At 50.7% G+C, this 71,555-nt stretch overlaps 1 protein-coding gene across 1 annotated transcript; it reads right to left on the reverse strand.

The window, feature by feature from the left end:
• Positions 1 to 4,141: 4,141 nt before the first annotated feature.
• LOC125425187 (A disintegrin and metalloproteinase with thrombospondin motifs 3-like) lies at positions 4,142 to 57,140 on the reverse strand. The gene is made up of 5 exons (XM_048482742.1): positions 57,129 to 57,140; positions 55,729 to 55,756; positions 48,853 to 49,259; positions 20,404 to 20,560; positions 4,142 to 4,206 (listed from the first exon to the last, which is right to left on the reverse strand). The coding sequence occupies exons 1-5, from the start codon at positions 57,138 to 57,140 to the stop codon at positions 4,142 to 4,144; spliced, it is 669 nt and encodes a 222-aa protein (XP_048338699.1).
• Between the last annotated feature and the right edge of the window lie 14,415 nt (positions 57,141 to 71,555).

Consider the following 71,555-nt stretch of genomic DNA (forward strand, 5'->3'; position numbering starts at 1 on the left):
CGACAGCTCTAAATTGAAGCGTCGACTAGGGCACACTGTGTATTGAGAGGTCCCATTTTATTTCCAGGCTCCCATTTTATTTCCAGATGCCATCCAAAGTGGAGTTGGACCTGTAACCATACAAGATCTAGGTCTGGTTTTTCTCAAAGGCTATCTCCGCCTGCCTGTTAAGATATTCCCTGGTCTCCCTCTCTTTTGGAGGTGAGTGGGTTGCCAACTGGGGATGGGACTTATTCAGTGGTGGTTCTTTGTTAACGGAACGTCCTCCCTTCGGAGTTTCACCAGCACTATCTTTGCAAGCATTTAGGTACTAAACAAAGAGCGTGTTTCTGTTCCGCTTTTGATCGAGCTGTCCTCTGTGTTACGGCTTCGTGACCTGATTGCGATCTTGTGAATTTCAATACCGCTTGAGCTGATTGACTTTCGTTAATGATTTAATCTGCTGCATAAATCACTGCCACCGCTTTGCCCTTTTAAACTGGACAAAGTCTGTCCTTCTACAGTTGGGTTCTCCTGATCTTTTCTGTTTAGACGTTTTGAATTTAATCACACAGATTCATTTTCAAAAAGGGCTAGTTATGGATGGTTTTTCACAAGCCGTTTTGAACATGGCTTGTAAGAAACATGGAATATAAATAAACGGGTGGGGGAGATCAGGATTATGGAGCAACTATTTTATTTAATATTAAAAATGTACACCATGTCCTGTCTACAGGCTATGGTAAGGTGACCAGACGTCCCGCTTTTGGCGGGACAGTCCCGCCTTAAGACAATTTGTGACAGGGCGGGAAACCGGGGAGCACCCCAGAAGGCAGTGCGCTCCTGCGGTCGCATGTGCGGGAGGCTGCCACACTGCCTTCTGGGGCGCAAGGCAGTGCGGCAGCCTCCTGCGCATGCGGCTGCAGGAACACTACCTTGTGGGGCGCTCCCGTTTCCCGCCCTGTCACAGGGTGGGAAACAGGAGCGCCCCAAAAGGCAGTGCGCTCCTGCGGCTGCGTGCACATGTGCACGCGCACGGCCACCCGCCTACCCGCCCGTTCCGGTTTACAAAGGTGACCATCTGGTCACCTTAGGCTACGGGTATGCAAAGAGTAGACAGTTTATCACCCAGTTTCAAAGATCTCTATACCCATTTAGAAGAACCACTAGAAATCTTGGGGGTGGTAGTCTAATGATTCGCTCATACATGACACCTCAAAAAAGCCACCTCACAACTATCTCAGACAAGCCACTTAATCAGTTGGCTTTCTTCTGACCTCTAACAGGAATACAGGCCTAAAGGCCAAGTTGATGAATATCACCCCCTCCCTATTTCTGGCTGTACAAAGGCTGAGCAGAGCAACAACATAATCGCCCAGCTTTTTCTTCTTCTTTTCTGCTCTGTGACGTGAGGGAAAGGGCGTCTTATCTCTGGCAGCCCAGCCGTGGAAGATAGCACAGCTCTGTCTCTTCGAGATTTCAAAACTAATTCTCCGCAATCTTGTCTGGGCAGATGTAACTCTTCACATACTTAAAATGCTGGAAAAATGATTTCTGAGGAGATGTCCTTGATAAGAATTACTGTTCCTCTCAGGGCAAAAAGAAAATACATTGGGGTCACCGCTGAGAGATCTAGCTGATGCACTTTGCTACTATTTACGCATGTCTTTAACCTTCGAGAGCACGGCATAGCAGAAATACAGACCACTGGGAATCACTCCCTGTTGTGAACATGATGTTCCCACGAGGAGCCATTTCTCTGTACGTTCCCAGCGATTTACGATTGCCAGAAGCTGTGATATCACGCTCAGGAGGAACAAGACATTTTCCCCTTGGGATTATCTATAATAATTCTTCAAAAAAAAAAGAATGAAAACTACTGGCATAATTCCAGTAGACGGTTGACACAGGTCATGCACCACATGAGAGAATGAATTACCATAGAGGGATGAATGTAGGAGATTTTATATGGGACGCTGATACTGGAAAGATCCACCAGTAAGAAATGACTGTGAGAATTTTGGACACAGTCCTACTCACAGATATTTCCTGGAAACACTCTGTCCATTTTCATTTGTGACGAAACCAGGTTTGTTTCCCCACTCCTCCGCATTCAGCCTTCTGAGGGAAACCTCAGAACTCTCTCAGCTCCACTGATCTCACAAGGTGTCTGTTGTATCAAGAGGATGGGAAGGTGAGCTGTTTTGAGACTCCTTACGGTAGAGAAAAACAGGGTATAAATCCAAATTCTTCTTCAATAAATTCCCCATTATGTCTGTTAAGATCCTCTGCATAAGTTGTGTTCCCTGCAGTGGTGTAGGCCAATGGGGCCAGGTGGGGTGCGACGCCTTGGGCCTGTGCCTATGCAGGGGCATGGCTGGGACGTGGAGGGGGCATTCCAGGGTGGGGTGTGGGCGTGGCAGGGGTGGAGGACACATGCATTCCCCGGGCGCAGTTTCCCCTCGCTCCGCCCCTGGCTCCCTGTGTGCCATTTTCAGAGGTGAGGCAGGTGGTGACTAGAGATGAACATCCTTTGGAATATTCTGCCCCTTTGGGATCACCCGGCATTTACTCACTTGCTCTCTCTTTTTTAAAGAAAATTTTATTTATTTTGCACATATAGACAACATGTACAGAAAGAGAAAAAGAAAAGGCCCAAATATGATCTCTCTCCCCCACCAATATTAATAATAGTAAAAGAAAAAGAAAAGAAAAAAACACAGACATCTCTACACACACACACACACACACGGTGACTTCCAGCTACCTCATTATGTATCCAAATGCAAATCTAGTTTCATGCTTATGGTTAATATCTGCATTTTTTTCACTTTTAGTCCTTCTTATAAAAATATTTTAGTTCGATAAGCTGTTTTCTTTTAAATCTCGATTCCTGCCATTATTTCTCTATTTGTATATGTTTTCAGTAGGTAGTCCCCCAGGCCAGAGTGCAGGGGAACTGTGCCTGGGGCATGTGTGCGTCCTGCACCCCGTCCACCCTGGAACGCTGTCACACTAGTGTGTGCCCAGCGCTACACCACTGGTAGTCCACAATGGGTTTCCAGTCCTAAAGGAAATTGTGTCTTATAAACACCGTCCGTCAGCCTTGCCATCTCTGCATATTCTGTGACTTTTAAAATCCAGTCTTTTTTGTTGCATTTTATGGTTCCTCCAGTTGCATGCATATAAAATCCTTGCTGCAGTTGTCTTAAACATAAAACATGTTCCATGTTGACCTGGGATATCCTCCCCCACCAGCCCCAACAAGAATGCCTCAAGTTTTTTCTCTTTTAAGTGCCAAGCCAAAACATTTCTTTTTCCTCCAGCTTTTAACTAGAGGTTTGTTTTGGTTGCTTTTACACTCTGCTTCTACCCTGGGCTATTGATTATTTTAAACTGGGTTTTTATTGCCTAGGATTGAAATGGTCACCAATTTGAATTATTTTATTACAGGTTTTTTTAAAAAAGTTAAAGGTTTTTTTTTTCACCACTGTGGCTAATAGTCCCTTCCCAAACTCAACTGAACTAACAAGCATTACCACACCACACGTTCAAATGAGCCAGTGAGAAGCCCAGCTAGCCAAAAGCCCCAACTAGCCCCATCCACTTTATAAAGAAACTTAGGCAGTGGTGGGATCCAAAAATTTTAGTAACAGGTTCCCATGGTGGTGGGATTCAAACTGTGGTGTAGTGCCAATGAGGCTGGGTGGGGCATGACGGGGGCATGGCCGAGCATTCAAGGGGCGGGGCATTGCTGGGCGGAACTGTGGCAAGTCCTTGGGTGGGAAACGAATGCACGCCGGTGCAGGCTGCCACGCACGCCAGTGCACCTCCTGCTAAACTTCTTCAAGTTCTGCGCACTACTGCTGAGGAGCGGAGGAGGGGTGTAACTAAGACAAAAAATCACGTGGCAAAATCACCAATTAGTAACCCACTCTCGGTACACACAAATAATTAGTAACCTACTCTCAGGAACCTGTGAGAACCTGCTGGATCCCACCTCTGAATTTAGGCCCCTTCCGCACATGCAGAATAGTACACTTTCAATCCACTTTCAATGCACTTTGCAGCTCGAGTTTACTGTGCGGAATAGCAAAATCCAGTTGCAAATAATCGTGAAAGTGGATTGAAAATGCATTATTCTGCATGTGCGGAAGGGGCCTTAGTGAGCACAGGGAAAGCTATCAGTGGCCACCTCAGCATCCATGGGCCCCTTGTTGGGGAACCCTGGTGGAAGATAGAGAATCCTTTTTTGGGTCCTTCTGGAGATGTAAGAAGAAGAGATTATGTAAAGCCCAGCTGAGATTAATTTACAGAAAACACTTTAAGTTTCCAAACCATGAGAATTTTTCAGGAAGGGAAAATGCATCTCACCCTGTTAACAATCCTCCTCATCGTCTGTGGTGACAGAAACATCTTTCTTGGATGCAGTCTTGACTGTATGCACATATTTGTGTGCAGAATAATTACAGTGAGAAACCACAAAAGGCTACAGGATTTGTGGAAATGATCCTTCTTCTTCTTCTTCTCCGCTATGGCCTCAGACTAGCATTTGCCCACAAATATCTGTTCGGTGGAAAAAGAAAATCCTCTATATCCCCAGTGCTCTGGGAATTATTTTTCTGTACTCCACATTGTATATTGGCCTCCCCTCATAATTAATTTGGAAACTCCCGTTGTGCAGAATTTCTACCACTGTCTGAATTTAAATGACATATGCTTGTAATGCGCTTTACATGGGGCCACCCTTGAAGATGGTTCAGTAACTGCAGCTAGTGCAGAATGGGGCAGCAAGACTTCTAACGGGGACTGCTGGTTGCAGGCGCATCATGCCGATCCTAGAAGAGCTGCACTGGCTGCCAATTTGCTGCCGTGCCCGATTTAAAGTGTTATCTTTGACTTACAAAGTCCAAAATGGCTTGGGCCTCAAATTTCTGAAAGAATGCCTTCTCCCATATCGACCTGCCTGTACCCTAAGAGCGGCAGATGACGCCCTTCTGGTAGTACTACCAGAGGTAGGATCCAGCAGGTTCTCACCAGTTCCCAAGAGTGGGTTACTAATTATTTGTGTGTGCCGAGAGGGGGTTACTAATTGGGTCTGCCTTTCCGTTAGAAATTCCATTAGGTCCAAAAATCATAAAGTTTTCTATTTTTGTTTCCTATGTGGCTGGTTAGCAAAGGTGGAAAATGGGATAATTCTCCCTGTTGGGCTGTTTTAAAAACATGTTTTAGAAATATGGTAAAGTTCCTTGTTTAAGGAAAGCATCCTTCTTTTGATTTCTAGAAACAAAATTAAGTATTTGAAAGTATTAAGTATTTGACAGGCAGTCAATTAGAGGAGAAGTAGTTGTTTCTGTTAGCAGTAGACGATAGGACTTGCTATCATGAGTTTAAATTATGGACAGAAAGATACCAGCTGGAAATTAGGAACTTTTTTTTACAGTAAGCGTTTTTTACAGTAACAGAGAAATTATGAATGCCCCGCCCCCAGCGTGCCCTGCCCAGCGCATTGGCGCTATGCCACTGTTTTAATCCCACCACCATGGGAATCTGTTACTAAATTTTTTGGATCCCACCACTGAGTACTACCACCTTCAGTGGTAAAAAAAGGTGGAGACACAAGATAGACGTTTTTCAGTGGTGGCCTCAAGATGGTGGACAATCCCCCCCCCCCCTCGAGGGACATCAAGCATCTTCTTTATATGCATTCAGAAAATTGTTAAACATGCACCTATTTTCCCTGGTCTTTGGCTGAAGAGATGTTTTACCCCTTTTTGAATAGAATAGAGTTGGAAGAGATGACAACAGCCATCCAGTCCAACCCCCTACCATGCAGGAACATGCAATCCAAGCACACTTGACAGATGGCCATCCAGCCTCCGTTGAAAATCCTCCCAAGAAGGAGACTTTACCACAATCCGAGGTAGCATATTCAATTGTTGAACAGCCCTCAAAGTCAGGAAGTTCTTTCTAATGTTCAGGTGGAATCTCTTTTCCGGTACTTTGAATCTGTTACTCCTGGTTCTAATTCTGGAGCAGTAGAAAACAAGCTTGCTCCCACTTCAACATGACATCCCTTCAAATATTTAAATATGACTATCATGACCCTCATTAACCTTTTCTTATCCAAACTAAAAATACCTAACCTTCTAAGATTCGCCTCATAGGACATGGAATCCAGACCTTTGACCATTTTGGCCATCCTCCTCTGGATCCGTTCCAGCTTCTCAGTATCCTTCTTGAATCGTGGTGCCCAGAAATGGACACAGAATTCCAGGTGAGGTCTAATTCAGAATAGAGTGGTCCTATTACATCCCTCGATCTAGACACTACAGTTATATTGATGCAGCCCACAACTGCATTGACTTTCTTGGCTTCTGAATCGCACTGCTGCGTCCTGTTCAGTTTGTGGTCTACTAAGACTCCCAGATCCCTTTCGCATGTACTGTTGTCAAGCCAGGTGTCACCCATCCTGTATCTGCATATCTCATTTTTTTCTGCCTAAGTGTAGCATCTTCCATTTATTTCTGTTGAAATTCATTTTGTTAGCTTTGGTCCAGCTCTCTAATCTGTCGTGGTCATGTTGAATTCTGACCATTTTCTCTGGGGTATTAGCTACCCCTCCTCCAAAGATGGAGACTCCTCCACCCTCCGAGGCAGAGTATTCCACTGTCAAACAGCCAGAGACGTAGCTAGAGCAGAGTGTGCCCGGTGAACACGCTGGCTTTTGTGGGCCCCCCCGCGCCGTGCCCCCGTGGCACCCCCGCCTCCCCCGGTGCCCCCCCATGCACCCCACCCCACTTACTATTAGGAAAGGAGCAGGCTGGAGAAGAAGGCTGGAAGCCTGCCTGCGTTGCCTGGGCTTGGTGGGAACTACATTTCCCAGGAGCCCCTGGGAAATGTAGTTCCCATCAGGCCCAGGCAACGCAGGCAGGCTTCCGGCCTGCTCCATTCCTAAAAGTAAGCGGGGTGGTGCGCCGCGGGGGGGGGGGCGCCGTGATGGGAGGGGGAGGGAAGGGGGATTTTTCTGTCCCCACGTGACTAGAACTAGTGCGCCCAGTGTGTCGCGTACCCCCCCTGTCCAGTGTGTCGCGTACCCCCCCTGTCCCCTGGTGGCTTCGCCACTGTAAACAGCCCTCACTGTCCAGACGTTCTTCCCATTGTTTAGGTGGAATCTCCTTTCCTGTACCTTGAATCCATGTGCTGCTATGGCAAACAAGCTGAGACCATCAGAACAGAAAGAAACATTTCTGATGTCAGGGACTGGATCTGTGAGCGGACACTTCCTACATGTACATACTTTGTATTTAGGATTGGTAAATACCCTAAAAATTTGGTTAAATTCAGATTCGGATTTATTCGGGCATAAAATTATCTGTATGCCTGAATAAGACAAATAACATATTCGGACATATTCGGATATACCCGAATATTCAGGTATATCTGAAAAATTCGGGTCCGTTTCCATTTTTTTGTATTTTGGGGTGTTTTTTCACGTTTTGGCCTGCAGGGGGCGCATTTTTAAAGCTGCAAGTTGAAATGTGGAAAAACACCAAAAAAAAAAAATACCAAAAAGCCCAAATACCTTGCATTCAGATTTGTTCATATACGGGCAGGACAAAAATTGACCGAATATGCCGAATTTGCCCAGATTCGGGCCGAATCCAGTATTTATTTCATCCGAATCTCCATGTCTGTTCGTATTTATGAGCTGGCTACTGTGCATAGGCAAGGCAGGTGAGGATATTATGCTCACTCCCGTTCTATGTGCATAATTTCAATGCATTCAATGCCATCTGGATAAGGCGGCTTCTGCTTGCAATGCTTCATCTGCTGCTCTCTGAGGACGATCAAAAAGTCTTTCTATTATTGAGATTCCCACTTGTGACGCGCACCCACTATTACAAAGCCACTGGATCTTGTTTCAGAGGAATGTAAGAAGATCCCCACTGGACCAGATAAAATGCTCATCTAGTCCAACATTCTGTCTCCAACCAAATGCTCCCAATGAGAATTGCTGACCAGCACAAGGCACTTAGCAAAAGACATAGGGGTAGGGAAGTGTTTGGGGGCAGCATTCCATCACATCGACGCCAAGACAGACTTTCCGGGTTGTCCTCAGAAGTGGCATCATGACACACTAGGATCCAGTAAAACTCTATGGTTTTGCTACAGAGTTGCTGCTGAATCCTAGAACGGCGTTTCAACTCTGAAATGATGTTGTGCTGTCGATGGGATGTCAATTTTTGTTTTTGACCTGTGCAAAGTCTTTCTCCCAATAAACGGTTTACATTGCGTCCTGCACCAGATATAGTTGCCCTGTGCGAAATCCACCCATGTTTCAGACAAATCAGTCACTGACTTAAGACACTGACAAGACCTGATTTCAACGCTTCTTGGCCTATTTAATCTGATTAAGTCCCTGCCCTTTGTACACATCACACGTTAAAACATGTAAACACAGTGGAGTGGAGATAGACTCACTCCATACAAAGGCAGTTTGTCAAATGTCTTCAGGCCAAGAAGGCATCAAGATCTGGTCTTAAACTGGAGACCGTTTACTCTGAAACACAGAAATAACGATACCTTTGTTTAGATTAAAATTGAGACTGTAAGGCCCAGCTTGTGTGAAGAATAATTTTTATTTATTGAGTTCAGAAATTATTCGGCACCTTTCTACTGGGCGCAAAGTGGTGGCTTCCAGGCCCACCTCGAAATCGGCATCCACATTATGTGCTCAGACAGACAGCTAGGTCACCACATAGTGAGCCAGTTAAAAGATATGGAATTGGGAACATTTGGTCACCTCTGCTAGAGTCCCCTTGCATGCTTAGTGAAAAACTTTCTGGAGTATGTGGAAGAGAAAAAACCCAAGAGCGAAAAACTAAAAAAAACCCTCTGCGCTTTCTCCATTTCACCTCCATCCTTTTTCCAAGTGCTTCCTAAATCCCCTCTTGTTCTTCATAATAAGCAGTTGCATTCCCTCCTTGAAATTACATTAACCTTGTAGTATATCTTTCACCGCCGAGCAGACTTCAAGTGGAGCGAATGTCATCTGAAACTCCCTCCGGAAGACGTTCCGGCAATTATCAGCAGGCCTGCAGCTTCAAAGGTGAAATGAGGTGACCTCAGACACTCCGGAGGTCTTTAGAATAGGCATCTGTTCCTCCTTCCCTTTCTCCCAACTTCAGTTCCAGAAGCAATTCTCAAGTAATTTTGGAGTTCTACAAGTTTGCCACCTGGGACGAAGGCAGCCAAGCTCACTTCCTTAGTAACAGTGTTGGCCACTTTCGTGTTTGGGTTCTTGTAGGAAAAAATGAAAATCCTGAAAGGAAACTGTTAGCTAAGAAACTGTGCCAGGTTTCCTGCCACTTTTCTTCGCCTTTTCAAAGCAAGGATGAAAATCCCCACACGGGTTTGTGACCGAGATCAGAACTGGAACATGTCACAGCAGGTGGGGCTGCCCTGGGTCGCTTCCTGATGATGTCATCATGCGACGTGTTCTCCCACCCACAGAGCAGCCAACCAAAGAAACGTGGGCAGCGATGAAGTCACATTTAAAGGTTTGGGGAATCAGATGTGGCAGAATAAAAGGGAAAATAATACAATGGGCAGTTGGTTTAGAGCATGAGCCATCAATCCTCTATCACGCGTGCCAGAGGTGGCACTCAGAGCCCTCTCTGTGGGCATGCTCGCAGAGTTCGTCATGTGGGGGGGCGGAAAATCACACACACACACCCCATACACATCTAGGCTGGCCTGGGCCACTGGGCATGACCCGTTCAAAGTGTTGCATGGTTGCTTCACCAAGCTTACTCCCGAGTAACGCGCACCTTGGAGCCAACCGTTTTTTCTAAACTCAAAGCTCAGTATTCAGGTTAAATTGCCGTGTTGGCACTTTGTGATAAATAAGTGGGTTTTGGGTTGCAATTTGGGCATTCGGTCTCAAAAAGGTTCGCCATCACTGCTCTATTATGTCTAGATTGAGCCTGAAATATTATTCCGTATTAAATGATTCCTTATTAAATTATTATTAATGTGATATGAAATGTGACCCCGGGATCTCACTGGCTGATTCAGGTTTCAAAATTACTTGTTAAATAGTCAGTGTGATGTAGGGCTTAGAGAGTTGGACTAGGATGCAGGAGGTCCGGGTAGGAATCCCCGCCCTATTGTAGAAGCTTGCTAGGTGACCCTGGGCCAGCCACACACTCTCACTAGGGTAGAAGGGAAGTTAATGCCAAGATAAATAAATAACATTCCATTAAGTTTCTGTGATAAGAGCCTTAAGGCTCCAGGTGGTCAGCTGCTACACTGCAGTCATAGCTCATCCCATTACCTGAGTTCGATCCCGACAGAAGTTGGTTTCAGATTGCTAGCTCAAAGTTGACTCAGCCTCCCATTCTCTGAGGTCAGTAAAATGAGTACCCAGCTCAGTGGTGTAGCACCAAGGAGGGAGGGCGTGATGCCCCGGGCGTGAGATGGGGCGTTCTGGGGTGGGGGCGGGTGGGGACGTGGCAGGACTGCAGGGCGCACACGTGCCCCAGGCGCAGTTCCCCCTTGCTCCGTCCCTGACCCAACTTGCTGGGGATAAAGTGTAGGTGACTGGGAAAGGCAATGGCAAACCATCACACGAACATAGTCCGCCTTGTAAACTCTGTCCCTTTCTACACAGGCACTTAAAAAACCTTTCAGGCAGGAAATAAAACATTTACTCTGTGGAGTTCTACATCATTTTTACCTCAAAACGTTTCTTTTTTTTTTGCAGTCTCAAAGTGTTTTAAATGAATGCCCTTTTAAAATTATTCTTTAGTTGAAACATTTCAAAAACGGCTTCATTTGTCTGGGCAGTTCATTTAAGACCACGCCTCTCTGCCTTCCCTGCACTTCCTCATGGGCGCCATTTTCTCAGCCCACTCTTTAACCTTTGCCAATTTGTCCTGCAGGAGTTGATTATTGGAGACTGAACCCCCATCCCATCTGGGCATCATTAAAGCTGTCCGGATTTTAAGGGGAAGCAAATTCAAAACTAGTAGGGGTTCTTTAAGTAAACTCCCAGCCCTCTTGGTTGTGTATGAAATAAGCTGGCTTTTGGTGACTCCAAGCAGTAGCGTAGCACCAACGAGCAGGGGCACCCCGCCTCAGGCATGTGCCATTGGGGTCATGTGGGGGCTTGAAAATTGCCTCCACCCATTACTCCTTACCCCATGGCACCCCCCAGCCCCTGCCCCACACCTGCGCCTTCCACTTACCTTAGTTCCTCCCTTTCCCCCCTTAGTTCCTCTCTCTTGCAGCCTGGTGGGAACTGAACTTCCCAGGAGACCTTGCTCCTGGGAAGTGTAGTTATCACCAGGCTGCAAAAGAGAGGAACTAAGGGGCAGGAGAGAGGAAGTAAGGTAAGTGGAGGTGCGGGGTGCGAGAGGTGCGGGGGCGCTGCAAGTAGGGGCATAGGGGCAGGCGCCATTTTGCCCCAGGTGCCCCATGCCACTGACTCCAAGACACCCAGTCTGTGCCCAGTCATGTCATGGAATGCAATGCCTTGTCCAAAGGTTAGATGCTAAATTAAGGCTTCAAGCACCCAAAAGGAAGTCTGAATTGATGGCTCCATCTCTAAAGGGAATCTATTTCTGCAAGGCTACCTTTTATGTTGAAAAATATGAACCCAAGAGAAGCACATACAAGCCCCAGGAAGTGAGAGAGCTTCCTCTGATATGTAAATCCAGCTGTAAGCGAAACGTAAGCAAAGCGTTTGCCTTTATACATCGTGAGATTCTAAGCGTCCTTCAAAACAAGTAACTAAATAAGTCAGAAGGAGAAACAGCAACCCACAAGAAGCGTACTGTCTGCTAAAGTCAACCAGACAATTCTTATTGATTGCCCTAAATTCCAGCAACCAGGAAAACGTGACCTGGATTATACTATCTAGATTAAAACGGGAAAGACATCGCAATTGATTACTCAGTGTGAACTGTTAGACTTTTAAAATCTGTGGTTATGTTTACCAAAACACTCTGTCCCTGTGCACAGCTGAAGAAATCTTTACACTGTTATGCTGAAATTAAATTGCTTATATTTAATTCAAAATAACATGTGCCTCTCCCCCTACCAGTAAGGCTTAAATGAAGCAAGTTTCCAAGTATCTTTATACCTCGCCTTAATCAGGGCCATGCTGGCAGAGGCTGATGGGAATTGTAGTTCCTGAACATCTGGAGAGCCGCAGGTTCCCTACCCCTGCCTTAGATAAATCATTAAGGGGACAGACAGGGATTCTGGGTAAACCACATGGTACATTCTGTTGGAAGAAAAGGGACTTTACGCTGTTTCCTGCCTCATCCTACAGAGGGTTTTTTTACTAGCGAGCTAGGGGCTAGATAGGGACTTAGGAATTTGTCACCTTTACTCTATCATGCTGAGTCTATCCCTTTGATGTAGACTGACACTCTTAGGGACTTCCTCCCTTGCTTCCACCTTCTTCTCGAACCTCTCCATCTTACCTTCACCATGCCTAGGGAGAGGATGTGTCTCCTGCGCATCCGCCTCCATCCAGCTAGATTAGAATAGATAGTGAACCTAACTCTCCACCTTTCTATCCAGAATGGAGTTCACTAATAAATACTCTTTTCATTAGATTAGAAACTACAAATGACTCTGACTTTCTTTTGTGTCTGAAGTTCTCTCTAGCAAGCTCAACCACGCGTTTGTGCTCAGGTAAGCTTACCTGTGTTTAGCCTCTGTGCACTCTGCTACTTTTCAAGGGATACACACGCACCAGGTGTGGATCTCCCAACACATTCATCGTTCCTTAAAGGTTGGCACCTTTAAGACCAGCAAAGTTTTCTTCTAGTATAAGCTTCAGTGTAGACCAAGAATAAAACTTTGTTGGTCTTGAAGTAAGGCCCTTGAGAAGGTGCCTCACGGTATTCCTGTAAGTAAGCTGATAAAATGTGGACTGGACAATGCTACTGTTAGATGGATTTGCAATTGGTTGAGTGACCGAACCCAAACAGTGCTCATCAATGGCTCATCTTCATCCTGGAGAGAAGTGACTAGTAGGGTGCCACAGAATTCTGTCCTGGGCCCAGTGCTATTCAATATTTTATCAATTACTTGGATGATGAAATAGAGGGCATGTTGATCAAATTTGTAGATGACACCAAACTAGGAGGGGTAGCTAATAGGCTTGGAGATTCGGGTGCAACAAATACCAAATTTGGCCTGAATCTGGGCGAATTTGGTCATATTCGGGCGAAATCGGCTGAATATGTCCTGCCTGAATATGAACAAATCAGAATGCAAGATGTAGAATCTCACATTTATCTCTGTTGAAATCCATTTAGTTAATTTTGGCCAGCTCTCTATATCTGTCCTGTTCATTTTGAATTATAACCCTGTCCTCTACGGTATTAGCTACTAGGCTTGGTCAATACCCTAAAAATTCGGTAAAATTCGGATTCGGATTTATTCAGGCATAAAATTATCTGTATGCCCAAATAAGACAAATAACATATATGTTATATAGTCTGGAGAAGATAGCTATGTTTAAATATTTGAAGCGACGTCATGTCAAAGAGGGAGCAAGCTTGTTTTCTGCTACTCCAGAGACTACGACAAGGAGTAATGGATTCAAAGCACGGGAAAGGAGATTCCACCTAAACATTAGGAAGAACTTCCTGACAATAAGAGCTGTTCGACAGTGGAATATGCTGCCTCGGAGGGCGGTGGAATTTCTTTCTTCTGACAGAGGCTGGATGGCCATCTGTCAGATGTGCTTTGGTTGCATGTTCCTACCTGGCAGGAAATTGGACTGGATGGCCCTTTGTGGGCGATTCCAACTCTATGATTCTAAAGGTACAACTGAAGTCCAACTCCGACCCACCCCCCACTCCCCACCCCCGTGGCTTCACATCAATAGGACTACCCACCTGAATCAATTCCTTACCTTGTGTGAGAACCTGAGCCCTCCGGGGGTAGGGCGGTTTATCAAATCGAATAAATAAATAAAATAAGTAGGCAGACTAGAAAGAAAAATGAGGCCAGACATTTTAAGCAGTTCTGGTTGTGGTGGGTTTTCCAGGCTGTGTGGCAGTGGTCGGGTAGATCTTGTTCCTAACGTTTCGCCTGCATCATTAAGCAGTTCTATTTGCAAGGCTGAGCTACAGCTAAGCACACCCAAAAGGACACGCTGCCTCAACTTGGCCGCTATCAGCTCCTCTCTTTCTCTGAAACTTTCTAGGTAAATACCTGGGACCGCTTCCAAGAACACAGCAACCCAGCGTGACCTCTGGCGAGAACCTCGGCTCCCATTCCACTCGGAAACTGCCTAATTCGGTTCCCTAACTTGGCTTCTCGTTTGGGTTTTTTTTTTCTCCCGGCTCTGAAATTTTTCCTTGTCCAGCAGTGTGTGTACGCGAGCGTGTGTGTATTTATGTATGTGCGGCATCCACACGAGAGAAATGCCCTCTCCAAATTTCACTTAAGACAACTTTGGCCTGCCGCTGCTGAGCTCGCTGGGAATGATTCGCTGGCCCTCTTTCTTTGGAGCCGGTCCTTATTTATTTATGAAACAGGGCAGCCCAGTGACTGCAGATCTGGCTCCCAGCCTGTGGAGAAGGAAATTTCCCTCGAGGACTCTTGTTCCCTTACGTGCGGTGCTGGGCAGACATGTCAGGGAAGCAGTTTCTCCTCAGACAGTGTTCATTCCTCAGCGTTCCTGTGCCAGGTTGAAACCTGCATGGTTTTCTGGCCCTGAATGGGGCCGAGCTGGCCAACGAAAAGCCCAAATTATCTTTAGAAAAAGAAAGCCACTCTCTGGTTACGGGGGAATCACAGTTCTTCCCGGCCACCAGATATTTCTTGATGGGCTTATAAGGAGTGGTGGGATCCAAAAATTTTAATAACAGGTTAGAACATAAGAACATAAGAAATAGCCTGCTGGATCAGACCAGAGTCCATCTAGTCCAGCATTCTGCTACTCGCAATGGCCCACCAGGTGCCTTTGGGAGCTCACATGCAGGAGGTGAAACCAATGGCCTGCTGCTGCTCCTGAGCACCTGGTCTGCTGAGGCATTTGCAATCTGAGATCAAGGAGGATCAAGATTGGTAGCCATAGATTGACTTCTCCATAAATCTGTCCAAGCCCCTTTTAAAGCTATCCAGGTTAGTGGCCATAACCACCTCCTGTGGCAGCATCTTCCAAACACCAATCACACGTTGTGTGAAGAAGTGTTTCCTTTTATTAGTCCTAATTCTTCCCCCCAGCATTTCAATAATTTTATAGACTTCAATCATATCCCCCCCTCAGACGTCTCCTCTCCAAACTAAAGAGTCCCAAACGCTGCAGCCTCTCCTCATAAGGAAGGTGACCCAATCCTTCAATCATCCTCGTTGCCCTTCTCTGCACTTTTTCTATCTCTTCGATATCCTTTTTGAGATGTGGCGACCAGAACTGAACACAGTACTCCAAATGCGGTCGCACCACTGCTTTACTGGTGCTTTACAGGTTCCGATGGTGGTGGGATTCAAACAGTGGCGCCGCCGCACACACGCACCTCCAGTCCCTATTGGGCAGGGAGGTTGCTTTAGTAACCCCTTCTCGGCACTCAGAAAAAATTTGTAACCACTTCTAGAGAAGTGGTGAGAACTAGTTGGATCCCACCTCTGCTTATGGGCCTATTGTGCATTTTTGGGGCCTATGGCCATTCTAGTTGGAGATCGGGGCCGATTCACAGATCTCAAAAACCTTTGAGGGTTAGAATTCTTAAATTGTAATAGAGAAATCGTAAATTGCACATGCTTATGAATACACAAGCAGGAGACCCGATGGGGAAGGGTGCATCTAATTCCCCCCTCCCTTATTTCCTCTTTCCTTTTCCTGAAATCCCCATAGTGCCCCTCCTTTTCCAGTGAGCCAGTGTGGTGTAGTGGTTAAGAGCAGGTGCACTCTAATCTGGAGAACTGGGTTTGTTTCTCCGCTCTGCCACTTGAGCTGTCTGGTGAGGCCTAGCCGGTGAACCGGATTAGCTTGTGCACTCCGACACATGCCAGCTGGGTGACCTGGGGCTAGTCACAGGTCTTTGGAACTCTCTCAGCCCCACCCACCTCACAGGATGTTTGTTATGGGGGGGTGGGAGGGAAAAGAGATTGTAAGCCCCTTTGAATCTCCTTACAGGAGAGAAAGGAGGGATATAAATCCAAACTCTTCTTCTCCTCTTCTTATAATCTTTACATTGGGTCTGCATTGGAGATTCAGAAATGAGGCAGAAAAAGACAAACTGGTCTAAAGTCACACCGGGGGATAGTAGCAGAGATGAGATTTGAACAGGAGACTCACACACATGAAGATTCTTAAACGAAGACCACTATCAAACTCAGGGTTGTCTATTCTGACTGGGCAGCCCTAACTGCAGACCAACCATAAAAACACGATTTGCAAATCTGGCTTGCAGGGAGTCGCAATGCATCTCTTGCTGCATTGGTCAAAAGGGCAGACCAGGTTTTGCTGACTATCAAGACGTGCAAAGGCAATGCAGGGTGGGTGGGTAGATAAATGTGCCAAGCTCATTCCAATATCACTCAAGCATGGGTTGGCATTGGACCTAACCATCTGGCTGTCTTGTATGTTACTCCTCCAGAATGGAACAAATATAACAGATTGCCTTCAAAACAGGTTGCTCTTTTTATCTTCTGGTTAGGGCTTTGCTATGTAGGGATGCGCGTGTTTATTGCAATGCCTTCCTCGGGTTCTTTCCACATGGACTAATAAACGCGGGTGAAGGGCGTGATGAAACCCAGGTTGGGCGGGAACTTAGCATGGTTCCCACCCCTAACACGGGTCTAATCCACCCGTCACCCATGCTATTGGCTGCAGGGCGGGTTTTTTGAGAATTGCATTTTCACCGAGCGAACAGTGAGGTGAGTTCAGGGACTGTGATCAAACAAGATAATCACAGCCCCTGGCTCCAACCTGAGCAGGTGGTCCTGGGTGGGGGGAGTCCTGCCTTGCGAAGCTGTGCAGGGACCCAAAAAGGCACGCACCTCTGTGCGAAAGAGTGCGCCCCATTCGCATGGCTGGCTGTCCACGGGGCAAGGCAAGGTTCATATAACCCGCCTCTTACCCATGCAGAAAGGGTCTCAGGCCAGAACCTGAGTTGTTATCTGGGGACTGTTGTGAACAAGCTAAGGGGAGGGATGCTGCTTAGCCACAGGGGGTTAGGAGGAGGAGCACACTCTGTTTTGTTGACAGTTTGGTGCGAAAGTTTAGTCTTGGCAATAATCTTGGAGTGTAACCTGCTCGAATTCCAATCAATAAATGGATTTTGTTCTGATCTGAGCCTGTTCAGTGGCGTAGGAGGTTAAGAGCTCGTGTATCTAATCTGGAGGAACCGGGTTTGATTCTCCGCTTTGCCGCCTGAGCTGTGGAGGCTTATCTGGGGAATTCAGATTAGCCTGTACACTCCCACATGCGCCAGCTGGGTGACCTTGGGCTAGTCACAGCTTCTCGGAGCTCTCTCAGCCCCACCTACCTCACAGGGTGTTTGTTGTGAGGGGGGAAGGACAAGGAGATTGTCAGCCCCTTTGAGTCTCCTGCAGAGAGAAAGGGGGGGGATAAAAATCCATACTCTTCTCCTTCTTCTTCTTCATCGGGAGATCTATATAGCACGACTGCGTAATGGTTAAGAGCAGTGGGAGTCTTATCTGGAGAACTGGGTTTGATCCCCACTCCTCCACATAAAGCCTGCTGGGTGACCTTGGGCTAGTCACAGTTCTCTCAGAACTCTCCCAGCCCCACCTCACATGGGTGTTTTCCCCACAGCCAATATATCCTGGGATAAGGAAACGAATCATCCCGGTTTGGCATGAATTCCGCATGACTTGCAGGCCTAAATCGGGCCTGCCCCACGAGATGTGCCTTATTTCACACTTTCAAAAAAAAACGATGAAATTGGCAGTTCTTTTGAAAAACCCCACACCGTTCCCGTTCCCATGCAAATATTGCAGGAGACGGGCCGGTTTATTCTTCTGGCTTCGCTGCTGTCCCCGCCCATTAGCTGCAGCCAATCAGAACGTTGGAACGTTTCCTCCATGGAGTTCCGGAAGTTCGCTCTCCACCGGAATCTACGTAAACGTACGCAAACTACATAAACGTTCAGGTGGAAAACGAAAATAAAACGGGGGCTTGTGCATAATTCACTGGATTCTTCCTCCCAGCCTGAACGCACTGACAGGTAGCCATGCGAAGGGAGAAACCGAGATAAAAACACCCTGGGAAATATGATCCTGGGTCTATCCCAGGATATTTTGTCCATGGGGAAAATACCACGGTGTCTGTTATGGGGAGAGGAAGGGAAAGGAGTTTGTGACTCTTTAAAGGTAAAGTGGGGCATAAAAACTCTTCTCTCTTCTGTTCTTTGGGAATCCAGCACACTTGTATACTGGAACTCCGCTTTACAGAAAATGTGGAGCCAAATATTTCCTGCCTTCTCTGCCTCAACTTAAATGGACACTTCCAACTATATCTGAGAGAACTATACTTGTCTACGAACCACATAGCTTCTCAAACTTCCATAACGAAAAAAAATCATTCTGAAAAGCGGGGCGACGGAGATCTTGCCGCTTAGACTCAGCAATAATGAATTTAAGATGGACTGACCGCATTCTGCTTACATCCCAATATATCCAGACCGAACCAATTACTCTGAAACAACTACAAGTTCATACAAGTCAGCAATCTAAAAACTCGGCGTGCTCCGCTGCGGTTTCTTTCCCTCTGTGACGTAGAAATGGAAATCGAATATAGAATGCCATATCAGCTACCGAGGGGAAAGTAGGCCAGTAGAGTTTCTTGCACACTTCGCAGTCCTCGGGTGGGAGTGACCATGTTCTCCTGGAGTTCGTTATACAATGGCAAGGGGATGCCAAGTCTAGTCGGACACGCATTCTAGACTTTAAGAAAGCTGATTTCAGTAAGCTGAAGAAACTACTGGGGGTGAGCCCGTGGTTAAGAATACTAAAAGAGAAGGGAGTACAAGATGGGTGGGAATTTCTTAAAAGTGAGAGCTTGAAGGCACAAGTTCAAACAGTTCCAATGAGGAGAATGGGAGGTATCTCTTGTGATACCTGTTTCAACACTAATCATACACATTCAATGCACGCCATGGTAGAGCGCAGTCATAACAGGATAGCGAGAGCTTCATTCTACTATCTACCTATCTACCTATCTACCTATCTACCTATCTACCTATCTATCTATCTATCTATCTATCGATCTATTGTTTAGATTTTTATACGGCCCCATCCCCAAGGGGCTCTGGGAGGTGTACAACATAAAATCTCAGTACAGTTTTAAATATAATTGCTAAAACCTCTAAAAAACAGCAATAAGAACAGTAAGAGGCGTCCAACAAAACCCCATATTTAAAATCCTCCCCAAGAGGGAGGGACGGCGAGTCCCATTAGATGAGGAGGGGCCCAGATGTAAAGAGCCAAAAGGCGGGGGGCACCTTCAGCGGCTGGTCCCTCCAAAGGCCCGGCGGAACAACTCCGTCTTACAGGCCCTGCAGAACTCACTAAGATCCTGCAGGGCCCGGACAGCTAGACGGCACCTTTAATTGAACTGGCTGTATTAACCTACACACTGAGGAAAGCTTTTTCTGAAAACGCCACCTGCTGCAGGTAGCGTTCTGTGATATTCACATATCCAGCCTATTCATGTCAATTTCACCAGGAGGATACTGCAGGTTCTAAGAAAGTGAGAGACTGCAGTGGAAACACCCCCACAAGTTTACTTGAGAAGAAATTACAGAACACACACGTTTTTGGAACCCCACCAGTTCTTTTATACCTTTATATTTATATCTTCACAGCGCAGTGAAAAAGATACTGAAACATTTCTCTTTTTCTGTTGCCTTCAACTTTTCCTAGTAATATTCTCGTTTCCAGTGACTCTTCTCGTAATGTTGGCAAAATACAACAGCCACGGTTTAGTCATTTTAACGTCTAGGGGAAATGCAGGCTAAATCGCCACTCTCCAAATAATCCATCTTTTGTGTGACTTTCCACCCCCTTCACCACCTTTCAGTAATATGTAATTCCACTAAAGTTTTGGGCTCAACGAATTAATTTTGTAGCATTGTCTCTGGTTATATTATCTTGATTATCTTTAAATCAAGCTCAAGAATCAGGTTACGCTGCAGGTCGCATCTTGTCCCGGGAGACTATTTTGTTCACACAATCGATGTACAATCTTTGCAACACAGACCAAATGGTCTCCCTGGCATACAAAAAAAACCAAACCCACGATTGTTTGTGGGGACAAGTACCCCAAACAGAATTATCTTGTGGGAAAGAAAACTCCTGAAATGCCAGCCAGTGTAGTTAAAATAACCTCTTGCAATAAATACGAAGAAAGATAAACTTGCGCTCTACCTTCACGGTGGAAGTCGGGAAGAACATCTGTCGGATTCTGCGCAATTGCTGACCTCCGGTAGACTACGTGAGCCCTCCCGCCTTCTTCTTCCAATTGCTTCCCTTTCTCCAAGGGTTCGATGAAATAATCATCTTCCTCCGTCCTAATTATTCCAGCCTAGCAAAAGAGGAAGAGAGGAAAGCCACAAGATGAATGTGATGAATCCCTCTTACAGACTCATGATAACAACGAATTCCTACTGGCACCTTCAAGTGGCGGGCAGATGACTGCACTAATTATCTACTTTATTTCAAAGCAATAGTAATAAAAAAAAGTTGCAAACCAAAATATGCTACTGGGTTTGCGAAGCACAGAACCATAGAGCTGAAAGGGACCTCTGTGGTCATCCAGCTCAACCCCCTGTAGAATGAAATAAATTTACAACCACCTCCCCCTGAACCCCCAGCTCTGAAGATGGCAAAAACCTCTCCAGAATCCCTGGCCAATCTTGGTCTCCAGACTATGTTACCCTCCTCTGGACATTCGCACAGCAGAAATCTTGGGCATAATTGGCCAAAGTGAAATCTAGCCAGAGCAGAGTAAAGTGATATCTTCATTTTGCATGATTTGGACACTACGCTTCTATTGATACAGCCCAAAATCGCCTTTGCCTTTTTAGCTGCTGCATCACACTGCTGACTCATGTCCATTCATTCGTATGAGTTTTCTTTGCTTCGCTGGTCAGGGTCTGTTCCAGGTTTTGGGGGATTCCAGGTAGACAGTACCAAGGGAGGGTCAATCTCCCCCTCTGACCAACACATTTGCGACGCTTTTCCCTATAAAGGGAGATTTTCCTTCCTTAGCCCATTATATTTGCGCTGTGCAGAATCCACCAAAGAGATGGCAGACGGAGTGGACAAAGAAAGGCCAGGGAGCATCTTCTCTAGCCCTTTACAGACTCTTGAGCATGTTCCCGAGACTCCAATGTCTGTGCAAGCATTGAGCATTAGAGTAATCAGCATTAAACAACATTGCAAAGTCCATTCCGACACTAAACAGGTAAAGGTAGTCAAAAGGTAAAGGTAGTCCCCCGAGCATCAGGTCATTACTCACCCATGGGCTGATGGCACATCATGACATTTACTAGGTAGACTAGATTTAGGGGGTGTGGTGCTTCCCCTCCCTGCGCAGGGCCCTTGGGCGATGGAACCTTCCCTCCCTCCCTCCCTGTCCTGGGGGTTGTCCTCCCCAGAGATGTTCTTTTCCAATTGGCCCGAGGGGCCAAGAAACAATTTAGCCCACAGGGCGCCTGGTGTTGAAGGCTGCCCCCTCTGGCTTCTCCAGCTGTCTCTTCCCTAACCCACCCCCCTGCATGTCAGGCCCAACCCCGCTGCAGTTGCCTCTCACTAACGGCCGGAGTTGGCTAGACAGCTGACGTGCCACACCCAGTTGCCTCACTGGGCGGCTGACTCGTGCTGCCCTGGGGGAGGTGGCCCTGGCACACCCTCCCAATGCACCCTCCCCACGAGCCGTCTGGCCCTTCCACCACTCCACACCCCTCCCACGTCACCCTGCTGCAGCAGCAGCTCCTGAGCTTCCCTTTGCTCTCCCTTAAATCCCCTTCCCAGACTCAAAACCCTCCCCCTGCCCAGCTGCAACGCGTCCATGCCGAGCCGATCGGGCTCAGCTGCGCTCCGGGCACGGCCCGGAGCTATGGAGCTTCGTTTCTTCGAAGCACTCTCGCGTCGAAACTTCGACGCGTTTCCGCACCGGTCCCGAGGAACTCCCTTGCCCAGCCGACCTCAGGATCGCCGGCTTCAGTCAGGGCGCGGGGACGGCTACTATCGCTCCGCCCGCGCCCGGACAGCGGTTGGTTTGCTATTGCCTTCCCCAGTCACTTGAACCCCCAGCAAGTTGGGTACTCATTTTACCAACCTTGGAAGGATGGACGTTTGAGTCAACCTTGAGCCGGCTACCTGAAATTGACTTCCTTTGGTATCGAACTCAGGTCTTGAGCAGCCCTTTGACTGCAGTAACATCAAGCCCATGTTTTGCCTCGGTTTCCTTGAGGCTGGGTCGCCCACAAATGTGATGACTCACTTTGAAACAGAGAGATGTGTGTCTGCCCTTCTGGCCCCCTTAAAAATACATTTTCAAAATCTAGGCTGTGCCATTTCAATTCATGGCAGAGCCTATTTTTAAAACAGGAGCAAAGAACAATCGTGGGGGTATTTGGGTTCAAGTCACTGCTACGGATCACACCCTCATTTTTTCCCCTTCTGCATGGCCAAGGAGTATTATTATAGCTGGCAGCCCCTCCTCTGTTGGCATGCGAATGGACCGTTTCCTTGCCATTTGAGAAGAGGGTGGGAGAGCATTTGGCCTGCAGCTGCTAAGCCCCGAGGCCAGCTTTCTTTAAAGATCCCAGTGTTGAAGCTTTCAGCTTGAAAATCACTGCATCATGGTTAGCTTTCTTTTTAAAAGGGGGGAAAAACCACATGGGAGAAAGTCGCGGTAGTTAAAAGAAGCCCTCCGGTTTCTTTTCCAGCAGGTGGGCATCCCTCTGTGTTACAGTTTTTAAAACGTTACAGTTACCAAAACAAAGATCGCAATTACATTATTCACAAACGGCAAATAATTCATGCAGAGATGTTGCTGTATGTATGTTATGACTATTGTTGCTTCATCGTTCATGAGATTATAGCTACTAACGCCTGTTGTTTATCATGCTAGGTTTATCGTTCTTAATGTTATGTTTTACGATTCCAGGCTTATTGTTTTTTATAATGTTATATTTATGACAGTGATGGTGAACCTTTTTGAGACCGAGTGCCCAAACTGCAACCCAAAACCCACTTATTTATTGCAAAGTGCCAACATGGCAATTTAACCTGAATACTGAGGTTTTAGTTAAGAAAAAATGGTTGGCTCTGTGGCGTGCATTACTCGGGAATAAGCTTGGTGGTAGTCGGTGGCTTTGCTTTGAAGCAACCATGCAACTCTTCAAATGGGTAAACCCTAGGAGGGTTTACTCAGAAGCAAGCCACATTGCCAGCAACCGAGCTTACTCCCAGGTAAAGGATCACGCTTTAGTTCTTTGCATGAAAATCAGTGGGGTTTAACAGCGCTTAACAGGGTTTCCTATGCTGCTTCCCCAAAACTAGGTCTTAGGTTTAATGGTAATAATCGAGCCCAGCGGCCTAGGCCAGCCTAGATGTGTGTGTGTGGGGGGGCAATTTTCCCCCCACATGATGAACTCTGTTTGTGCGTGCCCACAGAGAGGGCTCTGAGTGCCACCTCTGGCACCCGTGGCATAGGTTCGCCATCACTGATTTATGATGTTATGTTTTGATGTTATAATATTGGGTCTATGATATTATGCTTGTGATGTTATGATATTATGATGCTATGTTTTCTGACCCTTGCTTATTGATATTATGTTTTTGATGTTTGCAGTATGATGTTTTGATTGCTGATATTGTTGTTATCCTGTTGGGTACCGCTCTGAGCCTTTCGGGGGAGAGCGGTAAATTAAACATACCATACATACCAAATGTTTTTGCAAGAATGGGCTGAGATTTCTGCCTCCTTCCTTCAATACCTCCCCCCCCCAAGCAAGAAAACAAAATAATTTCGGTATGGTCAAAGTCTTTCACGGCCAGAATTAACTGGCTGTTGTGGGTTTTTCACGCTGCGTGGCCGCGGTCTGGCATCTTTAGAGGCATGGCGCAATGAGATGTGCCGCAGAAACACATCTTACCATGACATGCCTCTGAAGATGCCAGCCGTAGATGCAGGAGAAATGTTAGGAGTGAAAACAACCAGACCACGGTCACGCAGCTTGAAAGACCCACAATAACAATTCCCAATTTCCTAGTGAGGTTACTGGACATAATCTCCCTGCCTGCTTTAGGAGACGGAAAATATTCCATGTATTTTCAGTTTCTCATCTGGGTTTGTCCAATTTTAAACCAAAAAAACCCTCTACGGGGTCACCAGGTGGCAGTTGCAACTTGAAGAAGAAGAAGAAGAAGAAGAAGAAGAAGAAGAAGAAGAAGAAGAAGAAGAAGAAGAAGAAGAAGGAAGGAAGAGGGAGGAGGGAGGGAGGAGGGAGGGAGGAGGAGGGAGGAGGAAGACAGAGAAGAGAGGAAGACAAAGGAAAGGAAGAGGAAGAAGAAGAGGGAAAGAGAAGAAAGAAAGAAGAAAGAAGAAAGAAGAAGAAAGAAAGAAGAAGAAAGAAGAAGAAAGAAGAAGAAAGAAGAAGAGAGAAAGAAGAAAGAGGTTTGGATTTATATCCCCCCTTTCTCTCCTGTAGGGAGACTCAAAGGGAGACTTACAATCTCCTTGCCCTTCCCCCCTCACAGACAAACTTACCCTGTGAGGGTGGGTGGGAGACTGAAGGAAAACTCCGAAGCTGTGACTAGCCCAAGGTCACCCAGCTGGCATGTGTGGGAGTGTACAGGCTAATCTGAATTCCCCAGATCAGCCTCCACAGCTCAGGCGGCAGAGCTGGGAATCAAACCCAGTTCCTCCAGATTAGATACACGAGCTCTTAACCTCCTACACCACTGCTGCTCCTGGTTGACAGTACTTTCCACCACCAGTGAGATTATGCCAGTATGTCCAAAAGGTGGACAGGAAGGATAAACATTTATCAGTTGCTCCATTTAAACCCTACTTTCTCCCCAATGGAAATACGAGGTAGCTGACCTAACTCTCCTCTTCTCCATTTCATTTTCAGAACAACCCTATGAGTGAGGTTTGGTTGAACCCTAACTTTAACCCTTTCCACGCAAACCTTTAAAAAAGTTTTGAGGCAGGAAATAAAACGTTTCCTCCAGGGAGTTCCGCATGGTTTTTTACCCCCAAAACATTTTAATTCCAGCCTGAAATGTTTTAAACGAACGTTCTTTTAAAACGATTCTTTTGTTGAAATGTTTTCAAACTGTCTGCCGGTGCTGGTGCGATCTCTTTAAGAGGTTTCCCACGCCTCTGGGTGCTACACCCTGCCAATGAGGTAAGTCTCTCTGCTCCGGCATCCGCACCACTTTGCTCGGGGCTGGTAGCAAGGGCGCCAATGCAGCCCTTCTGCTGCTTCCGATACAGCTTCCCTCCACCCCTCCGACCCTTTTTGGATTGCAAAGTTCGTGAAAAACGATCAGCGCGTATAATTTATGGGGACTGAAACCCAGAATTTAACAACGCAGAAGTTAATAACCTGGGTCGATTCTGCACTTGCGTTATCGACCTAAGTTCGAGCTGCGTTCGACTTAAGTGCTCCGCACAACCACTGGGATCGACGTGGTTTTGTACCAGCTTCACCCCGTGTAACGGTCAAATTTCCGACTCCAGTTAGGAACTACTACTTTTTCAGGGAACCACACTCGAACTCAGCTCAATTCCAGTAAAGTGCGGAATCTCTGGTGCCAGGAGTCCCCCATTCAGCCAATCACAGCTGAGTGTTTCGGGCATGCGTACAGCTGGAGAACCGCCACGGCAAAAATCGCGCCTAATTTTTTTCCCCTCTTTTTTCTTGCGAAGTGATGGCTGGTCGCACAAATGGCGCACAATTTCCGCGTACCAATGTAAGCGGCCAATCAAAAAACGCCACCTTCATCCCTCCATTCCTGGGCAGTTTTTTTTTTTTATAAGCGTTATTGTGAGGACTAAGAGCGGAACATGGCCGTAGGAACAGTAGCCAATGTCGGAGCGGAGGCGGCGAAGAAGAGCACAAAGATGATTCCGCCCTCCGAGCTGGGATCAAGCTGGTTGCAGTGGGGAACAACAATGGCTTCGACCTAGGTTAGTACCCTTCTCAGGGAACTGGGTCGAACCTATTTTACTCGTGTGCAGAATCGCCCCGGAGGAGAAACCAGAGTGGAAAAGGACTCAGAGAGGGAAAGGCCCAGCTAGAAGGCAACATTCGCTATTGATTTTAAGTGGAAACAGGAGGAGACCTTATTGACCTTATGGTAAAAGGGCAGCTGGGAAGAAACCCGATTCTATTCTGATGTGCAAAGCAGAATCGGCGATTGCTTATCTCACTGAGGAGGAGGGATTGGCTTACTACTTTGTCCCATCCTGGGAACACTGCACCTCGATCCCTGAGTACTCTCTAACCTCACGAAAAGGAATTAAATACCTAAAAGGTCAAGAAATTGTTTACGGGGCCATTAAATATAAAACAGTTAAATATCAAAGACACTCGTGCATTTATTATCAATTAAAACCATCTACACTTGTAAAAAGCTAATCACAACACACAGAAGAGTCCTACGGGACACTTTTTTGACCCTTAAAAACAGACACGTTTCTGTGAATGGCCATTTTGCATGTCACTGGATTTATACCCCACTTTTCTCAAACCGTAAGGAGTCTCAAAGTGGCTTACAAACTCCTTCCCTCCGTCTCCCTGCAACCAACACCTTGTGAGGTAGGTGGCCTTGAGAGAGTTCTGAGAGAACTGTGACTGCCCCAAGGTCACCCAGCAGGCTGCATGTGGAAGAGCGGGGAAAACAAATCTGGTTCTCCAGATTAGAGTCTGCTGCTCACGTGAAGGAATGGGGAATCAAGGTCTAACAGAAAACTTGCAGGATTTGAAAACACATGCGGAGACTTCTTTTTATATTTTCTTTCCTTTCAGCCAGAAAGAGGTTTAGAACAAATCCGGAAAGCTATTTCTTGAGATAGCTGCATAGAATTTCCATGTCCGAAGGAAGTATACCTTGGAATGTTAGGTGCTAGGGATGAAGGCCCTACTCATGAGCTGGGGAACCAGATTAGCTTGTGCACTCCAACACATGCCAGCTGGGTGACCTGGGGCTAGTCACAGTTCCTCAGAGCTCCCTCAGTCCCATCTACCTCACAGGGTGTTTGTTGTGGGGGTGGGGGGGGAAAGGAGATTGTAAGCCCCTTTGAGTCTCCTTACAGGAGAGAAAGGGGGGATATAAATCCAAACTCTTCTTCTAAGACTCTGGATGCTGGTCGAGCATGAATTTGGGTTAGGCTGAGGGACGCCTTTGCTGCAGAGGGACTTGCAAAAGAGAAGACGGATCCAAGCACCCGCGCAAACGAGTGGGTGGCCTGCCCCAGAACGGGTGCTGAAATCCTGCTGCCTCTCTGCCACCAGTATGGTGCAGTGGTTAGAGCTTCAGGGCAGAATAGGGAAGACGGAGATCCAAATACCCACTCATCCATACAGGCCATTGAGTGACTTTGGATCAGTCACTGTCTGTCAGTCTCTCCTACCTTGTGGGCAATCCACATATTTCACTCAGGGCACCTTCAAGGAAAGGTGGGTTGAAGATGTTACACACAGGTGCATATTATAAAGATTTCACTGTGCCTTTCGTAGCGGATCAAACCTAGCTTGTTTCCATTAATCCACTTGAGAGATTTTTTTTCAAAAATTCATTTTACATGACCAAAACTCCTTTCTAACATTTCCTTGGGGACAGTGGTTCTCGGGCAGAGTACACGGCTTGCGTTGCAGGCAAAAAGGTGCATATTCAGTTCCGGGACTATCCAGTTGGGTGGATCCCAGATCCTCAATTTGGGGGAGAAAGTCATGTTGAGGTGTAAACACCCCTGTAGTAGAGCAGCACGGAAGACTGGAACCCTGTAGGACATAGGTGTCAAACTCGCGGCCCTCCATATGTTATGGACTACACTTCGCATCATCCCCTGCCAGCATGATGCTGGCAGGGGATGATGGGAAGTGTAGTCCATAACATCTGGAGGGCTGTGAGTTTGACACCTGTGCTGTAGGAACACAGACACTCACACAGAAGTTCTGCTTCACACAAGCGGCCTGCATTTATTGGTCCTCAAGTACGATTCACTCGGACAAAGTGCTTCGCAAAGCAAAGCGAAGACACGAGTCTCACAGTTCTCAGTAGGCTGCAGCCTTATATACTGTTACCTAGCCAATCACAGGTCACTGTTAATTATACTCAGGAAATGGCTGCAGCTGTTGGCTGTCATGTCAATGCCAAGTAGATTTCGATGATCAGTTTACTTCCACTGACAAGCCAATCCCTGAGATTTTGCCACTGAGGATCACAACTACGAACATAACTCTTTTAGAGGGTAGTCACGTCAGGTCTGCAGTAAAAGAGCAAGGTTCGAGTCCCCCCAGAGACCAGCGTGGTGTAGTGGTTAAGAGCAAGTGGATTCTAATCTGGAGAACCGGGTTTGATTCCCCACTCCTCCCCCTGAGTCGCAGAGGCTTATCTGGTGAACCAGATGTACAGCTTCCAGTACTCTGGACTGTACAGTAAACCTTTATTAGGCATAAATAATTCTGCATACAGTATGTTTGTATGATAAACAACAATACAACGAGGAATCCGGTACACTAAGTTAGGATGAATTATACACAAACTTTCTGGAGACCTATTGTGATATCCATATGTTAATTAAAACCGATTTGAATGACTTCTCATGTTTATTACAGTGACTTCAGCCTCAGACATTAAATCAACGTAATTTAGATGGTTTGATACATCGAGGGACACATTTTAGTACCGTCTGTGAGATATTACTTCCGCTAGATATGTAGCGACCCTAAAGGTTATCTCAGAAGATGCATCACTAAGTAAATACTTCACTACATAAGCCGAAGGCAAATTTGTTTTAGCTTTAATAATCGGGATTATATAGTGACTACGTAATGCAGAGTATAGCTGACATTCTAGGAGGATATGCTGTATTGTACCCACGGCATTTACAGAGCATGGGCATAGTCGGTCAGCGAATAATGAACCAGATGTGTTTCGGCACACCTACTTTCCTGCTGGGTGACCTTGGGCTAGTCACAGTTCTCTCAGAACTCTCTCAGCCCCACCTACCTCACAAGGTGTCTGTTGTGGGGGAGGACGGGAAAGGAGCTTGTAAGCCACCTTGAGTCTCCTGACAGGAGAGAAAGGTGGGGTATAAATCCAAACTCTTTTTTCTTCTACTCTTCTTCTTTCAAGGTGTACATTTTTAAGAGCATCTCACAAAGGCAGCTGTTACCTGGAAAATTGTGTCGGTTTCTAAGGGCTACTGGACTGGAACCTAGGTAGATTCTGATATCGGCAGTGCATTCCAGTTTAACTCTGGTGTTGTTCTGCACGGGACGTGAAACATGAGACAGCTTCCACGATTCAACTGGAATGAGATACACTATATGAACTCGCTGTGTACATTTCGGTAGCGAGATCTGTTCTGGCTGAGTGGAACTCAGGCCTCAGCCCTTCAATAAATCCTTCTCTATTTCCAAGGAATGTTTCCTACTCCAGCAACATTATAATAGAACTATTTGCAGCCAGCACACATCCAAAGACACACGCAGCGGCGCAGAGCTGCGGACCAAAGCCGGTGGCCGAACGGGGCCTGTTTTGCCGCTCACAAAACACGGGCCCAGCAGAAAAGAATTAGGAGTTCTGTATTCCATCAGTTTTAAGATTGATGCACCAGCCAAGCAGACATGTCGGGCATGCCAAAAGAAACATACAAGACCCTACAGAAGGGAGGGGCGCATGAGGGGTGGGGGGGGGGAGAGATTGTGCCGTTTCTGGAGACAACTCGGCAGTCTTTGAGTCAAAGAGCGGGCATGAAATGTGTGCTTTCATAGGAGCGACGCTGGCCAGGTCTTTCAAAACACACCTTCTCGAGCGCCGCAGACACTGCTACCTTTCACCCTCTCTGTTAGCTTAAGGTGTGTTCGGTTCCATGACTGGACAAAAACTGCGTCACCGGCTACCTGCCCCTGGCTTTTTAAAGCACCGGGAGCAGAGCCGCTCGGAGCGGCGCCGAACACTGGCCGATTTACGAGAGGGGAAAGCGGCAGCCAAGGCGAGAGGTGGCAGTGCCCACATCACACGTCCCCCGGCCCACCCCCATCAAAACAAGAACTGGGGCCGAGTGGATTATGGATTTCCTAATTCTGCAGCAAAGGGGATGTGTCTCGGGGTGGGCCTCGCAGGAAAGGCAGTCAGAGGTTTCTCTCCTGTTTTCCTGAACGATTTGAAAGTGTCTTCAGTTTCGCGGGGGGGAAGGATTCCAAAGAAGCCACACGCATGAATACCCGCGCGGCTGACTTATCCTGGATCAGCTCCCTGGTCCATCAAGGTGAGTATTGTGATAGAATCATAGAGTTGGAAGAGACCAAAAAGGCCATCCAGTCCAACCCCCTGCCATCCTTCCACAAATTCTGACTTTCTAAAGTCAAAGAAAATGAAACTTTTTCTAGTCTGTGAAAAAAAATCCACCAGATTCAACATCCAGAAAAATAAAATCTGATCTCACAGAATCATAAGGTTGGGAGAGACCCCAAGGGCCATCAAGTCCAACCTCCTGCCATGCAGGACCACACCATCAAAGCACTCCTGACAGAGGGTCATCCAGCCTCTCTTTAAAAACCTCCAAAGGAGGAGACTCCACCCCCACACTCCGAAGTAGTGCATTCCACTGTCGAACAGCCCTTACCGTCAGGAAGTTTTTCCTGATGTTTAGGTGGCATCTATTTTCCTTCACCTTGAACCCATCACTCCTGGTCCTAGTCTCTGGAGCAGCAGAAAACAAGCTTGCTCCCTCACCAACACGACATCCCTTCAAATATCTAAACATGGCTATCATGTCATCTCATGTCATGTCACGTCCCCGGGCGCACACCATCCAGTCATGTGGAAGGGGGGGCACCAGGTACCAGCCATGTCCTTGCGGCCGGCCTCTCCTGAAGCGCGTTGCCCGGTGGGCCGAAAGCTGGTGAGCATAGCCACGGCACAGGCACTGTGCTGCAGGAGGAGCCGGGAGCAAGGACCCGAACGGCAGCTCCCTCCATGCCGGGGCACAGCTCTCCGGCTGAGATATTTGCCGCAGCCGCAGGCCTCCTGTCCCGGCCTCCAGGGATGGCAGGCTCCCAGCCCAGCTGTTCCTCCTCCGGGTCAGCTGAGGTAAGCAGGGCGCGGGGGTGAGGTGCAGGCAGCCACGTGGTGGGGGCCCTGCTTGGGCAGATGTTGCCCCGGGCGCCATTGTGCCTCCAGACACCTCTGCGAATTAGCTCAAATGAGAAACATGATCTCCATCTTGCCTTTCTAAACTCTGAAATGTCAGATCCTGTAACGTAGGGGACCACACAGAAACAGAGATGATCGAAAACTCTGTGTGAGACCTTTACTTGGGAGGAGGGCTTGGCATTTAATAGCAGAAGTCCCTGGATCCCATTTCAGGAAATGCATATAGGACTTTTTCCAGCCTGCTTTTTTGTGTGTTAATCCACAGTGTCCTTAAGCACACGCTTACCTTTCAACAGTTCTCCTAACTCAAAACACAGGCTCCCTACATTTCCTTTCTGGGGACCTGAGCACCAAACGTAACCACGCGTACATGAACGCCATTTAAGGGGTAGCAGCTTGTTTTGTGTTTTGTACACCAGTTTTGTGCTTTGCTGAGACCCCGGCCTCAGCCCACGAAGACCCGCTTCAAAAGGGTCACGGCGACTCATGCCATTTGAGCTGTGCAAACTCAGGACGGTGACGCAAAAACCCTGCAAGTGCACCGAAAAATGCAGTTAAATTTAAAAAAAGGCCTCCGTTTGGATTGGCACGGGCCTCTCTTACCGCCCGCACCTTTGGAATTAGCAAACTAATATTGAACCAGAAGCCTGTTGTATGTTAAAACATCTTCTTAAGTCTTACTGGGATGCCTGAACAGTGCTGAATCCAGGGCTGTCGACAATATTTTTCCTGAGCCGGGAATCTGAAACCAGAAAGGTGCAAGAACAAATGACCTAGAGCCGTGGTGGCGAGCCTATGGCACTCCAAATATTCATGGACTACAATTCCCATCAGCCCCTGCCAGCATGGCCAATTGTAGTCCATGAACATCTGGAGTGCCATAGGTTCCCCACCACTGACCTAGAGAGATCTGCAGTAGAGAGTCAAGTGATATGGAAGCAGCAACCCCTCTCGATTCACCCTTGCAGAACCTCCCAGCCCACGTTAACTTCTTGAGTTTGCATCTGCTGGTATAACATGAGTTTTTACCCGTCTGCTCTGCCACACTGTGTGGGCAAAATGCCTTTTCTGCCTTTGCGAAATCTGTTGGAAGCGATTTGCCGTTCTCATCCTCCAAAAGAAAGAGGCAGCTGCTTCAACTTGGCTGAGCGGCTGCCATCCATGCCGTCCTCCTTGTGTGTCAATTCACTTTTTCCTATGACCCGACGAGCTCAGGAGAACAGGAAGAGGAAAATGCGCCCCCTTGGAAAAACTATTATTTCTGAAGGTGGACTGGGGGTTGATGAATCACGCTTCCAAAAAAATATAGAACTGTATAGCAGAAGGAAAACCACAAATGCAATTTGGTTTAACATGCAGAATAATGCACAGTGGAAAGAACCGCTCCCTGGGCCGTAGTGCTTTGGGGCCAATTTTACAGAGAGCCAATGTGGTATAGTGGTTAAGAGGAGCGGACTCTAATCTGGAGAACCAGGTTTGATTCCCCACTCTTCCCCAGGAGAGGTAGACTCTAATTTGGTCCACTGGATTTTTTCACATGACGCCTGCTGGGTGACCTTGGACTAGTCGTGTTTCTTTCAGCACTCTCTCAGACCCACCAATTTCACAAGGTGTGTCGATGGGGAGAGGAAGGGAAAAAGTTTGTAAGTCCCTTTGCAGGAGGAGGAGGAGGAGGAGGAGGAGGAGGAGGAGGAGTTTGGGATTTATAACCCGCTAACAAGTTTCTGCTTCCCATGTCACCTGGCTTTTCCCAACCATGAAGAAGAAGAAGAAGAAGAAGAAGAAGAAGAAGAAGAAGAAGAAGAAGAAGAAGAAGAAGAAGAAGAAGAAGAAGAAGAAGAAGAAGAGGAAGAGGAAGAGGAAGAGGAAGAAGAGGAAGAGGAGTTTGGATTTATATCCACCCTTTCTCTCCTGCAGGAGACTCAAAGGGGCTTACAATCTCCTTGCCCTTCCCCCCTCACAACAAACACCCTGTGAGGTGGGTGGGGCTGAGAGAGCTCCGAAAAGCTGTGACTAGCCCAAGGTCACCCAGCTGGCGTGTGTGGGAGTGCACAGGCTAATCTGAATTTCCCAGATCAGCCTCCACAGTTCAGGCGGCAGAGCTGGGAATCAAACCCAGTTCCTCCAGATTAGATACACGAGCTCTTAACCTCCTACGCCACTGCTGCTCAAAGCGCCTTACAAAATCCTTCCCTTCCTCTTCCAACTTCCGACACCTCATGAGTTAGGTGGGGCTGGGAGAATTCTGAGAGAACCATGACTAGCCCAAGGTCACCCAGGAGGCTTCATGTGGAGGAGTGGAAAAACGAATCCATGTTCACTAGATTAGAGTCCACAGCACATGTGGAAGAGTGAGCATCAAATCCAGTTCTTCAGATTTGAGTCTGCCACGGAGTCACTATACTCCAGCGGCTCTCCCTCAGTTGTTTCCCTTCCAAGTACTCCCCCTGTGTAGCTTGGAAGCTGTGACAAGATCGAGCTGGTCTAGGTTATGAGGGCAGTTTCTGAAGAGATTATTATGGAAAGGTGAAATTCCACAGTTAGGAGTATAACTGCTGTGGAAATGGGATTTCTCAAGAATCTACTTGGAAAGCAGGGTTACAGACGGGATTCTTCATTCTTCTCAAAGGGGGTTCCAAGCTAAACAACTTCCTTAGTAATGATGGGAAGCGCCTTCAAGTGATCGGTGACTTATGGCAACCATGCAGGGATGTAGGTAAGGGGAAGTTCTCGTGTTTAAACCCCCCCATTGCATGTCCAACAGGGGCGGGTGCTCCTGTGCACCCACACAGGCACAGCCTGAATCGCATGCTTGCAAGCTGCAAGCCAGCCGGAGCCTCGGAAAGAAAGTCTCACCTCTCACTGGAGGCGGGGCTTCAGGAGGTGGGACCACGCCCCCAGGGGTTGGGGGCAGGGCCCCGCCTCCTGAGCCCTGCCCCCCCAACCCACCCATTAAAGTTCTATACCTACGTCCCTGAAACCCTGTAGGGTTTTCAAGGCCAGAAGCATTCAAAGGTGCTTTGTTATCGCTGAGACTGTTGTTGTTAAGCTGGAGAAAAAAACATGCTTTAGACACAACGCGGCCCAACAAAGCAAAGACAAACTATGAAAAGTGTGTTACAACAAAACAGAGAAGCAATGAAGGCCCCAGACGGGATATCATTCTGTCGTTCCCTCTGAAAATTGTTCGGATGATAAGCCTTTAGGAGCAGCAGTGGCGTAGGAGGTTAACAGCTCGTGTATCTAATCTGGAGGAACCGGGTTTGATTCCCAGCTCTGCCGCCTGCGCTGTGGAGGCTTATCTGGGGAATTCAGATTAGCCTGTGCACTCCCACACACGCCAGCTGGGTGACCTTGGGCTAGTCACAGGTTCTCGGAGCTCTTTCAGCCCCACTTACCTCACAGGGTGTTTGTTCTTCGGAGCTCTCTCAGCCCCACATACCTCATGAGCTCTCAAGAAAAGTTAGTGGGCTGTTGCCAGAAACAGAGTGCCGTGTACCAGACAGGCCTGGGTGTGATTCCGCAAAGGCCTGTTTTAGTGAAACTGTGACGCTGGCATCTAAGAGCCAGCGTGGTGTGGTGGTTAAGAACAGGTGCACTTTAATTGGGAGCACCGGGTTTGATTCCCTGCTCTGCCACTTGAGCTGTGGAGGCTTATCTGGCAAACCAGATTAGCTCGTGCACTCCCACACACGCCAGCTGGGTGACCTTGGGCTAGTCACAGTTCCTCGGAGCTCCCTCAGTCCCATCTACCTCACAGGGTGTTTGTTGTGGGGAAGGGGAGGGCAAGGAGATTGTCAGCCCCTTTGAGTCTCCTAAAGGAGAGAAAGGGGGGATATAAATCCAAACTCTTCTTCTCTTCTTCTTTATAATCCAAAAACGTGCCCTCCGCCTGGCACGGGGGCTCTCTTCAACACAGCCTGTTAGCCAGGAGCCAACTGTAGCAGAGGCCGGCCTTGGGCAACTCCCGACCAGCCGCATTCTTGAAAGGGTGCTTTTTAAGAAGGGATGTAGGGAGGTGGATTTGGCAGGGAAGCTCCGGACTCTCGTCCAAGCGAGCGTAGGAAGGAGCTGGCACGGGAGCAAAGGAAAAGGAAGGTCAAAAAGGGCCAACGACAAGGCCGGCGCGCCAAACAGATCGTCACAGGGCTCATTTCCCAAGCTCGAACGGAAGCAGGGTTTTGCCCGAGGGCGAACGTTTTGCACAGGGGTGTCTCTGAAATGAAGAGCCTCCAGCTCTCGCAACACAAATCTCCAAGTCTCAGCACTCAAAAAGCAGCGGGGGAACATTTTTAACCTTCTGGGATATTCCCTTTCTGACCTTACAGGCAGAGGTGGGATCCAGCAGGTTCTCACCAGTTCCCGAGAGTGGGTTACTAATTATTTGTGTGTGCCGAGAGGGGGTGACTAATTGGGTCCGCTTTTCCGCCTCCACGCCCTCGCCTCCCCGAGAGGCATCCTGCCTTTGAACGTGAAGGTTCCATGTAGCAATTGCGACTAATAATGTAACTCCCTGGACTGGGTTAATCCCTTTCAGGTACTGCAATTCATTGATTGTCAGCCTTTCGTACCTTTTATCCCACCAGTCTCTATCAAAGGACCTGTGCGTTTCACCATTGCTGTGTTCAGATTTGTGAGTTGGGGCATTTTCCATAATGGGATGATGATTTAGAAATGACCTGGTGCAAAAAATGTTTTCGGGGGTCGTGGTGGGGTGGCTGCCCACCGGGGGGGGGGCATCCAACTCAGGTTTTGCCCAGGGCTCAGGTTTGCCTAGGTACGCCTCTGCCCCCTTTGCTGGGGGGGGGGGCTGGCGAGGGAACCTGTTACTAAAATTTTTGCATCCCACCACTGCTTACAGGCCTCAAACAGAGATGCTTCAGGGGGAGACGACAATGCGAGACTGCTGGGCTTGAGTTCATTCACAAATTCAGAACAATGGATAGACTGAACTCTATTACAAAACCTGCAACCAGATCTCTCCCCCTCCCCTCCACCCTTTTAGTCAGAGATGCTGGAGATTGAACCCGAGGCCATCTGCATGCCCAGCAGACAGGGTTGTCAACCTCCAGGTGGGAACTGGAGATCTCTGGGAATCACAATTGATCTCCAGACAACAAAAATTGCTTAGGGGTGCTGCGTGGTTTCCGGGCTGCATGGCCGTGTTCTAGTAACATTTTCTCCTGACGTTTCGTCTGCATCTGTGGCTGGCATCTTCAGAGGATCAGCCACAGATGCAGGTGAAAGGTCAGGAGAAAATGCTACTAGAATATGGCCACACAGCCTGGAAAGCACACAACCCCCCAGTGATTCTGGCTGTAAAGAAGAAGAAGAAGAAGAAGAAGAAGAAGAAGAAGAAGAAGAAGAAGAAGAAGAAGAAGAAGAGGAGGAGGAGGAGGAGGAGGAGGAGGAGGAGGAGGAGGAGGAGGAGGAGGAGTTTGGATTTATATCCCCCCTTTCTCTCCTGCAGGAGACTCAAAGGGGCTTACAATCTCCTTGCCCTTCCCCCCTCACAACAAACACCCTGTGAGGTAGGTGGGGCTGAGAGAGCTCTGAGAAACTGTGACTAGCCCAAGGTCACCCAGCTGGCGTGTGTGGGAGTGTACAGGCTAACCTGAATTCCCCAGATAAGCCTCCACAGCTCAGGCGGCAGAGCTGGGAATCAAACCCGGTTCCTCCAGATTAGATACACGAGCTCTTAACCACCTACGCCACTGCTGCTCCAGTGTGATATATACAACATAATGCCCAACAATAAACTGGTAAAAACAATCCTACTTTACACTAATTTACAGAAAACCTAAGATGGCAACATAGATTCCATGTTTACCTAAAAATGACATCATCATCCTTTCCCACAGTAGTGAACTGGGTGGAAAACATAGCTGTCCAAATCAATCGACAGTCAATTCTCTATCGGGAGTGCTTTGATTGTGTGTTTTTGCATGGCAGGGGGTTGGATTTGATGGCCCTTGGGGTCTCTTCCAACTCTGATTCTGTGATTCAGTAAACAACCCCAAATAATATAACCCTAATATAATAATATTAGCCTGTGCACTCCCACACATGCCAGCTGGGTGACCTTGGGCTAGTCTCAGCTTCTCAGAGCTCTCTCAGCCCCACCTACCTCACAGGGTGTTTGTTGTGAGGGGGGGAGGGCAAGGAGATTGTCAGCCCCTTTGAGTCTCCTGCAGGAGAGAAAGGGGGGATATAAATCCAAATTCCTCCTCCTCCTCCTCCTCCTCCTCCTCCTCCTCCTCCTCCTCTTCTTCTTCTTCTTCTTGACTGCCTCAAGACTGCAAGGGCAGGGGAGGTATAGAAATGTATAAATGAAATGAAAATGAAATTAAACGAAACTGCAGAATGGGGCACCCGCTCTCCGTTAGCGCACTGCAGAGGGAAACGTCCACTTCAGTCACTGCTTCAGCCATGCGCACTTCTGGATCGGGGGCAATGCTCACTCAGCTCCTGCTCGGTTCCCTGCCAGGTTCATTGAGATGTCTCAGGCAATAACAAATACCAGCACTCTCCTCTTGCAAAGCAAAAGGATGGATTTGAGTTACTGAAGGATCAATCAGTATGGGTTGAATATGGGTCTGAAAACAAACTAACTAGAAATCGTCGCTGTAGAAGGGTTTTTAAAGCTGCTATATAGTTCCCCCACCATCCCTCTTAAATCTGAGGAATCTGGTCCGTGTCTACCTCCACCATACTCAACTTCTCAGAGCGACCAGCGCCTTCAATTGGAGCAGGGTTCTTGGTTACATTAAGGATTTTAACATCCTTCTTTGGATTAATGGCTTGCAAAGGTTTCTTAACTCATTTCACTGGATCACTGGTCATCAGGAAGACATCTATGCCAGCGTGGTGTAGTGGTTAAGAGCAGGTGGACTCTTACCTGGAGAACCGGGCTTGATTCCCCACTCCTCCACCTGAGCAAGGGACTCATATCTAGTAAACCAGATTTGCTTCTAAATGCCTACATTCCTGCCAGGTCACCTTTGACTAGTCACAGTTCTCTCAGAACTCTCTCATCCCCCACCTGCCCCACAAGGTGTCTGTGTAACCCCCATGCTCAGAATGGGTTGACCCAGAAAGGGGTGGAGACTCAAAGCAGCAGAAGGCTGTAGAGCTCATGTAGTTTGGAGGAGACAAGGCTACCAGACTCGGACCTTGATTTCTATAAGCCCTTAACACCTTGTTAAGGAAACTGCAATGTTGTTGGGAACTAGTGGGAAGGTAGTTGTTTGTTTTTGCTATGTTGTAAATGTTGGAGTTTATTGTTTCAGGGTTTCTTTTTGTGGTTGTAATGGGTGAGAGTTCTCCTGGAAACCTTCATCATGTTGAATCCTGTTCACCAAGCCCTTGGAATCTTCAGGAGCCAACTCACTTGCAAAGAAGAATTGGACTTGGCAGTATCAGTAGACTGTAAATATAAGGACTTGAAAATGCAACCTGAACAGGACCTTGAAGTGTGATGTTAAATGTTGATGTTTGATGTTGTATGTTAAGAAAGTAAACCATTTTGTTTTTAAAAATTTGTTGTTGCAAACTCATTCCAAGTTCTGCCCCACAGAACCCACAAGCTGAGGTTACATCTGCAGTGGGGAGAGGAAGGGAAAATGAGTTTCCAAGCCACCTTGAGTCTCCTTACAGGAGAGGAAGGCAGGGTATCAATCACAACTCTTCTTCTCTTCTTCTTCAACTAACTGGAAGCAAAAAAGTATACCGGTAGCTATTTTTTAAAAAATCAGATGGGGTGAGGGCAAGAAGGATGTGAATTGCTGGTGAATTCTTCATGGAACGGTGATTCTCAACAGGGGCTTGTAGCCAGTGGCGTATCTGCCTAGGGACAAGGGGTACCCCTTGTCCCCGGGCGCCACTCTTCTGGTCATGTGGGGGGCACAAAATCGGCCCCCCACGTGACCAGGAAGTCCTGCTGTCTCGTTGTTTTCGTGTGCCTCCGAATTCCCATCCGAGGCACGCAAAAAACGACGAGGCAGCAGGAAGTCCTCCAAGCGCCCTCAACCCCACCCTGGACTCCCCCCTCTCTTCAGAAGAGACTGCCCGCTGGGAACCCAGCCAGCAGGGGGAGTCTGGGGGGGGGAGGTGGGCACCCTAGACCTTGCCCATGTCCATGGTGACATGGGCAGGGTTGAGGGCAGTGGGGGGAAGCCTGGGGGCATCAGGGGCGGAGCTAGGGTGGTGGTGGGCAGAGCCTGGGGGGCGTCCTGGAGACAATTTGTCTCCGGGCGCCATTTGGCCCTGGTACGCTTCTGCTTGTAGCCCTCCCCATCGAGGGATCAATCTACAAATGGGGAAACCGGGGGTGGGGGGGCAGTAGATGCTGAATCAAAGCTGCAATGCCCACAATACTGGGAGAGGCTTTTGAGATTTGGGCTCATCAGGCAACCTCCCCTCCCCACCAGCAACAGCTCCTGACAGCCAATAAGCTCCATACTACGTATTCCTCCCACAGGATAAAATTTCAGAGTTGAGATTTCTCCCTTTTAAAAGGGGGCAGGCGGCAAAAAGAGATCCGACCTAACATTTAGCAGCTGGCCGATGGCCATCGGGCACAAAGGTCTCATTGAGTGCATCCTGCAGATTTGTGTGTTGCAGGAATATATATCATAAATATCCTGACACCAATAAGGTCGCCTTGTCTGGAATTCTGTTTTTATACCCCTGTTTCTCTCTCTCTCTTTTTTTTAACCTGCAACCCAAAGGACGTTCGATAATAGCCTTGTGTATGGAGGGGTGGGAGTCAGTAAGAGAGTCGAGATTTGCTCGATTCCAGTCCGGTCGCAGCACAGATTTTGTGAGCATTGGCTTTTCGGAATCAAAGTTCCTTTCATAAGATACCTGAGGGAGAGAGTCTGGACTCTCAAAAGCTTTCATTCCCCAGGTTTTATGGGGCCCTAAGGTGTTACTGGACTCAATTCCAGCTGTTTTACTATAGATGAAGATGGCTCGCCCTCTGAAACTACCATCCTGGGATCACCGAAAGTTGTAAAGGTTGAATTCTTGTTCCCATCTGTTGTAATCCTAGTAGCAATCTGTTGCAAAGGTTGGGTTTTGGTAGTAGCCAAGGCCAATCTGTTAAAAGACCACTTGGGAAAGGGTCCGAGTAGATTCTGAATCAAAGCTGGAATGCCCACAAAATGAACTTAACGCACGGACCGGTCAGGTATCTACCAAGTATGTGATAAACGGTAACTGTGATATGGCAGTCAAGAAAGCCAATGCAATTCTGGGATGCATCAATAAAAAAGTCTAGATCGAAGGAAGTAATTGTACCACTCTACTCTGCATTGTTCAGAGTAGAGTACTGTGTACAGTTCTGGGCACCACAATTTAAGAACGATATTGACAAGTTGGGACGGGTCCAGAGGAGGGCAACCAAAATGGTAAAAGGTCTGGAATCCATGCCCTATGAGAAGAGATTTAGGAAGCTGGGGATGTTTAGTCTGGAGAAGCCAAGATTAAGGTGGGACATGATAGTTATGGTTAAATATTTGAAGGGATGCTGTGTTGAAGAGGGAGCAAGCTTATTTTCTACTGCTTCAGAGACTAGGACCAGGAGTCATGGTTTCAAAGTGCGGGAAAAGAGATTCCACCTAAACATCAGGAAGAACTTTCTGACTGTCAGGGCTGTTTGACAGTGGAATTCACTGCCTTGGAGAATAGTGGAGCCTCCTTCTTTGGAGGTTTTTAAACAGAGGCTGGATGAACACATGTCAGGAGTGCTTTGATTGTGTGTTCCCGCATGGTAGGGGGTTGGACTTGATGGCCCTTCCAACTCTATGATTCTATTATTCAACTAGGAGGTGTTGTTAGACCAGACATTTAATACAGTCCAGTAAGTTCCAATTCCAATTGTGTAATTTTTCCCTATATGAATACAAATTGCTTACTTGGCTGGATGAGAGGGAGGAGGGACTACTCATTAAATTTGCAGACAAATTGGGAAGAGCAGCGAACTCACCAGAAGATAGAGATGGAATTCAATGAGATCCAAACACACTGGAAAAGTTGGAAGTTGTGGGAACAAAGTGCAACGATAAGTACCAAGATCTATGTTTGGGTATCAAAAATGAGATACATGAATACTGGACAGCGGATATGCTTCTGGGTAGAAGTGTGTACAAACAACATCATGGGGTACAGGTGGGCCATAAGTTAAATGTGAGTAAACAGTGTGATGCAGCAGCAAAATAGGCTAATGTGATCTTGGGATGTATTAACAGAGGAATAACATCCAAATCACAAGATGTCATAGTCCATTGGACACTGCATTAATCAGGCTGTACCTGGAACATTTTGTGCACTTCTAAAGACCTCTCTTCAAAAAGGACAAGGACAGAATGGAGCAGGTGCAGAGGAGAGCTATGAAGATGATCAGGGGCTTAGAGACCAAGCCCTGCAAGGAAAGGCTGAATTGGGAATGAATGACTTGGGAACTGGGAATGTGTAGTCTGGAAAAGACGAGGTTGAGATGGGACGATTGTTCTCTCTAAGTACTCAAAGGTCACTTAGAGGAGGGCAGAGGAAGGGACTCACAATATTGGGTTTCAAATTATGGGCAGAAAGGCATTGGCTGGATATTAGGAAAAAATTACAGTAAGAGTTGTTCAACAGTGGAATCGGCTACCTAGGAAAGTGGTGAGCTCCCCCTCACTGGCAATCTTTAAGCAGCAGCTGGACAAACCCTTATCTGGGATGCTCTAGGCCAGGGGATTGCAGCCTGCAGTTCTCCAGATGTTAATGGACTACAAATTCCATCAGCCCCAGCCAGCATGGCCTGATGGGAATTGTAGTTCATGAACATCTGGAGAGTCACAGGTTGCAGATCCCTGCTGTAGGCTGATCCTGCATTGAACAGGTGGATTGATGGCCTGTATAGCCCCTTCCAACTCTATGGTTCTATTATGACAAATTGAATATTATGAAAATTAGCCTTTGTTTGCAATGGCACTTTCCACTTTGATCCTCTCGCAGCAGTGGCGTAGGAGGTTAAGAGCTTGTGTATCTAATCTGGAGGAACCGTGTTTGATTCCCCCTCTGCCGCCTGAGCTGTGGAGGCTTAACTGGGGAATTCAGATTAGCCTGTGTACTCCCACACACGCCAGCTGGGTGACCTTGGGCTAGTCACAGCTTCTCGGAGCTCTCTCAGCCCCACCTACCTCACAGGGTGTTTGTTGTGAGGGGAGAAGGGCAAGGAGATTGTAAGCCCCTGTGAGTCTCCTGCAGGAGAGAAAGGGGGGATATAAATCCAAACTCCTCCGCCTCCTCCTCCTCCTCCTCCTCCTCCTCCTCCTCCTTCTCCTCCTCTTCCTCTTCTTCTTCTTCTTCTTCTTCTTCTTCTTCTTCTTCTTCTTCTTCTTCTTCTTCTTCTTCTTCTTCTTCTTCTTCTTCTTCTTCTTCTTCTTCTTCTTCTTCTTCTTCTTCGTTCTTGGAGATCAGATCTCACAGGACAAACGTGTGTTGATGGATTGCAGAATCCTTATTTCAAACATCTCCACAGCCTTCTGCGGTTTGTCTATCGCTGACAGCATCTGCCTCGGGACCCTCATTTTCTGCATCCGGCCACCCCCAGCTCCACGCCAATTCACGTCCTCTTTGGAGACTTTTGCCCGTGATGAGATTCCCAGACGTTGCTTCACAAGTGTCCGCCTTCTCCTTCCAAGGCATTGCTCAAGTAAGGAACGCATGTTCGCCCTGACGACAATGGTCTGAACATTTGGTTGAAGAAAACCCCATAAATCAAAGAAGAAAGCAGTCAGTTTTGCAAAGCACTTCACGGGGGCATTGCCAGCAAGTCTGGAATCTTGTCGGCAAGTCTGGCACGTGAGCTTCTGATGGGTTTCCAGAAACACTTGTGGGTTCAGTCTGGGTCAACAAGACATCCAGGGCTGAACAAGTAAAGGAATCAGCTATCTCACTTAATTCCACAGCTATCATTCAGGATATATGAACACCAGAGTTCAAGAACAGACACAACACAGAGGCAGAAGCTCGAGAAAGACTCCTGCATTCATTCCAGAATGAATGAATGAATGAATTAGTCGTTCTTACATTACCCCATTACCACATGAGTCAGCAGCGTGATGCAGTGGCCAAGAAAGCCAATGTGATTCTGGGCTGTATCAATAGGAGTAGAGTGTCAACATTGAGGGATGTGATTGTACCTCTCTATTCTGCATTGATTAGACCTCACCTGGAATATTGTGTACAGTTCTGGGCACCACAATTCAAGAAGGATATTGACAAGCTGGAATGGGTCCAGAGGAGGGCAACCAAAATGGTCAAAGGTCTGGAATCCATTGCCTACGAGGAGAGACTTAGGGAGCTGGGGATGTTTAGTTTGGTGAAGAGAAGGTTAAAAGGTGACATGAAAGCCCTGTTTAGATATCTGAAGGGATGTCATGTTGGTGAGGGAGCAAGCTTGTTTTCTGCTGCTCCAGAGACTAGGACCAGGAGTAATGGGTTCAAGGTGAAGGAAAAGAGATTCCACCTAAACATCAGGAAAAGCTTCCTAGCTGTTCGACAGTGGAATGCACTATCTCAGAGTGTGGTGGAGTCTCATCCTTTGGAGGCTGGATGGCCATCTGTCAAGAGTGCTTTAATTATGTGTTCCTGAATTGCAGGGGGTTGGACTTGATGGTCCTTGGGGTCTCTTCCAACTCTATGATTCTATGACCCGTCTCATCCAGCACACTCTCTTTTTGAACTGTTACCACCCGGCAGACGATACAGTTCTATAAAAACTAGGACAAAGAGGCTTAGAGACAGCTTCTACTCTAGAGCTGTGGCTATGCTAAACTCCGCGGCTTCGTGTTGATGTGTTTGGGGCTGTGTAGGGATGGGTGGAGGAAGGGGAAAGTGAGGATGGGGTATGAGTCTGAAATTGTGTGCATCGAGGAATGCTGCTGTAAATTTCGTTGTGCGTGCACAATGACAATAAATGCTTATGCTTATGCTTATTATGATCCTCCACCAAGAACATCCGGGCAGTATCCATAGCTCTTCTTCCAGAAGGTCTCCGGTTCGATTCCTGGCATTTTCAGTTAAAAGGATCTGGCAGTAGGTAATGTGAAAGACCCCAAGAGAGCCATCGCCAATCTGAGTTGACAACATTGATGGTCTGATTCAGTATAAGGCACATAGGGAGGATAATTTTAGGAGTGAGGCTGCGGCTCAGTGGCAGAGCATCCGCTTGGCATGCAGAAGGTCCTAGGTTCGATCCCCAGCATCTTGAGTTAGAAGGATCTGGTAGCAGGTCATGAGAAAGACCTCCAGGTGCCAGTGAGAGTAGACAATACTGAACTTGATAGGCCTTCTGCTCAGTGTAGGGCAACTTCATGTGTTCATGTGTTTTTATTCTCGTAACCACCCTGGGACCTAGCTTAGGCTAATAAATAGTGATTGATCTAAGGTAACCTTGTGAATTTCATGGTAAAGTTGGGAACTCCGAACTCTCCATTCCTACACCAATACCCTCACCCAGGAGAAGGCAAAACCCCTGTCCATGAAGATGTTGGTCATTTAATGTTTTATCGTTATATTGTATTTATGAGACCTTATATTGTATTTGTTTTATGTCTCATTGTACACCGCCCAGAGCCCTTTGGGGGTTGGGCGGTCTATTAAGCCAAATGGATGAATGAATGAATGAATGAATGAATGAATGAATGAATGAATGAATGAATGAAATAATAATAATAATAATAATAATAATAATAATAATAATAATAATAATAATAATAATAATAATAATAATAATAATAATAATACTGCTGGCATAATTAACTGGACACAAGCCGAATTGGACATCCTGGACAGAAAAACAAGGAAAATTATGACCATCAATCGAGCACTGCATCCAAGAAGTGATGTAGACAGACTCTACCTAGCAAGGTCAGAAGGAGGAAGAGGGCTGCTCCACATCAAGCAATCAGTAGAGGAAGAGAAAAGAGGCCTGACAGAATACATCCAAGAAAGTCAAGAGCCAGCATTGAAAGAAGTCCACAAGGCTGAGATGCTGAAAGCCAAAGAATCAAAAGAGTATAGAGTCCAACAGTTTAAAACACACTTGAAAGGAGCAGCATGAAAGCTAAACAAGCCACTCCATGGGCAGTACTTTAAGAACATTGAAGGGACAGTTGACAGCAAGAAAACATGGGAGTGGCTTCCAGAAGGAGAACTCTAAAGAAGAGGAAACTGAAGGCCTGATTTTTTGCTGCCCAGGAGAGCAAGCATTAAGGACAAATGCAATAAAGACACGAATTGAAAAGTCCTACAATGACCCAAGAAGTGCCGTCTCTGCAAAAGAGGGTGATGAAACCGTGGAGCACATCATCTGCTGTTGTAAGAAAAAAAAAAAAAAAAAAAAAAAAAAAAAAAAAAATAGCCCAAACTGACTATCTCGAGAGCACGTCACAATAGGCTAGCAGCAATGGTGCACTGGGAACCTTTAGCAAAAGTGACGGCCTGCCCTGTAGCTTAGAGACCTGAGAGTAATGAAAGTACAAGCCTTTGAGAAGAGATCACAGAAAATGAAGAAGCAAAAAATACTCTGTTGGGACTTTAGGAATACAGACACAAGACAGACACCTGGCACAACACAACACCCCAGACATGTAACAGTGGTGAGAGAAAAAAAAACATGTTTGAGGATCATAGATGTTGCTGTGCCAGTTGACTAAGCAGGATAGAGGACAAAAGAGCTGGAAAAGACTGGCCACAAAATACAAGGACCTACAAATTGAAGCTCGAACGATTGTGGCAAAAAAAAGAACAACAGTAATCCCACTGAAGTGAGAAATCGGTGCTCTAGGAGGAATCCCAAGAAATCTTGAAAAACATCTGGAAAGCCTAAACTTGGACAGAACTTGTCAGTCCATTACGCTGCAGAAAGCAGCACTTCTAGGAACTGCACATATTCTACGCAAATACCTCTAATATCCTAGGTCCTTGGGAAGGACTCGATATTCAGAGATGAATTCCAGACACTTGTGCTGTGCTGTAACGTGTATAATAATAATAATAATAATAATAATAATAATAATAATAATAATAATAATAATAATAATAATAATAATAATAATAATAATAATAATAATAATAATAATAGGAGGAGGAGGAATCCCAAGAAATCTTGAAAAACATCTGGAAAGCCTAAACTTGGACAGGACATCAGTCCACATGCTGCAGAAAGCAGCACTTCTAGGAACTGCACATATTCTACGCAAATACCTCTAATATCCCAGGTCCTTGGGAAGGACTCGATATTCAGAGATGAATTCCAGACACTTGTGCTGTGCTGTTATGTGTATAATAATGATGATGATGATGATGATGATGATGATGATGATGATGATGATGATGATGATGATGATGATGATGATATGTACCAGCCATGGTGATTCTCTTCTCCCATGCCGTCAAGCATTACTTCAGTAGACCTGGCCAATTTCATGTCAGCTCCACTGGCAAATTTCAAAAAGCCCTTCTGATTGTATTGTCGAAGGCTTTCACGGCCGGAATCACTTGGGTGCTGTGTGGTTTCCGGGCTGTATGGCCGTGTTCTAGCAGCATTCTCTCCTGACGTTTTGCCTGCATCTGTGGCTGGCATCTTCATCCTCTGAAGATGCCAGCCACAGATGCAGGCGAAACGTCAGGAGAGAATGCTGCTAGAACACGGCCATACAGCCCGGAAACCACACAGCACCCACAGCCCTTCTGATTGTTCTGAAAGAGTGGGGGAATTGCTGTGGTGCGGGCAAGGAAAAGCAGAGAGGAGCAAGGAAACCCAAAGAAAACCTAGTGCACATGGATCTCCTTTGCTTTCCCACGAAGGGAGAGAAAAAGTCACACTTTGGAAACCGTGGGGATTCTCTGATTTGAGACTGTGGTGAGGGCCAAAGAGGGGAAACCTGTGCGTGACAAAGAATCCAACACAAAGAGTGTATGCTTAACGAGGAGACCACAAGTGCGCAAATGGGATGAGTCCTCCTATCCCAGTCAGAAGGTGGGTGTTGCAAAGACGAGGCCAACCCTGTCCCCACACTCACTGTGACAAAACAGCCACCAAACCCAACAACACCATTCGCATCGGCACAGGTTCACTCATTCGTTCATCCTCCAGTATCGTCAATGCCATCAGATGTCATCAAAGCCAATCCATTTTCTCCATTGGACAAAAAGATCAGTTCAAGAGACGCAGCACAAGAGATCCAAATAGGGACCTGTAGTTGTAGTATATCCCCCCCACCCCCCGCTCAAATGGTGCTTAGGCAGTCCCTTTCCATCCTCAGCATGAATGAATGAAGAAGAAGAAGAGTTTGGACTTATATCCCCTCTTTCTCTCCTGCAGGAGACTCAAAGGGGCTTACAATCTCCTTGCCCTTCCCCCCTCACAACAAACACCCTGTGAGGTGGGTGGGGCTGAGAGAGCTCCGAGAAGCTGTGACTAGCCCAAGGTCACCCAGCTGGCGTGTGTGGGAGTGCACAGGCTAATCTGAATTCCCCAGATCAGCCTCCACAGCTCAGGCGGCAGAACGGAGAATCAAACCCGGTTCCTCCAGATTAGATAAACAAGCTCTTAACCTCCTACGCCACTGCTGCTCTCATGGAAACTAAATCAGAGGAGCCGCACTGCACCAGAACAAAAGCTTTAGGAACTTATGAAAGGGACTGAAGCAGGGCTTGAACCTAGCAGATATGAACAAGGAAAACACTCTACATCAATGGTTTGAAGAGACTTAAATGGACTCAGAAGAAGGATATGGAGGGACGTTAGTCCCCCACGCCGCTGCGGCCAGCGCACAAGCACCTTGCTCCTTCCACCAAACTAAGTAGACAGAGTTGGCAACCGATGCTTACTGGGTGACCTTGGGCTAGTCACAGTTCTTTGGAGCTCTCTCAGCCCATTTCACAGGGTGTTTGTTGTGAAGGGGGGAAAGGGAAAGGAGATTATAACCTCCTTTGAATCTCCTCAAAGGAGAGAAAGGGGGATATAAATCCAAACTCTTCTTCTCTTCTACTTGGTTGGTTACCTTTTGTTAGTAAGAATCTCCTCCAGGAGGTCAAATACACAACTGTGCTAAGTTGGCCAAGAAGGCAGCTGCCATGTAGATCCAACCCGGAAGGCCAATGCGGAATCAAGATTACCTTTCCCATAAAGAACAACAATGGGTGCCCAGTAGGACAGTTTACACGAATCACGGGATTCCATGGAAAAGCAAAATACTGTTGAAATTAAGCAGGTCATATCTGGGTTGGTAGGCTACTGAGAGAAAGTACCTATAGTTTCTAGCTCTGCGGGAGCTGAATGGAATACGAATGAAATATCTTGGAAACTTTTGCCTTTTCCTCGCCAGATGTTAATGACCAAATGGTATCGCCATCAAGGAATACCTAATTTTTTTTAAAAACCCCAAAAACGTTACATAAATAATGTCTTACCAGACCATCACAGTTGCTAATAGCAACCGAGGCTCCCGGGATATCCACGAGGTCGCCCACATAAGCGCAACCAGTCCAAAGTGGTTCTGTTTTCCATATCCTGTCTGCGACTCCCCCAGTCTGACCCGGTTTAACACTGTCAATACCATTTCCACTTTCCACTGAATCTTCGTGCCATTCCACCACCGCCCCAGGAGCTATCAGTCGAGTGTTCGGCCTCAGTCGAAGGTGAAAATCCCTCCCAAAGGCTGTGACGTTGAAATACAGTTGTTGAGGGCTTGAAGATAAGTCTCTTCTGGACCTTCGTAGCCGGGTGACGGAAACAACATTGGAGATGTAGCTACCGTCCGCAGTAGTGCTGATCGGGGTTGCTAAGACATATTGTTTTACTTTGCTTGTTGGCGTTCCTAATCAAGACAAGAAACCACGGCAGAGAATTAACCAAAGAAAGAAAACAGAGAGAAACGAAACCAAGTGCATCAAAGCGGCGTGTCAAACATGGACAATGGTTTCAGTGGAAAAACCAGCGTCAAAACGGCAGACCTTCATCGCAGAAGAACAAAGGAAGATCCACCGCAAAGTGATTGAAAAAAAATATATATCTAAATGTTAAAATTAACCCCGTGGCAAACTTTTGTCCTAACTGAACTTTGTAAATGTTTTGTGGAAGAAGCAGGAGTTTTTTAGGAAAATGAAATTGTAAATTTACAGTTATATTGGTTGAAAAAAACTTGTCAAACATATTATACACCTTGGCCAGAGGCCGCCTAGATTTTGAGGCCCTATAGCCGTGGTGGCGAACCTTTGGCACTCCAGATGTTATGGACTATTCCCATCAGCCCCTGCCAGCATAGCCAATGGGCCATGCTGGCAGGGGCTGATGGGAATTGTAGTCCATAACATCTGGAGTGCCAAAAGTTCACCACCACTGCCCTATAGGTAAATCCAGCACTGACTGGACAAAATGAAAGTGAGTCGAGTTGTGTGACTTTTCACCCTCGAGCAACCAGACTCATTTGGATGGCAGATGTCACACCAGGCACGACCAAACGTGAGAACTCGCAACAAACCAGTGCTGGCTGAAAACACCTGGAGACTGACGTACAGGATCTCATTTGATCCAAAACAACAGCTGGATCCCTTAGGAATATGAGAAGCTTAGACAGTGATCCTCAAAACACTTACATTTAAATAATTTACTCCTATGTGCTCAGGCCGCATGGTTTTCACGCCTTCAGCCGGACCGTTTACCCATCTAGCCGAGAACAACACAGCTTGCTTTAGGAAATAGTTCAGCTGAGAATTTAGGAATGCGGCCCAAAACCATCTTGATTTATGTCTTCCAAAGTTTAGGCACCTTCTTAGCTTGAATTTGAACAGCACTGAAAAGCCATAGATTCCATAAAAGCCAGAAGTTTTTGCATCTCGGAAAGCAAAGCAGAGTGTCTTTGAAAGGAAGGGGTGAGCTAAGTGAGGGGTAGACTCCTCCCTTGGGACTTCCACGTGGAAAAGTCTACGGACAAACGTACCCACGTGTGATTGGAAATTGTGAATAGACCCTCGCGTAAAGTGCTTGCAAAGGGAGCAGAGACTGGACTGGATTCGACCAGCTTTTTCACTAGAGGGAAAGGAAGAAAAAGTCCACTCTGACCACCCAAAAGGCTACGCCGAAGATCTTGAAAGAAAAATACTGTTTGAAATATCTGCCGGAATTGGACGAACATTTTGTTCATTGACCGAAGAGGCCAGCGGTCACTGTCCTCCCAAGGGGCCAATCAAAATGTCTTCCGTCAAATCAGAATGAGAGAGTTGCCCTTTCCTTCTTCTCCCGCCCCCCCGCCCCTCCCACCCCATGGCTGTTTGGTGGAACCCCACGGGGCAGCCTTGAGGGCAAGCATTCACAGACGCTCCTCGAGGCAGCTGTCCGGCGTCATCTGGACGAGTCCGAAAGCCAAGCTCTTGCCAGAAACTCTTCAACGTTATCAGTATCCTGTCACCTCTGTGCTTGTATGCAGTGTGGAATTCCAGAGCGAAGATTTCACAACTCCGAGCCAAGAAGGCTTTGCAGGATATAATGCTATCCAGACTTCGGTCATTCTTTTTCACTGGCTTACACGGCTAAAAATATATCTCCCCGAGAGCGGCGTGTCATTGGATGGGCTGTATGGGAACTACGCTGTGCCTGTAAATTATGTATCGGCATGGGATAGACAGCTCCCTGACTCAGGGGCAAACAACACGGTATGGTTGCCTGCTCACTCACACTAGGTCAGTGATGGCAAACCTTTTCAAGACCGAGCACCCAAACTGCAACCCAAAATCCACTTATTTATCGCAAAGTGCCAACATGGCAATTTAACCTGAATACTTGGGGATGGGGCGGTCTATAAATCGAATAAAAAATAGATAGATAGATAGATAGATAGATAGATAGATAGATAGATAGATAGATAGATAGATAGATAGATAGATAGATAGATAGATAGATAGATAGATAGAGAGAGAGAGAGAGAGAGAGAGAGAGAGAGAGAGAGAGAGAGAGAGAGAGAGAGAGAGTATAGAAAAACCGGTTGGCTCCAAGGCGCACGTTACTCGTGAGTAAGTTTGGTGATAGCCGGTGGCTTTGCTTTGAAGCAACTGTGCAACACTTCGAACGGGTGAATCACGACCCTAGGAGGGTTTACTCAGAAGCAAGCCCCATTGTCAGCAACCGATCTTACTCCCAGGTAAAGGATCACACTTCACTTCTTTCCATGAAAATCAGTGGGGCTTAACAGGGTTACCGACACTGCTTCCCCAAAACTAAGTCTTGGGTTTGATGCTAATAATCTCCCTGAAATAATTACACTATTATCACATGATGAACTCTGTGCACGCGTGGCCACAGAGAGGGCTCTGAGTGCCACCTCTGGCACCCGTGCCATAGGTTCGCCATCACTGCACTAAGTTGTGCGCGTTCCCTGCAGGCATGGAGAAACTGCAGGGAATGGCTTCATTTAATTTTTTTTAAAAGGGGAGCTCAGAACAGCATCACATTGGAAGGAAGGGCTGATGGCTCCCCACCCGCAAGCAATTTTCATATATGGAAACCTTGTGGGGTAGCAACATGGCCCATCCAATATGGCATTTCCTTCCGGGCATGCTGAAGATGTGGAAGCAGAAAATGGCAAGAGTCACGTAGCATCTCGAAGACTAACAAAATTCCTGGCAGGGCACGGGCATTAGTATTTGCAGCTCACTTCTTGATACTTGTCTCTGAAGAAGTGAGCTGTGACTTGCGAAAGCCCACGCCCTCCCAGAAATTTTGCTAGTCTTTAAGGTGCCACTTGAGTCTAACTCTTTTCTGATGCTACGTACAGACTAAGGTCCCTTCCGCACCTGCAGAATAATGTACTTTCAATCCACTTTTCAGCTGGATTTTACTGTGGGGAATAGCAAAATCCACTTGCAAACAATTGTGAAAGTGGATTAAAAGTGCATTATTCTGCATGTGCGGAAGGGGTCTTTGTATTTTATGCCAGGGACGGCCACCTTCCATAGATCTGAAAGCCAATCTGCTCTCCAAAATGCAGGGTCTGGAAACTGAATTTCTGTTGCACAAGCATCGAGTCACACTCCATAATAATCTCTAACCTTGGTAACAAATCACGGTTTGTTTCTTGTCCACAAACTAGCTGAATCCTTCAGACTCCTGGATGACCAGAAGCAAACCACAGTTTGTTTTGAAAACAAAGACCTCAGGTATCACGACCAATTGCAGATGGTTCCAGTCCAGGATGTCTTCAATCTCGGTATGGAGCATGATGGGAAAACAGCCCCTCCTGACTTGTTCTCATGGCAAACTCACTACATTTTGCTTCATGTTATAGCAATTTCTATCTTAACAGCCTGCAAACTCCTCTTCATCTCTTTGGAAGTAAAACTGCAGAGAGACTTTTGATCCACACCAAGGCTGACTTAGTAGGGTTGGTGGGGGCACATAAAACTGATCGGGCGGGGGGGAGGACATCTGGCTCACATGCGACTGAATATATGCCGGAAAAGTGGCATTTTGAGGTGTTATAAAAGTTACCAGTAAATTCAAGGAGGAGATTGGCAGAGCTGAGATAAGACTTGGACTGAAAGGGTGAAGATGAAGTTGAAAGAGTTCAAGAGAGCCTTTTGAAGCGGCTGTAGATAAGCTTCCTCTCCAGAAATCGGCTTGATACTGCATATTGAAGGGTCATAGACCCTGAAGATTTAGCTTTGGAGGGCTCAGAAACCCACCTTCTTAAGCATTCAACAAAGTCTCGGAATTCCACAGAAAGTTTTCTGTCGTGCAAGAAAAAAGTGAACTTGCCTTTCACCCATGTCAGGGGAAAAAAATCAAGCAGCTGTTATTTGGAGTGGTTTGTCTCACCTATCCTCCAAAAACAGGATCTCTCCCTCTCATATTCACAATAGCCCTGTGAGGTAGGCTGCACTGAAGAACGACTGGCATCTGGTAAATGGTGTGGTGGGGGGATTTGAATCCAGGCCTCTGTAGTCCACATCCAACACTCATAACCAGAGGTGTATCGGGAGGAAATGGCGCCCGGAGATAACTCCTGCTCCAGGTGCCCCCCACCTCTGCCCCCAGCCCTCCATGCAGGCCAGCTTTCAAAAGGAAAGGCCGGCTCCTGAGCTGGGGGGGGGGTTGGTGGCGTGTGGCTGGGGTACATGCCATTTGGTAGTGTGGGAGGGGCACCCGGCGCCCCCCCCCCCCGCGACCAAAAGGCATGCGCCCAGGGACATGGGTGGCCCCATGTCCCTATAGGCCGTACGCCTCTGCTTATAACACTACACTACCTTGGCTTTTAGTACACCTTGTTATTAACCCTGAGCTATTTTTACTCGCTGCCTGCCCACACACCAGCTGCGTCTATGGAACATTTACTAAGACTGACGGCCTTTTAAAAAATAATAATCCTTTACAACGTACAAAAGCCCTCTTCGGGAAGTGAACCTCAGTCTTAGCAATTTGTCCCCACATTAAGGGGACAAATGAATCGATACACTTCGCTGATAAAGAGAGAGAAAGAGCTTTAGACATTTGGACATTTTCAAGCAGAGGCTTGATTTATTTTATTTTATTTCATTTTATTTAGCGACCTGATTCTGTGAAATTAGGCAGATGGTGAGAAGGAGAATAAGAGGGGATGAGTCACTGCCGGTGATCCTTTTTTCAGACTCAGGGTAATGGTGGTCGCCACTTAGGGGTCAGGAAGGAATTTTCCAGATTGCCCAGACTGGCTTGTGATCTGGGAAGTTGAGAGGTTTGGGGGGGATAGACCAGGGCCCTCTGGGAGATTGATCAGTGTTAGGAAGGGGTTAGAAACATTTTTAACAGACTAAAACACTTGCAAAGAGCAGGCATAAGGAGTTTTGCTCAAGGTATGTAGAAAGGTTTGCTCAAGGATCTTTAGCGACTTCACCGAAGTGCGGATGCAAGCAGATATTCGTTATGAAGAAACGTACTCGTTTGTGTAAGCTTACTACAAAAACTTGTTAGTTATGATTTTGGGAATGGGAGGGGGGTTAATAGGAAGGGGGTTTGATATGTTCATGTAATGCTTGATAATGTTTGATATGAAATAGGCGTTCCGGAAAATTGTACCACCTGATTTCTTGACAATTGGAAAGAGGGAGAGGGACCATTGTGTCATGGGAGAGAAGGGAAATATAAGCTGCTGTAATTTCTATGGTGCTTTGAGAAGAAGAAGAAGAAGAAGGAGGAGGAGGAGGAGGAGGAGGAGGAGGAGGAGGAGGAGGAGGAGGAGGAGGAATTTGAATTTATACCCCCCTTTCTCTCCTGTAAGGAGACTCAAGGGAGCTTACAATCTCCTTTCCCTTCCCGCCCCCCACAACAAAAACAACAAAAGTTGGAGTGCACAGGCTAATCTAGTTTCCCAGATAAGCCTCCACAGCTCAAGTGGCAGAGCAGGGGATCAAACCCGGTTCTCCAGATTAGAGTGCACCTGGTCTTAACTACTACGCCACTGCTGTTTCCTAGAACAGGAAACACCATCTCGCTCTGCTCCCTTTATCAATAAAGCTGCTTAAAATTCTGATCACTGGGTTTGATCATTGGTTTCTCCAGGCCTTGCTCTGATGGGTGGCTGAGAGTACCCGTCAGCACATCTTCAAGGTCGATTCTCTGGTATTCCACAAGATGAGCGTCGCTGTCAATTCTGTCCTGATACAACTGTAACACTTTCTCATATTCTGCTCCATTGTTCAAAGTACAACAACATCAGAACCAATTTGAGAACTGTGTTACCAACAGGATTTATGCTCCTCTCTGATAAAACAAAAATGGCTAAGCTTCTAAATAGCTCTAGTGTGGAAATATCTGAAGCTGTTGCTATGTTTTTGCTCGATGTACTGCAAGTTGAGCAATAATGATCTTTTTATTGTATTTGAAATTCTTGGCACTGGTTTTATGCCTAATAAAGGTTTTTGGATTTGGATTTATTTATTTATTTTATTATTTATTTATTATTTTACTTTTATACCTTTGGATTTGGATTTTGGGTGGCTGAGAGTGTTTAAAACACCAGGAATCTGGGAGGTTCGCCCCCCCCACACACGCCTCCTCCTTTCCCCTGGTCCATACACGGACTTTAAGACCTGGTGCAAAAAAAGTTGTTTGGTCATGGGGGGGAAGGCGGCCGTCCATATGAGGGGGAGGAAGAGGGGGGGAAACTCAGATTTTGCACCCAGCTACATTTTCCCTAGATACGCCTCTGAGAAGGACAAAATTAGAAAACAACGCGGGAGCCGAAAATCTGTTCAAGCGATGCAGCAAATGGGTTCCAAAAGACAAGACAGCAAAATAATATTCATGAGTGTTCTTACCTGTCTGAATAACTTCTTCTTTAAATGCCTGGGAAAGAGAAACAAAATGACAGGCGTTAATTTACGGCCAGTCCAAGCGGATGAAAACACACACGACAGATTTTCAGAAAGAGAGTAGCACCTTAAAGGCTTTTTTTTTTAAAAAAAGAAGTGTCTTTGTGAATTGTGGGGTGCAGTGGCTTGAGAATTGGAATGCAGAGACTCGGGTTCAAATCCCGAGATCAGTGAAGCTAATTGGGTGACTGTCGGCTAGGCAGTTTCTCTATCTCCCTCTCTGGCCCCTTCCGCACATTCAGAATAATCCACTTTCAATTCACTATCACAACGGTTTGCAAGTGGATTTTGCTATTCCGCACAGTAAAATCCAGCTGCAAAGTGGATTGAAAGTGCATTATTCTGCATGTGCGGAAGGGGCCTCTCGCTGTACCCTACTTCATAGGCTTGCTGTGAGGATAATAGGAATGCCTGTGACTCCCTGAATGAAGGATCAGAGAAAAACATGCTCCAGGCACACAACTCTTCTGTCAGTATTGCCAACTCAACTGGCAGCAGAGGCTAGAGCAGCAGTCTTCCACAGCACCTGCTGTCTGGTCCTTTTAAACTGGAGCTGCTCGGGGCTGAATCTAGAAGATGCTCTAGCACTGAGGCACAGTTCTTCCTCTATTGATCAGAACTGTCTGGTCTGGAAATTCTGATGCACGGCTTGAAAGAAAATCCCAGCATCCGTGGTTTGCTCCTAGCCTCTGGGATTTAGGTACACTTAATCCATTTTGGTTAGTTAGATGCATGTGGCCCAGTGGCGTAGCGCCAAGGGAGCAGGGGGGTGCATGATGCACTGGACACACACCAGTGTGGGGGCGTGGTGGGGGCATTCCAGGGTGTGGCAGGGGTGTTCTGGGGTGTGGTGGGCATGGCAGGGGTGCAGGGCGCACGTGTGCCCCTGGCACAGTTCTCCCTAGCTCCAGCCCTGATATGAAGAAGAAGAAGAAGAGTTTGGATTTATGTCCCCCTTTTCTCTCCTGCAGGAGACTCAAAGGGGCTGACAATCTCCTTGCCCTTCCCCCCTCACAACAAACACCCTGTGAGGTGGGTGGGGCTGAGAGAGCTCCGAGAAGCTGTGACTAGCCCAAGGTCACCCAGCTGGCGTGTGTGGGAGTGCACAGGCTAATCTGAATTCCCCAGATCAGCCTCCACAGCTCAGGCGGCAGAGCTGGGAATCAAACCCGGTTCCTCCAGATTAGATACACGAGCTCTTAACCTCCTACGCCACTGCTGCTCCTGTGTAATATGGCCTGTTACTCTATTGAAGTCTCACTTTTGGGCTAGATGCCTTGCCATTCTCTGTATTTAATTATACTGTTGTGGCTGAAGAAGACCAAGGTTGAAAGTGTTGAACTCACCCAGGTCAACATTACCACCAGGTGGGATTCTTCTTCCTTGGGTAACTCTTTGGATTTTCACTGCAGAGGTATCATGTATACTGAGACTTTGAGTTCTGAGTGCATATTTGGGGATCCCCTTTCTGTTTCCTACGTGTTATCCATGTTTTGTATTTTTCTTTATTGTTGGTCTTTTGGTTTTTTGATACAGACGTTTTAATTCATTCTATGAAAAGTTTCGTTTTAACACTGTTTTTTGAGCCAGACAGAAGTTTTCTTTTTGTAATATTTGTACTGTCGAAGGCTTTCACGGCCGGAATCACTTGGGTGCTGTGTGGTTTCCAGGCTGTATGGCCGTGTTCTAGCAGCATTCTCTCCTGACGTTTCGCCTGCATCTGTGGCTGGCATCTTCAGAGGATCTGATGTTGGGAAAGCAAGTGGAGTATATATATCTCTCAACTATGGACCTGGTTGCCTTCTTTGTTACTCACAGACAAGGTTTCTCCAGCCACCCTGGACACTCCAACAGATATATATACTCCACTTGCTTTCCCAACATCAGATCCTCTGAAGATGCCAGCCACAGATGCAGGCGAAACGTCAGGAGAGAATGCTGCTAGAACACGGCCATACAGCCCGGAAACCACACAGCACCCAAATATTTGTGCTGTTTCTGGCTTATTTCGTACACAGTTCAGGTACACTGCCCTAGAACATGGAGGTTCCATGGAGGCACGTCAAGCTGAGGAGTCTACCAAATGCAAAACAGACAGGTCTGGCTGGCTCGCCCCCACAATGTTGGTAATCTCCTGCCCCCACCAGGCACGGCATCGAATATATAAACAGTCACTACCCAAAGTCCTATTAAAACTCCATAAATAATGGCTTTGGCATAAACAGCTTGAGTTAATAAGCCCAGATTTCTGAATGGGCCATTCTGCACGTCCTGCCACTGCACCAAGAGAAATTAGCATCTGGTGGCTGAAGAAATTACCTTTAGAAAGGTAATTAACCCTATAATTCATTGGGGACGGAGTGTGCGGGGATACAAGCAGCCATCTATCCCGACAACTCCCCAAGGTCAGAGTACCGGAGAAGCCAAAAGAAGCAGTAGAGCTTCGTTCTGCCCCGGAATTGAACTCGTGAGAAAGAAATGGTTCCTTGCAATGCAGCTTTGAGCTGTTTTACAGCACTTCGAAAAAGTTATAGAAAGAAAAACAAGGTTGGGGCGCACCCAGAGGTAGCCCTTGCCTTCTGCTTTCCAGCCAACCAAACAGAAATTTTGCCTCTGACACCTATTTGCATGCTTAGCAACCAACACGCCTGGTATAGTGGTTAAGAGCAGTTGCACTCGAATCTGGAGAACCGGGTTTGATTCCCCGCTCTGCCACTTGAGCTGTGGGGGCTTATCTGGGGAATTCAGATGAGCCTACACACTCCAACACACGCCAGCTGGGTGACCTTGGGCAAGTCGCAGTTCTTTGGAGCTCTGAGCCCCACCTACTCACAGGGTCCATGTCTGCTCTGATAACGCAGCCGACAACGTTATCGGTGCTATCCTCTTGAGATGCCTTCGGTGATTTTCGGCAGACAAACTTTTTTGCACAGGACGGAGGCTGTGGTTGCTAAAACAGAGTCCACAGAAGTCACACTCCATCTCCTTGTGATGACTGAAAGCCAGAAGGTACCTTCTGAGAGGCTAATTTCAGAAAATCCTCCTTGCCTGGCTCCTATCTCTTGCTACCCTCCTCTCTACTGCCTTTCACAACTGCAACTAGTGGCGTAGTGGTTAAGACCAGGTGCACTCTAATCTGGAGAACCGGGTTTGATTCCTTGCTCTGCCACTTGAGCTGTGGAGGCTTGTCTGGGGGACCAGATCAGTTTGTGCACTCCAACACATGCCAGCTGGGTGACCTTGGGCTAGTCACAATTCTTTGGAGCTTTCTCAGCCCCACTCAGCCCCAAAGGGTGTTTGTTGTGAGGGGGGAAGAGAAAGCAGTTTGTAAGCCCCTTTGAGTCTTCTTACAGGAGAGAAAGGGGGGGAATATAAATCCAACTCCTCCTCCTCCCCTCCTCCTCCTTCTAGAAAAGCAGGCGGTTTTGAACCGGGAATTGAATGTACTGCAGTTTTGGAGACCCACTTGCAATGGAGCAATTGAGGACCAGTGGAGATAAAGATGGTGATGAGAACAGGGGACTTTAAAGAGGGGCTAGACAGGTTCACAGAGGAGTGAGCCATCAGTGGTTACTAGCCACAGTGAATAAAGGGAACCTCCCTATTCAAAGGCAGTAAACCGCTGAACCCCAGTACTAAGAGGCAACATGAGTGGAAGACCTTGGTCGTTTCCCCACTTACCTGGGTGAGTGGTTGCTGCGTGCTACTCCCAGTGCGTGTCATTTCTGACGCGCGCCCGGGCTTCCCTGATCGAGCTCGCCGCTTCCGGGCGCCAGTCATCAAAAGGCTTAGGTTTCAAAAGGCTGCCTAGGAATGTCATGCGGCAGCCATGGGCTGCGCTGTCACCGCTTCCCTGTAATGGGGATCAGCTGACCCCGCGCTACTTGGGGAGAGTAGCGCGGGGCAGAAGGTAAGTGGGGAAACGCTCTTCGGCCTCTTGGCCTTCTTTGCTGGCCCTCCAGGGCAACCGGGTGGGTGCTGGGCTAGATGGATTCCTGGACTGATCCAGCAGGGCTCTCCTCGGTTTCATAATGCAACCGAAGGACAACGCAGAACTTGGAAAGAGCAACAGCAACGGGACTGCAATTTAATCCCCTAGACTTGAGCTCATGCAAAAAGCTTTCAGAGCTTTCAAACCCTGCGATCGCTCTTGTTCATAACGGTACGTAAACATTCACGGCATTCTGGACGCAGCACAGAAGAAGAAGAGTTTGGATTCGTACCCTGCCTTTCTCTCAAGGCAGCTTACAAACTCCTTCGCTTCTTCTTCTCCTCACAGACACTTTATGAGGCAGGTGGGGCTAAGAGAGTTCTGAGAGAACCGTGACTGACCCAAGGGCTTCATGTGTTCCAGTTCATAGATAAGAGTCCGCTGCTCATGTGGAGGAGTGGGGAATCAAACCCGGTTCTCCAGATTAGAGTCCACCGCTCTTAACCGCTACACCACGCTGGCTTTCTTCCATAATGGCACAGTCTTCCATTAGGAACCTTATGAGTCCGTATAAAAGCCCTGTTCATATGCTTAGGAATACATGAATCCATCCTGCATGCTTGTGCCTATAGCTGCTTGTAAGAAAGAGCCAACGTGAAATTGAAACCAGGGACCAGCACTTTGACAGAGATGACGTTTGTATTACACTTTCCGAGGTACATACATTGAACGTAATACAAGAACTTGTGAATGGGGCTAAAAGAAAGGAAAAATCCTAGAATGTGTGTGTGTCCCCCGCCCCCAATTCTATTGTGCAAGCCAATCTCCAAAAAATCATTTTTCCATCTCAGTGGTCAAACGTGATTTTCCAGTACGGGGCATTGCTACATGCAAACAGCACATTTCAAAAGATGCACACAGTAATGTTAAGGAGTTGAAACCAGAAGAGTTTAGGAAAGGAATCCAAGACTGCACAATTTCTGCCCAGCTAAGCCAAATGCGCCCTGCCTAGAATCACAGAGTCATAGAGTTGAGGCCATCAAGCCCAACCCCCTGCCATGCAGGAACACACAATCAAAGCACTCCTGGCAGATGGCCATCCAGCCCCTCTTTGAAAACCTCCAAGGAAGCAGACTCCACCACACTCCCAGGCAGTGAATTCCACTATTGGAACAGCCCTGACCGTCAGGAGGTTCTTCCTAACGTTTAGGTGGAATCTCTTTTCCTTCACCTTGAACTCGTTACTCCTTGTCCTAGTCACTGGAACAGCAGAAAACAAACTTGCTCCCTCTTCAACAGGATATCCCTTCAAATATTTAAACATGGCTATCATGTCCCCCCTCAAGCTTCTCTTCTCCAGGCTAAACATACCCAGCTCCCTAAACTGCTGCTCATTGGACATGGAATTCAGACCACTGACCATTTTGGTCACCAGGGACCAGCACTTGGACAGTTCCAGATTGTTCCTCCGGATCCAGTTCCTCTGGATCCGTTCCAGATTGCCAATATCCTTCTTGAAATGCCTACAACTGCACGCAGTATTCCAGGTGAGGTCTGACCAATGCAGAATAGAGAAATACAATTCCATCCCTCAGTCTAGACCAGGGGTAATTGGCCATGCTGACAGAGGCTGATGGGAATTGTAGTTCCTGAACATCTGGAGAGCCGCAGGTTCCCTACCCCTGGTCTAGACACTATACTCTTATTGATACAGCCCAGAATCGCATTGGCATTTTTGGCTGCCGCATCACACTGCTAACTCTTCCACACACTGAACACCATGGAAGACCTCTGCCAGAGATCCTCGAGAGCTGCTCCCAGCCTAAGTAGACACCACTGAGGGACCACTGATGATGATGATGATGATGATGATGATGATGATGATGATTGTTATTATTATTTGTTAGATTTAGCACTCCTGCCAAAATGGGCTCAGAGGCGCTAACGATACATGCACATATGATTAAATTGCACACAAATATGTCATCTAAAATAATAAAATATATAATCTACATAAAACTATATAAATCTATGGCACTAAAACACAAGCGGGGGGGGGGGGTGCAACATACCACTCTCCCAATTTTGTCAAAAAGAAGGATAAACCGGGGGTGGGGGGAGGAGGAAGGAAGGAAAGTCAGCCAAGATGGACATATGAACCCATCGCAGCCCTTAACTATACACCTGGGAGAACAGCTATGACCCCTTCTGCACATGCAGAATAATGCACTTTTAATCCACTTTCACAATTGTTTGCAAGTAGATTTTGCTATTCTGCTTAGTAAAATCCAGCTTCAAAGTGCACTGACAGTGGATTGAAAGTGCATTATTCTGCATGTGCAGAAGGGGCTTATGTCTTGCAGTCCTGCAGAATCGGAATAGGTCCTGCACAGCCCTGCTCTCATTGGACAGCGCCTTCCACCAGACTGGAGCCAGGGCTGAAAAGGCCCTGCCTCTAGCTGAGGACAGCCGGACACCGTTCAGCCCAGGACTCCTAGCAAGTTGTTATTGGAAGAATGTGAAGCACTCCGGGGGGGTGGGGGGGTGGGGGGGACAGACATATCAGGAGAGTGACTGATTCAGTATAAGGCAGTTTCATGTGTTCGTGTTTTCAAGTTTCTGGTGGGTTGCAAGACACTGGCTGGCAGCCACCTTCCGCTTAGAGAGACACAAGTCATTTCTGTCCACACTAACATACACGAAATGGATCTGCATTGGTCCCAAATGGTTCTGTCGGTTGCCATATAACCAGGGCAGTATGGCCCAGGGGGACATATGGGGTCCATGTCCCCGGGGTGCAGCCATTCAGTCATGTGGGGGTGGAAAATCACTTCCACCACACACACCAGAAGCCGTGCAATTAGGCCAAATGGCTCCTTGAGACAAATTCCTCCCGTCTCCAGGACGTTTCCCAGGCTCTTAAAGCCCCCACCACCCCAGTTGCCCGCCTCTGATGCCTCCCAGGCTTCCACTGCAAGCTTCAACCCTGCCCATGTCACCATGGACATGGGCAAGGTCTAGGGCAGTGGTGGCGAACCTTTGGCACTCCAGATGTTATGGACTACAATTCCCATCAGCCCCTACCAGCATGGCCAATTGACCATGCTGGTAGGGGCTGATGGGAATTGTAATCCATAACATCTGGAGTGCCAAAGGTTCGCCACCACGGGTCTAGGGTGCCCACCTCCCCCCCAGACTCCCCCTGCTGGCTGGGTTCCCAGCCTGCAGCCAGCAATCTCTCCTGAAGAGAGGGGGGAGTCCAGGGTGGGGTTGAGGGCGCTTGGAGGACTTCCTGCTGCCTCGTCGTTTTTTGCGTGCCTCGGATGGGGTTGAGGCCCGCGAAAACAATGAGACAGTAGGACTTCCTGGTCACGTGGGCGGCAGATTTTGCGCCCCCCACGTGACCAGAAGAGTGGTGCCCGGGGACAAGGGGTACCCCTTGTCCCTAGGCAGATACGCCACTGCCCCACACCCCTCCTCCTTTCCCCCAGGTCTATACACTGACTTCAAGACCTGGTGAAAAATAGCATTGTTTGGTTGTGGTGGGGGAGAGCTGCTGCCTAAACAGAAGGGGAGGAAACTCAGATTTTGCACCGGGCTGCATTTTCCCTGGAAGCAAAACAAGTAGGCAAACTTTTTCTTTTTTGTGGTTAAAGTTAGCATCCAAGCCAGCATCCAACCAGAGAGTTTACAAACTCTATTGAACCCAAGTGGGTGGGTGGGGGGGGGGGCGGGAAATCCGCATACTCATGGTTTGAGTCTTTGCGGTCTAAAAGTGAGAAAGTCCTGGCATTTGCATATGTCTATATGCACAGCAAACAAAGAAGCCGGACAAGGACAGAAATGGAAGATTTAACTTTCTAACAAGGAGGTTAGTCCATATTATTTTATTTTTTTTTAATCCTTGGGAAATCCTTGGGCCTGTAAGACGGAGTTGTTCCGCCGGGCCTTTGGAGGAACCGGCCGCTGATGGTGCCCCCCCCCCTCCTGTGGCTCGTGACATCTGGGTCATTTGTCATCAAACGAGACTTGCCATGCCTCCCTTTTTGGGGGGGGGGAATTTTAAAACTGGAATGCTGGACGCCACTTGTATCTCTATTTACTGAGATTCATTGTATATTTTAAATTTTTAGTTTTTTATCGCTGCTTTTAAATGTTTAACTATTTTATATTGTTACCTTTATGTGCTGTACACCGCCCAGAGCCCTTCGGGGATGGGGCGGTATAAAAGCCTAAATAGATAAATGAATGAATGAATGAATGAATGAATGAATGAATGAATGAATGAATGAATGAATGAATGAAAGTCTAAGGTGACTTACTAAAACCAGAAAAAAGATGGGTCCATATTGGGCACAGGAGAAGAAAACAGTAATCAAAAGGAAGAGGAGAATCAGCCATCACCCCATAACCGTCAATCTTTCAGCAGAAAAAGGGTGGGACTTTTTAAGATATACCAGGATGGAAGGAAGAAATAGGCAAGGTTCCAGTGAAACATGTTTGTGTTGAAGACAGACAGTTCTTTACTCTCAGAGCGCAGTCCGTAAGTTTCCACGCAAACAAAAGAAGCCGTGGGAAAATATTAAGGATTGCAAAAAGGTAGGAAGGAGAGCTTTTCTCTCTCTGATGATTTGTGGGAAACGGGGTCAGATCGCATGCCTGGGAAACCCTGGGAAAGCATGCCAAAATCTAACACAGAATTTGCTTTGGGCGCACTTGGTGGTAGTAGCGGAAACTGCTGTCGAGTCTCAGCTGACTTATGGGAGCTCTGTGGGATTTTCGAGGCAGGAGATGCGCAGAGATGGCTTGCCGTTGCCTGCCTCTGCACAGCGACCACGAGTTCCCACAGCGGTCTCCCATTCAAGTGCTAAACAAGACTGCTTCTGCTTAGCTTCCAAGATCGGACAAGATCGGGCTAGCCAGAGTTTGGGTGTGCTAAGCAACGGCAGACCATCATCACACATGCAGAAGAAGAGCATTACCCAACATGGGTTTCAAATGCATTTCCACAGTCCCTTAGGGATAGAAAGATACCATCTGATTTTGAGGGAAGCATAACATACTGTCAAAGGCTTTCACGGCTGGAATCAACTAGCTGTTGGAGGTTTTCTGGGCTGTGTGGCCGTGGTCTAGTAGTTTTTGCTCCTAACATTTTGCCCACATTTATAGCTGGCATCTTCAGAGGCATGTTACGATAAGAAGGAGAAGAGTTTCAGCAGAGGCACCTCAATAGCTTTTTCCAGCAAAAAAGGAGCAGCAGTGGCATAGGAGGTTAAGAGCTCGTGTATCTAATCTGAACCGGGTTTGATTCCCAGCTCTGCCGCCTCAGCTGTGGAGGCTTATCTGGGGAATTCAGATTAGCCTGTGCACTCCCACACACGCCAGCTGGGTGACCTTGGGCTAGTCACAGCTTCTCGGAGCTCTCTCAGCCCCACCTACCTCACAGGGTGTTTGTTGTGAGGGGGGAAGGGCAAGGAGATTGTCAGCCCCTTTGAGTCTCCTGCAGGAGAGAAAGGGGGGATATAAATCCAAACTCTTCTTCTTCTTCAAAACAGCCTTTTCCAGCAAAACACAACAAAGCGTGTACCCTGCCATCGCCGCCACTGCCATGAAATTAACAAATTGCTAGGTAGAGTTGGAGAGACAGAATGGCGTGGTGGTTGGACTAGGATCCGGGAAACCACGGCTCGAACCCCCTCTGTGCCGTGGAAGGTTGCTGGGTGGCCCCGGGCCAGCCACACCTTCTCAGTCTAGCCTAACTCACAGGATAAGGCAGAGGAGACGAGAGAAATGATACGAGCTTCTTTGGCACCGCTATGGAGAGAGGGGGGATGTAACTCCAGTAAACCAATCAATGAAATTGGCACCCGGAAAGCAAGCAAAGGTATCCAGGCAAACCTATGGCTGCAGGAATGTACATAAAATGGTCTTTTTTTAAAAAAAAAAAAAGCCATGCAATTAAACGCTGAATCCAAGCCAACAAGAGAAAGGAGAAGACACACACATATCCAGAGAGAGAAACAGACAGAGAGAGAGAGAGCACAAAAGGGAAAGTCAGAAAACTGCAGAGTTCTTCTATTACGGTGCAAATTAAAACCGTAAGGCTGGTCTGGGCGTCTTTCCATGCGGGAGCCAGAGAGATCTCCATACCATCAGACCCTAGGAAAGGATGGGGCGGGGGCGGGGGTGGGGGTGAACCCAGAAGAAAGTTTGGGGAGGGGACGGCTGTCTCTGTGGCACTGTCGCCTGCTGGACTTGCCCAGTGTCCCTGCTGGGGGGGGGCAGGGACCTCAGTGGGGTACAATGTCAAAGAGCCCCCCCCCCTCCAAAGCATCCCTGTTCTCAGGGGGAACTGGTCCCTGTCCTCTGGGGATGAGCTGGAATTCCAGGGGACCTCCAGGTCCCCCCTGGAGGCTGGCAACCTGGTCTTCTGCACATGTGTCCCAGCCTAGCCATGGCTGCAGACGGGCACAGACGGACCCCAGCGCAGATCAATACTGAATAGGGGTCCTTATTCATCACTCTGTCAGGAGGAGGATGGTCCATCGGAAGAGAAAGCCCGTTTGGGAACTGATCAGATTTGGGGAGGCAGTGAGATTGCCGTTGACATCCCACCCCACAAATTTTGTTGGCCTCTTGGGGGGGGGGGGGGGCCCCCACCCCCCCCCCGGCCCCCCCCCCCCCCCCCCGGGGGGGCCCCCACCCCCCGGCCCCCCCCCCCACCCCCCCCCCCCCCCCCCCCCCCCCTCCCCCCCCCCCCCCCTCCCTCCTTCCCCCCCTCCCCTCCCTCCCCCCCCCCCCCCCCCCCCCCCCCCCCCCCCCCCCCCTCCCCCCCCCCCCCCCACCCCCCCCCCCCCCCGCCCCCCCCCCCCCCCACCCCCCCCCCCCCCCACCCCCCCCCCCCCCCACCCCCCCCCCCCCCCACCCCCCCCCCCCCCCACCCCCCCCCCCCCCCACCCCCCCCCCCCCCCACCCCCCCCCCCCCCCACCCCCCCCCCCCCCCACCCCCCCCCCCCCCCACCCCCCCCCCCCCCCACCCCCCCCCCCCCCCACCCCCCCCCCCCCCCACCCCCCCCCCCCCCCACCCCCCCCCCCCCCCACCCCCCCCCCCCCCCACCCCCCCCCCCCCCCACCCCCCCCCCCCCCCACCCCCCCCCCCCCCCACCCCCCCCCCCCCCCACCCCCCCCCCCCCCCACCCCCCCCCCCCCCCACCCCCCCCCCCCCCCACCCCCCCCCCCCCCCACCCCCCCCCCCCCCCACCCCCCCCCCCCCCCACCCCCCCCCCCCCCCACCCCCCCCCCCCCCCACCCCCCCCCCCCCCCACCCCCCCCCCCCCCCACCCCCCCCCCCCCCCACCCCCCCCCCCCCCCACCCCCCCCCCCCCCCACCCCCCCCCCCCCCCACCCCCCCCCCCCCCCACCCCCCCCCCCCCCCACCCCCCCCCCCCCCCACCCCCCCCCCCCCCCACCCCCCCCCCCCCCCACCCCCCCCCCCCCCCACCCCCCCCCCCCCCCACCCCCCCCCCCCCCCACCCCCCCCCCCCCCCACCCCCCCCCCCCCCCACCCCCCCCCCCCCCCACCCCCCCCCCCCCCCACCCCCCCCCCCCCCCACCCCCCCCCCCCCCCACCCCCCCCCCCCCCCACCCCCCCCCCCCCCCACCCCCCCCCCCCCCCACCCCCCCCCCCCCCCACCCCCCCCCCCCCCCACCCCCCCCCCCCCCCACCCCCCCCCCCCCCCACCCCCCCCCCCCCCCACCCCCCCCCCCCCCCACCCCCCCCCCCCCCCACCCCCCCCCCCCCCCACCCCCCCCCCCCCCCACCCCCCCCCCCCCCCACCCCCCCCCCCCCCCACCCCCCCCCCCCCCCACCCCCCCCCCCCCCCACCCCCCCCCCCCCCCACCCCCCCCCCCCCCCACCCCCCCCCCCCCCCACCCCCCCCCCCCCCCACCCCCCCCCCCCCCCACCCCCCCCCCCCCCCACCCCCCCCCCCCCCCACCCCCCCCCCCCCCCACCCCCCCCCCCCCCCACCCCCCCCCCCCCCCACCCCCCCCCCCCCCCACCCCCCCCCCCCCCCACCCCCCCCCCCCCCCACCCCCCCCCCCCCCCACCCCCCCCCCCCCCCACCCCCCCCCCCCCCCACCCCCCCCCCCCCCCACCCCCCCCCCCCCCCACCCCCCCCCCCCCCCACCCCCCCCCCCCCCCACCCCCCCCCCCCCCCACCCCCCCCCCCCCCCACCCCCCCCCCCCCCCACCCCCCCCCCCCCCCACCCCCCCCCCCCCCCACCCCCCCCCCCCCCCACCCCCCCCCCCCCCCACCCCCCCCCCCCCCCACCCCCCCCCCCCCCCACCCCCCCCCCCCCCCACCCCCCCCCCCCCCCACCCCCCCCCCCCCCCACCCCCCCCCCCCCCCACCCCCCCCCCCCCCCACCCCCCCCCCCCCCCACCCCCCCCCCCCCCCACCCCCCCCCCCCCCCACCCCCCCCCCCCCCCACCCCCCCCCCCCCCCACCCCCCCCCCCCCCCACCCCCCCCCCCCCCCACCCCCCCCCCCCCCCACCCCCCCCCCCCCCCACCCCCCCCCCCCCCCACCCCCCCCCCCCCCCACCCCCCCCCCCCCCCACCCCCCCCCCCCCCCACCCCCCCCCCCCCCCACCCCCCCCCCCCCCCACCCCCCCCCCCCCCCACCCCCCCCCCCCCCCACCCCCCCCCCCCCCCACCCCCCCCCCCCCCCACCCCCCCCCCCCCCCACCCCCCCCCCCCCCCACCCCCCCCCCCCCCCACCCCCCCCCCCCCCCACCCCCCCCCCCCCCCACCCCCCCCCCCCCCCACCCCCCCCCCCCCCCACCCCCCCCCCCCCCCACCCCCCCCCCCCCCCACCCCCCCCCCCCCCCACCCCCCCCCCCCCCCACCCCCCCCCCCCCCCACCCCCCCCCCCCCCCACCCCCCCCCCCCCCCACCCCCCCCCCCCCCCACCCCCCCCCCCCCCCACCCCCCCCCCCCCCCACCCCCCCCCCCCCCCACCCCCCCCCCCCCCCACCCCCCCCCCCCCCCACCCCCCCCCCCCCCCACCCCCCCCCCCCCCCACCCCCCCCCCCCCCCACCCCCCCCCCCCCCCACCCCCCCCCCCCCCCACCCCCCCCCCCCCCCACCCCCCCCCCCCCCCACCCCCCCCCCCCCCCACCCCCCCCCCCCCCCACCCCCCCCCCCCCCCACCCCCCCCCCCCCCCACCCCCCCCCCCCCCCACCCCCCCCCCCCCCCACCCCCCCCCCCCCCCACCCCCCCCCCCCCCCACCCCCCCCCCCCCCCACCCCCCCCCCCCCCCACCCCCCCCCCCCCCCACCCCCCCCCCCCCCCACCCCCCCCCCCCCCCACCCCCCCCCCCCCCCACCCCCCCCCCCCCCCACCCCCCCCCCCCCCCACCCCCCCCCCCCCCCACCCCCCCCCCCCCCCACCCCCCCCCCCCCCCACCCCCCCCCCCCCCCACCCCCCCCCCCCCCCACCCCCCCCCCCCCCCACCCCCCCCCCCCCCCACCCCCCCCCCCCCCCACCCCCCCCCCCCCCCACCCCCCCCCCCCCCCACCCCCCCCCCCCCCCACCCCCCCCCCCCCCCACCCCCCCCCCCCCCCACCCCCCCCCCCCCCCACCCCCCCCCCCCCCCACCCCCCCCCCCCCCCACCCCCCCCCCCCCCCACCCCCCCCCCCCCCCACCCCCCCCCCCCCCCACCCCCCCCCCCCCCCACCCCCCCCCCCCCCCACCCCCCCCCCCCCCCACCCCCCCCCCCCCCCACCCCCCCCCCCCCCCACCCCCCCCCCCCCCCACCCCCCCCCCCCCCCACCCCCCCCCCCCCCCACCCCCCCCCCCCCCCACCCCCCCCCCCCCCCACCCCCCCCCCCCCCCACCCCCCCCCCCCCCCACCCCCCCCCCCCCCCACCCCCCCCCCCCCCCACCCCCCCCCCCCCCCACCCCCCCCCCCCCCCACCCCCCCCCCCCCCCACCCCCCCCCCCCCCCACCCCCCCCCCCCCCCACCCCCCCCCCCCCCCACCCCCCCCCCCCCCCACCCCCCCCCCCCCCCACCCCCCCCCCCCCCCACCCCCCCCCCCCCCCACCCCCCCCCCCCCCCACCCCCCCCCCCCCCCACCCCCCCCCCCCCCCACCCCCCCCCCCCCCCACCCCCCCCCCCCCCCACCCCCCCCCCCCCCCACCCCCCCCCCCCCCCACCCCCCCCCCCCCCCACCCCCCCCCCCCCCCACCCCCCCCCCCCCCCACCCCCCCCCCCCCCCACCCCCCCCCCCCCCCACCCCCCCCCCCCCCCACCCCCCCCCCCCCCCACCCCCCCCCCCCCCCACCCCCCCCCCCCCCCACCCCCCCCCCCCCCCACCCCCCCCCCCCCCCACCCCCCCCCCCCCCCACCCCCCCCCCCCCCCACCCCCCCCCCCCCCCACCCCCCCCCCCCCCCACCCCCCCCCCCCCCCACCCCCCCCCCCCCCCACCCCCCCCCCCCCCCACCCCCCCCCCCCCCCACCCCCCCCCCCCCCCACCCCCCCCCCCCCCCACCCCCCCCCCCCCCCACCCCCCCCCCCCCCCACCCCCCCCCCCCCCCACCCCCCCCCCCCCCCACCCCCCCCCCCCCCCACCCCCCCCCCCCCCCACCCCCCCCCCCCCCCACCCCCCCCCCCCCCCACCCCCCCCCCCCCCCACCCCCCCCCCCCCCCACCCCCCCCCCCCCCCACCCCCCCCCCCCCCCACCCCCCCCCCCCCCCACCCCCCCCCCCCCCCACCCCCCCCCCCCCCCACCCCCCCCCCCCCCCACCCCCCCCCCCCCCCACCCCCCCCCCCCCCCACCCCCCCCCCCCCCCACCCCCCCCCCCCCCCACCCCCCCCCCCCCCCACCCCCCCCCCCCCCCACCCCCCCCCCCCCCCACCCCCCCCCCCCCCCACCCCCCCCCCCCCCCACCCCCCCCCCCCCCCACCCCCCCCCCCCCCCACCCCCCCCCCCCCCCACCCCCCCCCCCCCCCACCCCCCCCCCCCCCCACCCCCCCCCCCCCCCACCCCCCCCCCCCCCCACCCCCCCCCCCCCCCACCCCCCCCCCCCCCCACCCCCCCCCCCCCCCACCCCCCCCCCCCCCCACCCCCCCCCCCCCCCACCCCCCCCCCCCCCCACCCCCCCCCCCCCCCACCCCCCCCCCCCCCCACCCCCCCCCCCCCCCACCCCCCCCCCCCCCCACCCCCCCCCCCCCCCACCCCCCCCCCCCCCCACCCCCCCCCCCCCCCACCCCCCCCCCCCCCCACCCCCCCCCCCCCCCACCCCCCCCCCCCCCCACCCCCCCCCCCCCCCACCCCCCCCCCCCCCCACCCCCCCCCCCCCCCACCCCCCCCCCCCCCCACCCCCCCCCCCCCCCACCCCCCCCCCCCCCCACCCCCCCCCCCCCCCACCCCCCCCCCCCCCCACCCCCCCCCCCCCCCACCCCCCCCCCCCCCCACCCCCCCCCCCCCCCACCCCCCCCCCCCCCCACCCCCCCCCCCCCCCACCCCCCCCCCCCCCCACCCCCCCCCCCCCCCACCCCCCCCCCCCCCCACCCCCCCCCCCCCCCACCCCCCCCCCCCCCCACCCCCCCCCCCCCCCACCCCCCCCCCCCCCCACCCCCCCCCCCCCCCACCCCCCCCCCCCCCCACCCCCCCCCCCCCCCACCCCCCCCCCCCCCCACCCCCCCCCCCCCCCACCCCCCCCCCCCCCCACCCCCCCCCCCCCCCACCCCCCCCCCCCCCCACCCCCCCCCCCCCCCACCCCCCCCCCCCCCCACCCCCCCCCCCCCCCACCCCCCCCCCCCCCCACCCCCC

The sequence above is a fragment of the Sphaerodactylus townsendi genome, unplaced genomic scaffold (assembly GCF_021028975.2).
Source record: "Sphaerodactylus townsendi isolate TG3544 unplaced genomic scaffold, MPM_Stown_v2.3 scaffold_20, whole genome shotgun sequence".
Taxonomy (NCBI): Eukaryota; Metazoa; Chordata; class Lepidosauria; order Squamata; family Sphaerodactylidae; genus Sphaerodactylus; species Sphaerodactylus townsendi.

What these genes read in the sequence shown, in the direction of transcription:
- LOC125425187 (XM_048482742.1), bottom strand. An exon ending in TTAGCAACTGTGATGGTCTG is followed by an intron (nt 20,561 to 48,852) that starts GTAAGACATTAT and finishes CTCTTTTGCTAG; the next exon opens with GCTGGAATAATTAGGACGGA. An exon ending in TCCCGACTTCCACCGTGAAG is followed by an intron (nt 4,207 to 20,403) that starts GTAGAGCGCAAG and finishes ATCTTCCACCAG; the next exon opens with GGTTCCCCAACAAGGGGCCC.